Source organism: Lepidothrix coronata, unplaced genomic scaffold (assembly GCF_001604755.1).
Source record: "Lepidothrix coronata isolate B3197 unplaced genomic scaffold, Lepidothrix_coronata-1.0 Scaffold196, whole genome shotgun sequence".
Lineage (NCBI taxonomy): Eukaryota > Metazoa > Chordata > Aves > Passeriformes > Pipridae > Lepidothrix > Lepidothrix coronata.
The window spans coordinates 1,046,850-1,100,161 of record NW_016690376.1 but is presented as its reverse complement, the minus strand read 5'-3'; the positions used below and the strand labels follow the sequence as shown (position 1 = coordinate 1,100,161).

At 44.9% G+C, this 53,312-nt stretch overlaps 1 protein-coding gene across 2 annotated transcripts; it reads left to right on the top strand.

Annotated features, from left to right (window-relative positions):
* The first annotated feature begins 18,027 nt into the window (after positions 1–18,027).
* NAA30 (N(alpha)-acetyltransferase 30, NatC catalytic subunit) lies at positions 18,028–51,040 on the top strand. 2 transcript variants are annotated; one of them, XM_017831758.1, is made up of 5 exons: positions 18,028–18,039; positions 31,566–32,568; positions 39,911–40,034; positions 42,071–42,126; positions 49,010–51,040. In XM_017831758.1, exons 2-5 carry the CDS (start codon positions 31,591–31,593, stop codon positions 49,145–49,147), a joined length of 1,296 nt encoding a protein of 431 aa, XP_017687247.1. In that variant the 5' UTR covers positions 18,028–18,039; positions 31,566–31,590; the 3' UTR covers positions 49,148–51,040. The 2 variants fall into 2 exon arrangements, with proteins under 2 accessions (XP_017687247.1, XP_017687246.1); XM_017831757.1 differs by lacking the exon at positions 18,028–18,039 and adding an exon at positions 31,244–31,293 and having other exon boundaries at positions 31,588–32,568.
* Positions 51,041–53,312: the final 2,272 nt, after the last annotated feature.

Below are 53,312 nucleotides of genomic sequence, written 5' to 3'. Positions count from 1 at the left end.
AGAATATATATTCTATAAAGACATATAATATTGTACATATGATAAAATTACATATTTTTAATCTGATAATGCAGCCATTTAAATGAAGTCAGAAGAGGGTTGTATCCATTTCACTTTCAGTAGCTCCTAAATCTGATTTATTGGAATTTAAGATGTAATCCTTCAAAAAAAAAAAAAAAAAGTCCCTTTAAACTGGAGGGCTGTTTATTAACATCCCTTTTTTTATTTGAGCTTTGTCTTAGGAACACCGGCTCTCACCTTCTGCTGTACCTGGGGCTCTTTGGGATCATTTTGGGCACATTTGTACTGTTAAATATATATTTATACCTCCAGCAGACACAGTACAATATTTTTGTACCTATTCATGAAGGAAAACACATCACTAGAGATGACAGAAGTCATTCCCTAAAATAAAAAAAAAAATCAGGCAGCTCCTCCAGGGCTGCCCGACATCTGAAATAGTATATTTTTTTCCTTTGCTTGTGTTTTCTTTTTGCTGAATTATGACATCATTTTGTGGAAGCCTAAACTGCAAAAATGCTGCAGCAACCCAGACAGCACCACGGGAGCACGGTCCTGATCCAGGGCTTAGCTGGGTCAGCCCGTGAGAAGCTGATTACGGGATTGGGCATAAAGCTGTATTTTCTTATAGCAAAGGGAGAGGCGGAACAATATCATTTGTGGGATCCTTTTCCCGGTTAAAGTGGCTGCCAGGGTTTTCACTCCAAACCCAGTGATTTTAGGGGAGGTTGTTTGTATGTAAATATGGCTGAAGGAGGGGAGGAAAATTATTTTATTCCACTCTTAGGACTTTGCCATTTCCTGAGATATCAGGCTGTTACTTGAACAAAATTCCCTGTGCGTAGGATCTGTTAAAATCAACCTCCCGAAGCATGACTGTGTTTGTACATCCTTGCGGAACTGGGGCTGTATTTGGGGTTTTATACATTCCATGGACAAACTGTAAATCATCCAGATACCTTGTGATTGTTTTTCTTATGAAAATGTTAAATGATTTAGATTTTTAGGAAGATCCACGTGAAGGGGCTTGAGCCTGCACTGGGGTCCCCTCACTCCAGTTGAGTCCCCTCGTTGTTTATTCGCATTTTACAGAATCACAGGACAGTTTGGGTTGGAAGGGACCTTAAATCTCATCCAGTTCCAACCCTCCTCCCGCCACATTTAGGGAAATTTTAATTTCCAGTGAATATTTCCTCGCGGGATTCCTCGCCCGCAACAGCCGCGAAATCCCCCCGGAGGCTCGTGGAAGGCCCCCATCACACTTGATCAGGTCAATAATACACAAACTAAGAAGGATTTGCACTCGAGACAGTAACAGCTTCTCAAGAGCCATTACAGTGTAGTGGCTTTCAGGGAGAAATCCCTTTTAAGAAATGCCAGAATCTGGAGTAACGTGATAGTCTGCGAGGCTTTAGGGTCTTTCTCGTAAGCATAATGTCACACGTACTTAGGAGTTGGTAAAAATAAAAAGGGAGGGGTTTAAAATGCTTTTTATATTTGCTATATAAACTGTATTTGCTATATGAACTCCACGACAAGCCAGCAAGGGAGAGAAATTTATATTTGAAAATAAGCCCAAATTCTTGTCTGCCTGATCTTGCAGCATAATAAATAGAACACGGGGACTGTAAGCAGTTAGAGCAAAGACCCATAAAGCCCATGTTGGTCTCTGTACTGCCTCATCAGTGGTAATTGATGACTTGATTTTTCTAATGGCTACATTAAATTATTTAGAAGGACAGGGTTGTATTTACATGAGATAAAAGAATGCCTCATGTTTTAAGCGACATGAAAAATGTGGAGGGAGTGTTCTTGCTTTGCAGTGGTTGTGTGAGTCTGTGCTCCTGTATATACAACATATAAGGGTATAAATAAGATGGGGAATATCTTAAGGCAAAATATCTGTATGATATTTATCAGTTTTGTGGGCTGTTTTTCCCAAAGTGAGCAATAACAAATTTTCATCAAATGCATAACACAGGATGATAGTCTATTCTGATGACGTTAAAAACTGTTTACTGATTAATAATAGTAAACCGATGCCTAATTGCTTAATTTCTTAATAAATACAGATTTGTTCAAAACCAGAAGGCATCTCCAACATCCCTGAAGTGCAGATAATTTCTGTTTTTCGGCCCTCAGCAGTATTTCTAGAGAAGAAATACCTCAAACCACTGCAGAGAGCTCTGTTTTAAATGCAGTGGACAGTAGGTCAACCTCCCAATTTCAATAAAGGGCAGGGATATATTAGTAAAGGAAGAACTTTCCTTACTTCAGCACTGCTGCAGTTTTCCTGGGAAAGGTTGATGTTCTCCAAAGGCCGTTTCTGCCCCCCGGTGGTGGCACCAAACCAGCGCTCCAGCTCCAAAACCAGCCCGGCAGGAAAGGGATGGCTTCGGATGTGTCATTTATTTATGTAGTATCTGGGCTGTCTGCAGGTCGCTGGTTCACAGAGGGTTTTTTTGGGAGGGGGACTTTTCACAAAGGGCCTGGAGTGACAGGTCAAGAGGGAATGGCTTCAAAATGACAGAGGGAAGGGTTAGATTGGATATAAGGAAGAAATTCTTCCCTGTGAGGGTAGTGAGGCCCTGGCACAGGTTGCCCAGAGAAGCTGTGGCTGCCCCATCCCTGGAAGTGTTCCAGGTCAGGTTGGACAGGGCTTGGAGCAATCTGGGATAGTGGAAGGTGTTCCTGCCCATGGCAGAGGGTTTGGAACGAGATGGTCTTTAAGGTCCCTTCCAACCCAAACTATTCTCTGATTCTGTGGTTCACTGGTGTGACTGATTTGCTGCACCCTTCTGTGGTGTGAGCACTGCAACCACCTCTGCTCTGCTGCCTTGAATCCACTGTCATCCTGGTCCTCACCCTTTTTATTTTATTCTGTCATTTTTTGCTCATCCAGGTACACATTTCCTCAGGGTCTGGGTGGGAATAGCTTAATTTTGGGGATGGAAGAGGGCTGGGAATCACTTTGTTACCACAGCTTGGCCTTTGCAAATATTTAGGCTCATTCTCAGCTCCCCTCCAAGCCTGGAGCTGACCTGTCCTCATCCCAGGACACAGCAGCTCCCTGGGGTGTTCCAGGTGAGCAGAGGTACATCATGCTGAGAAAACCTCCAGTGACTGCAACAAGTGGTGGCAAAGCTTTGAAACGGACTCAGATTTATTTCCGCAAATTGCTGTGGAATCCCTTTGCCACTGGCAGGGCTTCTCCAAGGTTTCTCCCAGTTTTTAGAAGAATTTTCAAGACTCAGGAGTGCAATATTACGCACCTTTCACCTCTAAACCTCACTAAAAACGCAATAGCAAGCATGAACTATGATTTCTGTCTCCGTTTTTCTACTTATTGGCAGAAAAACTGTGTCCATGCTTAACCCTGAGCTCAACTGAAAGCCAGTACAATCCAGGCCAGGTACCATTGTATTTATTGACCTCAGAGGGTGAGCTGAGATTGCAGACTAAGCAATTAGAAAAATAACACTTCGCACGGCTAAAACAGACACAGAGGGAACAAGCAGCGTGAAATGACATCAACCCATTCCCACAAAATCACTTTTCAAATCCCTGCGCTCCCAGTCCCTGCCCCAATGCGTCGATTGTGCTCCTCGGTCTCGTTTGTCCAAGGAACTGGCCGGAGAAATAACCGGTGCCAGGTGAAGGGAGTGTTATTGTCTGACCAGTTTGAGAGGAGAATCGGGGGAATAAGTCGTCATCTCCAGACATTTCTTCACCTTCTCGACAGGTGCACGGATCCGTTTCTGCGGGCGAAGGGAGCCGCTTTCCTACATGAAACCGTAGATCCGCAGGCGGGCTCCCGGTGGCACTTCCAATTCAATTAACTTACTCACTGGAACTCCCGGAGAAACCGAATATGACGGGAACAAGGGGAGAAGCTGGGCCAAATTAATAGGACGAGATCCTTTTACAGCCTGGCCAGCAATCCTGAGCAGCAGCCCTGAAAAGCAAATTGGAACAAGCAAATTGCTGTTGAAAAATTCTTTCAGCACTCGGCTGTTGCTACTCAGCCGGTCACTGCCGGGAGTCAGAGGTTGAAAAATCCCGGGATGGTGCTGACAATGGGGGCATTATTATGACAAACATTTACATTTTATTTATCGGAGTGTCGGAGGCAGATTAGTCTCATCTCCAGCCTCTCAGGATGGGCTGCACCGTTTGGAGGGAAGAGTAGTGGGAACAAGTGTTTTATTGTGGGGGGAAAAAAAACCAATAAAATCATATTTCCCTCTCCCAGGCTAATGAACAGGAAACTCAGATTTTGAAGATTTCCCTCAGGAGAAAGCTTTTGTCCCCTAGGACTCCTTTTAAGGAAAAAGCACATTATGGGGGATTTTTTGTGATTCCAAATCAAGTTTTCTTGAAAAATAATGTCATTTTATGCATAATGCATCATGCATTATGATGGATCATGTGCTTTATGCAAAAGTCCTGCTGCTTTCCTTCATGGAGACCAGGGCACAATCCATTCAAGGTGTCCAATCAAAGCTTGATACAGATGCAAACTTGTGTGTGGGTATTGTTTAATTGTGTGTGGCTGTGTAATTGAATATATGTGATCATATATGCTCGTTAGCTTGTAAAAAGAATAATTGCATGTGCGTTGCTGCAATTTCCACTGAACCTTTTGACTTTCAATAAGCAGTGGAGAAGGAGAGGGAGGGGAAACTGTGCTGGGGCAGTGGAGATGAGCAAGGAAATCACATGCACATCATGAGCCTTCCCTCTTCTAACTTATGTCACAGCTTTTATTTAAATAAAGCAATGATGCACCTGTAGGATAAAATGTTGGGAGAAAGAAAAGGGGAGTATGCCCAGTTGGGACCCAAGTGAATGGTTTCAACTGGAAGAACAATCAGAGTGATTAAGCTGCAAGTGCCTCTCTCGTGGCAGTGCTGGCTCTGATGCAGCAGGTCCCACATCAGCACTTGTGTTTCTGAGGAGACCTCAGATGTCCAAGCAGGGTGCACCAACTCCAGGACTCTGCCCTAGAAATCTTGGGGTAGCTGCTGTGGAGGGACAATTCCCATTGCCACCCTCCTCCTGGGCTCCTGTGTGACGGGCACACGGCAGAGAGCAGGTCTGGTGTTGATGTTTTTCACAGTTAATGACCTCCAATCCTGCTTTGTCCTTGTCAATTATTTGGGAAAGCTAAGCCCCAAATCCCATTGCTCTCTCCTGCTGCTCGTGCCTGCTGGCCCATGGACAAGAGCCGAGGGAGTGCTTGTTCACAGAGAGTATTTTCCAATTTTTCTGTAGTTTCTTTCTCTTCTCCTTGACATCTGGGGGCAGAGTGGCAGGAAAGGCAAGGGAAAGGGAATCAGCCAGTCCTTAATCCTTGGGTCAGGAAAGTGCTGGTCTCAGTCCCACGCTCAGCACAGACCCCAGGGGTAGGATTTCTGTGCTGGGTCCCCTTGGCCACCTCTTTCTCTAGAAGGACAAGAGCATTTCGTTGGGTGATCTTTTGCCTGTAGATCCCAAACAGGAGCACTCCACAACACCTCTCCTGCCCCGCATTCCAGAAGCAGCAGGAAAGTCCCAAAGCAACCCAGCAAGGTGCATCCTGCAGCAAACACATGGGTGTTCACTCTGGCTCTTCGGGAAGCAAGCACTAAGAATGAGCCATGTCAACTCCAGCTCATGCTGAGAGGTTGATGTCACACTCAGCCAGCCTTTGGGTGATGGCCAAGGTCCATCTTGATCTCCAAAGCCGCACCAGATTGAGCTGCAAGGAGACCCCTCTGGCCAGCAAAGCTACTGCTGCAAGACTCACCTGCCTACAAGGAGGTGTTGCTTTGTTTTCCTTCTGGTGATTCAAAACTGGCATGAAACATCCTTTCTGTCACTTCCCTTCCATGTTCCCTCTTCCCCTCCTGTGTCTGGGAGACGATGCAGCCCCAAAGCCAGGACCAGTTTTGCTTCGTGTCTGGCGCAACGCCACCATCGAATTTCACAAAAACACAACCAAACAACTTGCTCAAGCAGAAATCTGCAGATGCTCCTGTCAGTGCCCAGATAAATTGGATTCTGCAGGAAACCTTGGGGCATCTCCATGCACTGAGGAAGGATGGATGGAGAGGAAAGGTGTCCCCTGGCTTTCTTTTGCAAAAGCATGGTCGTGTGTGGAACAACATGATCTCACTGGAGACGGACTCTTCATCAGGAACTGTAGTGATAGGACAAGGAGTAAAGGGTTCAAACTGAAAGAGGGGAAGTTTAGGTGGATATACAGAAGAAATTCTTCCCTGTGAGGGTGGTGAGGCCCTGGCACAGGTTGCCCAGGGAAGCTGTGGCTGCCCCGTCCCTGGAAGTGTTCCTGGACAGGTTGGACAGGCTTGGAGCAATCTGACCTAGTGGAAGGTGTCCCTGCCCACGGCAGGGGGTAGAACTGGGCAATCTTTAAACTTCCTTCCAACCCAAACCATTCTGTGATTCTGTGAGAATTCCACTGAGGTGGAATTAGCAATAAATCTCTCTTTATCCCCAGAGAAGGGCTGTAAGATCCCTTTACACACACTTGTAAACCTAAAGCGACCCAGCAGTCTGAATAGTTGGACTCCTGACACCTGGTCCAAAGAGTAAGCCCAGTGTATCAAATACTTTTGCACCTTTTTAATTCCAAGCATTCAATATTTTCTGTCATTTTATGTTTCAACTTATTTTTAGCCTCTTTTTTTTTTCACTATCAAATGTACTGAAGCTGACATAATTATCGCTCTGACTTCCCCAAAGGCATGTATTTACCTACTTGTTAAAAGGCTTTTTCCATGCTGCCATGCTGTTGCTGTGACAAGATGACTTTGAAGGCACAGTAGGTAAAATAATATTGTATATTGCACAGCAACCCCAACAACGGAATGTTAATTTAACCAATAAAGTAACCACGTCGTAATTATAATAATCACTGTTCCTTATCTCTTAACAGGACTAAAAGTGGAATTCAGATTTGCCATGTAGTGCCTGTCAGCTCTGAAATTACTACACAAATCACTCAGAGCAGTGAAGTTTTTAGCCCCGCTGCCTCTAACTCATGGAAAGTGGGGAAAGGACTCTCTGGAGGAGTCCGACATGGTCTCATCTTCCTCCTCCAGCTCCCTCCTGCTCCAGCTTCCCATCCTGCTATGATTTTCCTTGTCAATGAATGGAATATTTGGGTGGGTCTTTGAGATTTTTCCGCCTCAGTGCTTCTCCAACTGCTCACAATGAATCCCTCTGCTCCGTGGTACTGGGAGTCAAGCAACAGAGCTTTCTCTAAAGCACCCAAACTCCAGGTATTAGCCCTGAGGAGCAGGTGAGGGGCAACAGCATCACCCATAGAGCAAGAGGAGCTCTTGGTTTGGCCAAAACCAGCTGATTCCACAGGTTGGACCTGCACTCCCCCATGTTCTGTGCTGTGCCATGGTCATCCTTGCCACCCAGAGCGAGCCAAATTCAAGGAACACCTGGCTCTGACCTCTTTTACAGATTTTCATCTTCCTTCCATGAAAAATGAGGTTCAAGAGCAGCTGTGCTCAGGCAGGTCTCACTCTGGTGGCAAGTCATGCAGGGGCTGTGCTGGGGCATCCTCTCTGAGCAGGTAATTAGGATTTAGCTGTCATTCTTTTGTGCTTCTAAACCTCTCTGCTGGCTTTGAAGCTCCCATCCTGCTTCTCATTCCCAATGTCACATAAATAAATGGATGCCAAGTTCTCTTTTGCACTCAGAAATGAGTTACCAAAAATACAGTAAATCTGTAGCAGTGATGGACATCTCGGAAGGCAGAGAACTTACAGTGGGAAAGAAAGGGAAAGAGAGGGATAGAGAGTCTTTTTGTGTTTGTAGGCACAGCAAAAACTTATGACAATTCTGCAAAAACTGCTTTTGCCCTTCTGCTGAGCATCAAGCTACAAAAACTGTAGTTCAGTGTAGCTTAGGGGAGGATGATCTAAAGCTGTACAAGGGAATTAGCATGGCTTAATCCATGGCTACTCCCCAAAATGGCAAGGCAGCAGCCATCTCAGGGTGGTTATCTCAGCCCCAGTGAGGAAGGGGCTGGCACTGCAGATCCCACTGCTTGCACTGGCAGTGAAAGGGGAATTGGCCCCAGCCTGTGCCCAGGGTGCTAAACAGGGTATGGGGAGACCCACAGGCAGGCTCCAGGGATCCAGGGACTGGGCTGTGCTTGGGAACCGTGTCCAGCTCAAACACAAGGGGCTCATTTTTTTTCCTGTACAGCTCTTTCCATGGCAGACACAGGATGGTTCAGCTGACCCTCCCAGCAAGGGCCAGCTCAAAAAGCCTGTGCTGGGAAAGTGCCATAAACCTTCTTGGGATGTGGGGCAAGACCTTTAATGCATCTAATCCTGAGCAGACTAAACAGGAGGCAGCTACAAGACCTCATAGATCTGACAACACAGGGGACTAATTCCTGCTCCTGCTCCATAAGTGGTTTCCAGACTGAAGGTGCCCAGAGTCCTGCCAGCCAGGAACTGGTGGTAAAGGGGTGGTTGTTGTTCCCCTGAGGGGAAGGATCTGTAAGTGATCCCAAGGAGGTCTTGACATCCTCCTCAGAGAGGCTTTTTGAGGATATTTATGTTACAGCTTGAGTGGTGTCGAGATACTCGAACACCACAAGTCTGTGTGAGGTCCGAAAACAGGTTTTTCCCTTCTCACATTTTATGGGGTGTGGAAATAAAGCAAATCCCCATCCCAGGCCAAATCCCCCAGTCAGATGCCAATCTGGCTGCTGACTGTGATCCTCGAGCTAATATCCGCTTGTCACAGAGGCAACAGCAGAAATGAAAAATGTGAAGAGCGGGCCTGGGTCCACGCTGGGGAAGGGTTTGAATTTTATCCTGGGATTTTTGGTGTGAAAATTGATCTATGGCATGTCATTAAACAACAGAATACCTAGTGGGCGGGTTTTCAGGACACCACAGTTTTCCCCTTGCCTTAAAAAGTCTTGGAAACAGCAATATTTGGGGTAAAACTGCAAAATATTGGGCTGCACTGACCAAATCACCCCACAAGAAATGAAGCAGCTCTTGGCGCAGACTGTGGGTGCTGCCAGTCAGGGTTCAAGTTGTGCTTTTGCCAATATAAATCCAGCAGGATGTTTCCTATATTTCCCATTGCTGTTCCCAGAGTTGATCTTTTTCCTCCTCTGGGGATATCACAGGGGCTGGACACCAGAGAATTCCCCGCAGCGAATCCATCCTTTCCTCCAGCTAATGAGGAAATGTACCAGTAACTCTTTCCTCTGTGTTAAATAGAGGGGGTTTAACCCATCTCCACACGGCTTTTTGTCACCCCAGCGCTCCCAAGAGCATTTAACACCAAATCTGCGACACACAGGGCATTTCCCAGGTCTCAGTGGTGAGAAACCTTCATTGTCACCTGCAAATGCCACATTGTACATTCCGGGGACTAATGGTGAGAAAATGTGACCGTGCCTCTTTTTAATTTCCTCATCAGATTAGAGGCATGCACCTTGTAGGGGTTAATTGTCAGAAAGTTTAATTGTTACCCTATGACTCCTGCTTCCCTCGTGTGTTAGTGGCACACAGGCAGGGCTAATAGTGAGAAAATTTGACTGCAGCTCCGCCACACTCTCTTCATTAGGCTAATGGAACATTTTCCTCTCATTTTCTCCCCAGGGTACCTGTAGGAGTGCTACCTTATAATTGTTGCTCTTACTGTAATTGGCAGTAGTAGGAGGATGTATAATCTCATTGTCTTTCCTGTGCAGTGGTAGGTTTATTTATGACCTATTGACAATTCCCAGCCAGCAGCTGGAGCACAGTGAGTGTTGCATTAGCCTTTCCCCCCCCCAGCAAAGGGGAGACAACACAAAGGTTGTGATTAACTAGAAAGAACATGAACCCAAGATGTCCCACAGGACCAAATATTAACACCAGTAACGGCAAACAAAGGCGCTGCTGACCCTAAAGGCATGTTGGGATCTCATTCCCAGGGGTCAGAACCAACCTTTGTGGATTCTCGCGGTTTCTGGAATGTCTCATCTCGCCACAGAAAGGGTTAAACTCATCTTCTGAGCTGCTTCAGCACATTAACACCAAAAATGGACCAGGCAGATGTCACACTACCTTCCACCATAGCTGGGTGAGAAAATGAGGTCTTGATTAATCAAAACCTGTAAGTGAGGTGGGATATTCCAGCCCCACCCAGCAAAGCACTTAAAGCTGTGCTTAATTTTCAGGTCTCGTTTTGGGGTTTTGTTAAACCACTGAACTGGTTTGGCATGAATAAACCTGATCCTGTTGGGATCCAGAAGCAGCTTGTAGGCCACAGCTGCTGTTGCCAGGTGGCTCAAAGAAGCAGCTTTCCTGTGGATGACACCCTGCAAGCAGCTATTTCCACTGGAGGCTGTCAGAGACCTTATTTATGTCCCTGTGTCCTTCCTACCCAGAAGCTGCTGCTCCTCTTGTCCCCTGATCCAGAGGAAAGCTCTTTGCGTTTACTCACAGATCAGCAACAGCCTCAGACCTGTAAAAAAGCTGTGGTCAGTGCAAGCTGTGAAGCTCTCCAGGCCGGAGGAGCATCCTCCTACAACAGCCTGAGGACAGGAACTTATCCAGTGGTCCCAACAGAGCCAGGATCAGGCCCTGAGCCAGTGTTACAGGAGCATTGTGTTATCCCGCTGCTCCAAGGCCACCTCGGGTGAAGAAAATAAATAAAGGTAAGTTGGGGTGTAAGTCAGGCAGGATCAGAGCTGGAATGAAGCTCGTGCAGACCCCTACCATCATGTTTTTCAGTGGTGAAACAATGCTCTTTTTTCCACCTCTCGTCCTCAAGGCTGAGGTGGAAAATCCCCGTGTCTCCAAAACAGGGAGCACATGAAAAGCAAATCCCTCTCCTCCACACTGCTGCCTTTATTTATTTATTTTCTCATCTTTTTAAAAAAAAAAAGTTAAGGAGGAAACCTTAAAATTAACCGGGGAAAAAATAAGAGAGAAATAAAGAAAAAAATACTGACTTGGATTCACTGGCAAAGCTAAAACAAAAGAAAGAGGAAGGGAACCACGAGAAGTTTGCATCTTGATTCTGCATTCTTGCTTATGACAAAGGTCCTGCTCACCTCCGCACTGCTCAACCGGTCGTGGCTGTGCTCCCATCTCTTCCCAGCCCAGGAAAAGCTGGTGAAGGGCATTTCATAGCAGGCAGGATTTTGTCTCACAAAGGAATTTACCAGCTACGCCCCAGAACATGACCCAGGTAATGAGCTTTGTCATTTCCCACGTCGCGTGCGGGAGCTATTTTGGGAGCCAAACCAGCTTTTCTCCGCTGCTGAAATGCTTTGAACTCGGAGGAGTTGTCTCAGGGATGCCTCTGACAACGAGAGCCGTAACACCCACCCTGACATATCTAGCACAGTTCGTGGAGGAGGCTTTCCCAAAGAAAGGCTGGGATTTTCAGAGGGCACGTAGTATGTTTGGGTAGGATAGGACATCCAGGCTCCCCAGGGAAGTGGTCGTGGCCCCAAGCCTGAGAGGGTGCAAGAAGTGTTTGAACGCGGCTCATGGTTGGATTCTTGGGATTGTCCTGTGCAGGGCCAGGAGCTGGACTCGATGATCTTTGTGGGTCCCTTCTAACTAAGGATATTCTGTGATTCTGTGATCCTGCCCATCCAAAGGCAAAGATGCTGGAGTTGGGGGTTGCCCGTGCTCAGTTGGAGCCTGGTGGGAAACCCAAGCATGTAGATGCTGTGCAGGAACAAGAGTCTGGAATGCCCCATGGGATCAGAAACCCTGGGAGGCCCCATGGTGGCTCTGGGGAGTTGTATCCTGAAAATGAAGTTTTCAAAGAGAAACGGCTCCATGGCCCATCCAGGAGGAGGTGGACACAGATCCCGGGGTCTTTCCAAACTTCCTCTTGAGGCCTGTGTACCCCAACACAGGGAACACCCTGCTGTATTTCTTAAATCCCATCACTGATCCCACTCCTCGCTCTTAGTCCATGCCCAGGCCCCAAAGCTGACTGTTTGTCCTTCCCACCACTGCCCAGGGGTCCAGTCATAGAATCATGGGATGATTTGGGTTGGAGGGGATCTTAAAGACTATCTCATTCCACCCCCTGCTATGGGCAGGGACACCTTCCACTAGAGCAGGTTGCTCCAAGCCCCATCCAGCCTGGTCTTGAACACTTCCAGGGATCCAGGGACAGCCACAGCTTCTCTGGGCAACCTGTGCCAGTCCTCCCAGACTGAGTCTAATTGGATGCCTGTGGAAGTCTTGCTTGCTCAAGAGGGAAAACCAGCCCTTATCAACCCAGGATCAGCCCCTATCCGTGGCAACACACAGGTATTGATGGACAGGATGGATTTTCAGTGTTGGAAGAGTGGTTTTGCTTATCTTTCACTGCACACAGAGGAGCTTATTAAAGCAAAGTAGGTCAGGTACATGATGTAACAGTATGATCTGTGTAAAAAGCACTGGGAGGTGTTCATTGTGCTGAGACACTCCTGACAGATTTATTCCTCCTCATACAAAAAGACTCGACCAGAGTCAAACCTCCCCAGTAAAGACAGGAGCAAGCTGTCCACTAACTTCAGTGGGACCAGGATTCCAGCATCATTCACTGGGTTCTGCAGAGAATATTTAAGGGGTCCACAAAAAAGAATTACTGCCTCTGGAAAGTATGGAAAAAACAAAACTAGTAAAATAAATAGAATATGAAAACTAGAGTGCAGTGCTGATTCGAAAAGAAGGATGAGTTTTCTTCTCCAGGCTGTAACAGTTCATGTCATCACTGAACACAATCACAGAATCCTGGGGTGGTTTGGGTTGGAAGGGACCTTAAAGACCATCTCATTCCAATCCCCTTCCATGGGCAGGGACACTTTCCACTACACTGGGCTGCTCCAAGCCCTGTCCAACCTGGCCTGGGACACTTCCACAACACTTGTTGCTCTGCCAGGCCCAGCCCAGCAAACCTGAGATGATCCAGCTGATCATGTGTTTGAGACTCATATGAAGGGGAAAAAAAATCCCAACACTTCTACAGATTCCTGAATCCAGGAAAAATTATTTTGCAGTACATGTGACGTGTCTGCAGTGCAGCTGGGCCTCATCCTTCCTGGCACAGCTGCAGGGACGTGAGCAGCCACATCTGTGCCCTCAACCAGCTGAAAACAAAGCAGGTTTTCTCCTCCTTCATTCCCAGCTTCATCCTCTCCCTGACCTGGCTGGCCACAGCATGGATGCTGATACAAGCCTGCAGGCTGGATATGGCTCAGGACTTCATTTCACCTCCTAGACAGAAGATTATTGTCATTTAGGTATTAAAGAACACTGACTTCTCACTGGTGGGCAGCTGGAAGTGGTACCCCCTTCAACCTGTGTCAGATCCAGCAGAAGATTCCTGCCTTGGGCTGGTGGAGATAATCTCCCTCTCCCCAGTGACACACACCATCCAGAGTTATCAAATCCAGCTGGTTTGCGTGACTGGCTCGTGCTCAATCAGCAGCTTATTTAGAAAAGTCAGTTTGCTAATTGAGAAAAAGTTTAATGAATTTTTGGTGTCTGAAAAAAAAAAAAAAGAAAAGATTACTTTATATTACCAATGTGTTCATTTGAAAAATTCATTACATTTATGTATTGTGTTTTCATGTAAATACCTCAGCCAAAATGTATTAGCAAAGAATACAATATTATGGTTCATGGTTCATGTGGTATCTGAAAGGAATAATTGTATAACTAATCAGTGAAAACAAAGTAAATGTTCCTCTTGAGCTTGTAAAATAAAAAACTGAATTAAAACTATTCAGGCTCAAAAATGCAAATATGCCATGTTTCCCATCAGTAAGAAAATAAAAAAATTAATATTTAGAAACCCACCTGCAGTATGGGGTTCAGCCCTGAGACCCCCAGCTTAAGAAGGATGTGGATCTGCTGGATTGAGTCCAAAGATGCTCTGAGGGCTGGAGCACCTCTGCCATGGAGACAGGCTGGAAGAGCTGGGGCTGTTCACCTGGAGAAGAGAAGGCTTTGGGGAGACCTCAGAGTCCCTTCCAGTGCCTAAAGAGGCTCCAAGAGAGCTGGAGAGGGACTTGGACAAGGGCCTGGACTGACAGGACAAGGAGGAATAAATTCACAGTGACAGAGTGCAGGGTTAGATGGGATATTGGGAAGAAATTCTTGGATGGGAGGGTGGGGAGGCCCTGGCACAGGTTACCCAGAGGAGCTGTGGCTGCCCCAATCCTGGAAGTGTTTGAGGTCAGGCTGAATAGGGCTTGGAGCAACTTGGGCTAGTGGAAGGTGTCTCTGCCCATGGCAGGGGGTTGGAACTAAGTTGTCTTAGAGGTCCCTTCAAACCCAAACCATTCCAAGGATTCTGTGATGATCCAGGGTCTCTGGGATTTTCTGACAGGACCATGACAAGGCACCAGTCCAGTGGTTTGTTCAAACCACTTCCCTGTAACACCATCCTACACCCTCACCAAACAGTTCAGGGCTCGTTTGGATTTGGGTAGTTTATTTTTGGGGTGATATTTAAATGCAATTTTCTCTAATGATCTCTCCAGTGCCAGGGCAGAACGGGAACAAGGTGATCCAGGGAAACAACTCCAGGATCTCTCAGAGAACAATGTGCTGTTGAAGTACATAATATATCCAAAGCAGACAACTGATGCTGGTATTTGTAATTCAGCAACAATCCTAAGGGAGAAGAGCTGGGGAGGTGACTCCAGCCAGAGCTGCAATCACAATGATCAGGTCTGAAACGGAGCAGAGCTAAGGGGAACCCAAATTTTCCCTCTGATCTGGGTGCTACTCTGACAGCACCTCCCATAAGCAGTGGGACCTGGTGACTCTCTTGTTTCCATGTGATAATCATCTTAGAAATGATGATGGCACCAGAGCAGGACAATCTGTCCTGTTACCTGCGCAGCTCCAGACCCAGGAAGGAGTGGGGAAGCAAGGGAAAGGTTTGGGTAGGATGAGAATTCCTTCCCATTGGACACAGCCCATGTAGTTGGTACAGAAGGGCCACAGTGTTTTTCACACGGTGGGGAGATGTTGCAAGCAGGTCACAAGGAGGGAACAAACCAAGGGGAATCCTCCTGACCCTGGGCACTCCAAAAAACAGGGGGAAAGGAAGTTTTGCTCAGACTACAAGAACTCAGTGGGGTCACTGATGCTGTGCCTCTGGTGGATCCCAGGACCTCAGACAATGCACAGCAGGGGACCTCCTGGATGAGATCTGTATGTCCTGACAGCAAAGAAAAAAAAAAAAGGAAAACAAACCACAAAAATCCACTTTCAGCCTCACTTTGTGACTTTATGGTTTTTACAGCCGAGTGCCAACACCTTTTCCCTCACTCAGGTAGGAGCAGGGCTGATGGGCTTCACCCAGGCTGCCAGCTAGGAAGGTTTTGCTGCTCCTTCAGTAAAAACCCAGGCAGCAGAGGCCAAGAAGATCCAACACCAAGAGCCAACTGCCAAGGCTGCAGGGGATGAGATGGAGAGTATCCAAAGCTGCTCACCTGGGGAGTACAAGGAGGCAGTTCCCAGGATAAATGAAGTCATACAGGATGCCCTGTGATGTGGGGTGACATGAATCCTAATCCTCTTAATAGAGTGGGGATCCCAAGCCCCCATCCCTCAGACCAGTGGCTGGGGTGCCCCTTTTCCCAGAGCCAGGCTCATCCCTGTTGGAAGGGTTAATATCCGCAGTGCTAAATTATTAACTGCCTCAGGCACACAGCATGCTCTGAGCCAAGGCTGGATAAAAGCACTCAGGCAGGCTTTTAAAACATTTTGGGGGTTACCACAACAGCCTGGATCATTATGGATGCAGTGGCTGGGATGTGTCAGCTGGCGCCTTCTCTGTGGGGCAGGAAAAGCCACAAAGCCCCCTCGGCTCCTCTGAGCTGGTGGGTGCAGAAATGGCCTCGTGCAAACGTGCACTAGCTCTGTCCAACCACAAGAGTGTGCCTGGACCACAGTTTTGGGAAAATGTGAGCATTTTCCTGCGATGGTGTTAAAACCTCTCCTTCTTTGCGAGAGAAGGGTCCTGGCGCTGCCCTCCGAGCCACACAGGACCCCTCTCTCATTAAGGACCAAACATGATCCTTGGCTGGAGAGAAGAACTAGGATTTTGGAGCAGGCACTGTGTTTTGTTATATGTCTGGGGAGGGGTTTTCTTCTCCAAGGATATTTTTATTTCCAGGCATATAGCAGTGGGCATCAGGAATGTTCCTTAAAGCTGTACACTCTGGAGAAGAGCCCCTGCATCTGCGGGGTGCAGTTCTTCTCACCAGCACTGAAGTGTTTTCCTAACTTCCAACTTCATTTTTGACAATGCTGAGTTAATTGTTAGACTTGGTGATCTCAGAGGTTTTTTTCAACCTTAATGTTTCTATATTTCCATGATCTGAGCTGGTTGCTTGAGTTCTTTATTATGAATAGGCATTTCTAGGGCAAGATCCATCTGAACTGCTTCAGACAGTGACTGGAGGATGACTGTGGACTGCAAGATTAAAAAGTGTGTTTTGGTCCACACAAAGGGAGTCAAGGGTGTCTAGTCCAGCTCTAAGTGTCAGCACTTGTAGACTTTGTATTTGGTCTGCAAATCTCACCTCCGCTGTCTGGATATGATCCTTTGTGTTTGTATGACACTTTGGGGTAAGGTATCACCTTTGGGATTATTTTAAGGGAAGCCAAAACTTATTTGGAAATTCGTTGCTGCTGTTTGAAACCTGCTTTCACAGAATCACAGAATCACTTAGGTTGGAAAAGACCTCCAAGATCGAGTCACCCCTTTGACCAATTGCCCCCTTGTCAACTAGAGCAGAGCACTTAGTGCCACACCCAGTCAGTACTTGAACACTTCCAGGGATGGTAACTCCACCACGTCCCTGGGAAACTTGTTCCAGTGGTTGACCATACTTTCAGTGAAGAAATTCCTCCTGATATCCAACCTGAACCTTTGCTGGTGAAGCTTGAGACCATTTCCTCTTGTCCTTTCACTTGTTCTCTGGGAGAAGAGCCTGATATCCCCCTGGTTCCACTCTCCTGTCAGGGAATTGTAGAGGGTGAAAAGGTTCCCCCTGAGCCTTCTTTTCTCCAAGTTGAGCTTCCTCAGCTCCCTCAGCTGCTCCTTATGGGACTTGTGCTCCAGACCCTTCCCCAGCTCCATTGCCCTTCTCTGGACTCACTCCAGCACCTCAGTGTCTTTCTTGTTGTGAGGGACCCAAAACTGACCCCAGGATTGAGGGTGTGGCCTCACCAGTGCCCAGTACAGGGGGACAGTCACTGCCCTGGTCCTGCTGCCCCACTATTGCTGACACAAGGCAGAATTTCGTTGTCTTTCTTGCCCCCCTGGGCACACTCTGGCTCATGTTCAGCCACTGTCACCAGCACCTCCAGGTCCTTTTCTGCTGGGCCGCTTTCCAGCCACTCTGCCCCCAGCCTGTGGCACTGCAGGGGGTTGTTGTGACCCAAGGGCAGGACCCAGCACTTGGCCTTGTTGAACCTCATACTGTTGGTCTTGGCCCATCGATGCAGCCTGGCCAGACCCCCTTGCAGAGCCTTCCTGCAGACCAACTTACTGAGGATGCAGTGAGTCTGTGCAGTGAGTCCATGAGTCCATGTTCACATCTGTGTATCACTCACTTATCTGGCAGTGATTGCTCTGAGTGTGGCTTGATCTCACATAATTTGAGCATCTACTCCGATCTCTTACTGCAAGTGCTCTGTTTTGCCAGTGTCCTCTGAATCAGCTCATGCTGGTTACTGCCAAAAGTAGGAGGTGGTGGAGCAGTGAGTCAGTGCTTGTGGCTTCTCCTTCCGCACAGATGGGCACCTTCTGCAGCCAACACCAGCTGCAAGGCCCAACACACAGGCAAGAGGGGTTCGTCTGCAGGGGCTTCAGAGCAAAGCTCTGTGCCTTTAAATTCATGGTGCTCTACATACCAGACTGATAGAAGTGATTGCTGACCTCCACAGGGCTGAGAGCATTCACAGCACCCAGCCCCATATGGTGGGCTCACAGCGAGGATCTGAGGTCTGGTTTGGAGCCGAGCACTCCCACGTCCGTGGATATTCAGACAGAGCTGTTTGGGAGCCACTGCAGGAATCAAGCCAAACTGCCAAGTCTTGGGCTTGGTGCAAAGCTGATCTCCCTCCCAGCAAAGGTGATGGGGAAGATGGATTCGGGTTGGCAATGGCTCCCTGTCATTTTCCATTTGCAAATGAAGACCTAACTCTGCTGGCAGTTGCCATCTGTATCAGCCTACTTGGACACAGCCATTTCTCCGCATGGGATCCAGGCAAAATAAGACAGCCAAGATAAACACTTGGTTCCAAAAGTGCTCACAGCTGACATATTGCTCATCTGAAGGCCAGGGTACCTCCTGGTCCACTGTCTGACCACTCCAAAACGGGACTAGTGACCTGCCCTATCTCCCCATTGCTCTTGACATCACCTTTTCTTACACATATAGGTGGGAGGTTGGAACATGTGAATGTTCATGCTGTGAGAACGTGAGAGGAGAGAATATTTTGGAAGCTACCTGGCTATTTCAGCAGCAGCAGTTTCCTGGCTCTCCCTCCATCAGGCTTCTCAAATAAGCTGATTTTGAATAGCTTTTGTTGTATTAACTTATCAGAGTTGTTTCTGTGGGCCTTTCATGAAGGGGAGGTGGTTGATGTCCTCTGTGTGTGCTCTTCAATGTTTTCTTCCTCTACTTTGAGGTGCAGCAGACCTGGGGAACATATTCTGACCAGGCTTCCCAGCTCCAAATTGCCTCTTCCAGCAAAAGATGGATTTGGACAATTTTTTTTACCAACACCCCACTTATTGTAGCAAGTAAACCAAATGTGGTGAAAAATATTCTTCCATAGAAATAAGTATATATTACTTTTGAATTACACCTTATGGATGAGGTAGTGGTGTCAACAGCTCTGGACTAGAGCAACAGCTATATTCAACAATATCTGGAAAATAAAAGAGGCTGGCAAATAACTGAGTGTTAAAAGCCTATTAGTAATTCTGATGGTCTTTTTTTTTTTAATGGATTATGTTAGGTCACAGGTTCTGCCTCAGAATCTCTGGCTAGTGTATTATTTATCTCTTTTTGCTGGGAATTAAGTTCTTGTTTCCATAGAACTATCAACACTGTAGCTCAGATTTCTTTTCTGAGCAGGTAATAGCCATTAGAGCCTATCATTACATATATATATATATATATATATATATGTATATAAATTACTCTTTCCATGTTTATTATTTGGTACTTACCAACACAGAATTTCCCTGGAGTTTACCCTACAATCACCAGGACTTTGGATCCATTCTCTTCCCTTGACACAAATCTTCAGCTTTAACTATCCCATGTAATTCTGTGACCCCAGCAAGCTGTGGCACCTCAGAAATTCCTTTATTTTCTGGTCAGGTCTCAAAGACTTCCACTAGACCTTTAGGGGACCCTGCTTGATAACCTTTCCACGGTGAAAAATGACCATTGTTTCTATATTTTCTTTCCTTTTGTTTGACAATCACGAATACCTAACAAGGCTTCCATCTTACCCCGTGATAAAGTAGTTTCTTTAAAAAATTATTGCAATAAACCTGCTAAAAAGCTTTCTGCGGTGACTGATCTTCCCCAGCCTCCAATATTTCCAGGGATCCCAGTGTAGTACTGAATGATACCCTTTGCTCCAGAAAGACCTGCCAGTCTGTGGTTTCCAGGGCACCTCTTGCCTCACCCAGCACTGCAACCACACTGATCCAGACTGATCCAACCCACACTTACTTTTCATCTTGTCTCCATCGCTGGCCAAAGTGAATATCTAGGAAAACTACAGGAACAGGATGAGCACAAAGTGATGTTTCCTCTGAGACTCTCTCTGTCTCCAACAATTTGCCTCCTGGGAATTTCCTGAGCCAAAGATGTTTGCAGATAGTTGGAAACACTCAGTGGATGCTTCTCCCTGGTCTCTTGAACCCACATAAACTGTTGTCATTCACAATTCCACTTTATCTATAGCCTTTTGCCATCCTCCTACACATGTATATTTATAAATATACCCCTTCTGTATCCATAAAGGAACCAGAACTGAGATTCTCAAGAAAGATTTATGAGTCATGGATTTACATCATGACACAACAGTGTTAAAATCTGGTGCCACATGTACCACTTTCCATTCCTCTGGTAAGTCTCACCGTGTCCAGGAGATTTTTTTGGTTATATTTCGGATGCTTTTTTTCCCTCTTTAAAAGATTCAAATTCAAGCAGTTTGACATTTTCTACCCTGAATGTTTCAGAGGATGCTGGAAAGCATCCAGTACCCATTTTATCACTTCACTTTTTGGCCAGATTTCAGTGCAGCCTTTTTTTCTCTTTTGCACGGAATTAAAAGATCACACAACGGGTTAGTTTTTCATATGTTATATTGCTTAAAAAAATTATCTTAATTTAGGCTCCTTTTGTGTTTTCTTTTCACAGACTTTGCAAGCAATAAGTTTGCTACCAAGTGAAGACATCATGAATGTATGTGTGTATTAGAGAATAAACGCAGAAATTGCATTTTGAATTCACTGACACGAGCATTCACCCCCTACAACACGGTTTCCAGAGTTAATCATGAGACAAAAACTTGTGAGCCCAAACAAAACATCTTGACTTTCTCATTTCAATTGCTAAGTACTCACCCAGGCTGCATGTGAATGAATTACCCACCCGAAATTATGTGCATAAATTATCTGGCAAACAAGTCTGAGTAATGAACAAATGTGGGTGAATTGCTGTGTTGGGGGAGAGAAAGCGAGGCATGATTCATGCAATCACCCACTCGTTATGGCTGAGTCCCTGGGCTCAAATTAGGCAATAATGAAGGATCCTGGAGTTCAGCTTGGCTGGGAGCCTGCAGACACAGGGTTTGGGAGCTTCTGTGTGGCTGGGGCTGGTGCCTCCAGCATCCAATACTCTTTTGTAGCACTGAAGAACCTGGCCAGTTCTGCTGCAGACACTTGGACACCCCCCTTTGCATCAGGAAATTGCAATTCCTGATCTCACTTTGAAATCACACGTGTCTCTGTGCTGAGTAATAGTCAATACGTGGCCTAAGCCAGACTGACTGTTATCTTGTAGTGTCAGCAGGGCTTCAAACTGAGAGAGAGTAGGTTTAGATTAGATCTTAGGAAGAAATTTTTGGCTGTGAGGGTGGTGAGATACTGGCACAAGTTGCCCAGAGAAGCTGTGGCTGGCCCATCCCTGGAAGTGTTCAAGGCCAGGTTGGATGGGGCTTGGAGCAACCCGGTCTATTGGAAGGTGTCCCTGGCCATGGCAGGAGGTGGAACTGGATGGTCTTTGAAGTCCCTTCCAATCCAAACCATCCTGTGGTTCCATGATCACGTAGGCACAGGTAAAATTCACGTTGTGCCATCTCTGATTTTCAGTACTTACACTGGATATAGAACATGAAGGCACACAAGGAGAGCTCCTGCAAAGTCTGCTTTTGGCACATCCCACAGGATAAACCCCAATGAGGACTTGTTTGCAGGAAAGCCTGTCTTCCAGCCTCAGATGGAAAGGGCTGCTCTAAACATCCATGCATAATCCTTGTCCTTGTTGAGTGATGGGGCAGAGGGAGAAAGGGCTCTTGCTGACAGGATGTCAGACTGGACCCTCCTGAAGGCTCCTCCAGTCAACCCAGTGGCGAGTCTTGAACCACATGGGTTCAAGCTGTCCCCTCACTCTGACACCACGCTGTTGCCTGCAAAACTCTCCCAGTGGATCTAATGAGGCTTTGACAACAGGCTTCCCAGCAAATGGGTTATGTTTCAGGATAAATTATCCCTTGTTCCATTGCATGATGACTTCCTGCTTTGCCAAGGAGCAAGAGGGACTGTCATCATTACACACATCCACAGAACAGCCACTGCCTGAAAATGTGAAAATGATGCACAGATTGGATCCAAACCTGTATTCCCAGTTGGAATCACAGAAGAGGTTTGAGATCTCTACCTCTTGAACAAGGCTGTCTTCTAACCACTTCTTCAAAGACACGTTCTTTCTTCATGCAGAATTATTGGTCACTTGGATTTCAAGGTTTGCACGGGACATCTGGAAACCCTGCTCTTGGTGAAGGATCTGACAGACTTGTACCCAGCTTACACATTGAGTGTGACCTCTATCCAACAGCTGCTGTCCCTCCAACCACGCCCTCAGCCCCACCTCCTGCCTGCTGAGCCAGCATGACACACAAAGTTCAGCTTCACAGCTTCCCAGCTGCCCTTCGGCCTCACCAGGCTCATGTTTCAGACCTCCAAAGTTTTTGGGAGAAGTGTGGTGCATGCACAAAACAGAGCTGGTGTCCTGAGATCATCCAGGAATGAAGGATCAACAAAAATCAACAAAAATCAACAAAAATCATCTGTCCTGGATCTTTGTGGTTAAACACATCTCCAGCCAGACTTTTGAAAGAAAGAGTTAGAGTAAAAGCACTCAGAGCAAAAGCTGTCCTGTGATTTTCCTTTCGGTGTAAACATACAGCAGAACAAGATGGAACAATCATCTGAATCTGAATTTTGGTTCTGCTGAGCATCAAAACAAGAGCAAAGGTGAGATTCCCAGGGAACTTTTACTCCAGCCATCCTCCTCCAGCCGCTCCTGATTTCCAGAGTATCAGTAGCAGGTGGTGCAGGAGGTACTGCCAAGGCTCATTTGGAGGATATTTTTGAAAGCATTAAAAAAATTCCCTTGAACTATTCTGAGCACTGCAGGCAGCACTTTTCTGCCTCAAAGGGAATGTGGAAACTTGTATTTCCTCACCAAAAGCAAAATTCCTCTGCCTATCCCTGGCCCTGCACGAGCCAACTGAGCCTCGGCGTAGAATAGGCAGCATGAGCTGAATTCTTGCCCCGGGGAAATCAGAGCTGAGTTATTGTTCAGTGGCATCAGGAATTGATTCAGTGTGAATGGGAGAAAAAAAATCAAGGCAAAACTATGAGATCCCAGCCAACAATAAACTTAAACCCATATTTAAGTTTAAGGCCGTGAATAGTCCCAAATATAATACTAGTCAGTATTGGATGTACTAGTCTTAAAAGAATAAAAATGGGTTTATGTATATGCACAGTAATAAATTTTAGGAAGGATGGTGTTCTAAGTTGCCTAATTCCCTGCAGCACTTTGGAGTTTCTATTTCTAGTTATCTTAAATATCTACACCACGAGGAAGAGAGAGTGACAGGATCAGCATTGCCACAGTGTGGTGTGGAGCAAGCAGGAGTTTCACCTCCCAGGCCAGCTATTCTCCCTCTCTGCTCCCCGAGGGAATCCTGTTGAAGGAGAAACATGCCCCTGTAGTGTCATACAAGAGAAGAAAGCAATGATTTCGTATGTGACTTTACACTGAAACGTCGTTCAAAACTTACGTAATGTAACTTTTTCTATAATTAGATCAGCACATCACAAAATGCTTTGCTAATTCTGTTCTCAGTGCCCTGCCAGTGACATCAATATAATGAGTGATATGGCCTGAGCTTCCTGTTTGACACTCGAGTCTGCGATGTAAAATCCACTTTTGACAATCAGAGATCATTATATTGCTGGAATTTTAATAAAAGCAGAGCACGAAAAGACCTCAAGAACCTTCTCTAACCTGTTGCTGTGTCACAAGGCAGGATCAGTTGCTCGAGCTTTCCACGATAACCCTCCCCAGGGCTTTGCTGTCCACACAGCAAACATATTTCAGGATTGTCTTGGTCAGTACTTCTTGTCCTGCCCACCATGCACATGAAGAGCAGATGATGGTGTCCTGTGTTAGCTGACTCTTTAATAAGTTAAAGAACCCACACACACACTCATTTTTCCGTCCCAAATCCTGTTTCTGAGCCTTCTGCTCGTTGCTCCAGCTACTCTGGACACTTCTGAATGAGCTCCTGTTGCTGGAGCAAAGCCCAGAGGTGGGCTCCAGCTGCTGCTTCCTGACAGCTCATGGGAGAGAGAGGGCTCCTCTTCGTGCTCTTTCCTGAAGAGTTCCAGTTGTTCTCCAGCTCTCCAGCCTGTGTTTGTGTGGCTGTTTGTCCTTTCCTAAGCCTGGCACCTTGTGCTTGTCTTTATCAAACTGCATCTCTGCATTTCTCAAGGTCCTTTGCAGCTCTGGCCCTGTCTTTGCAGTCCATCCTTGCATGGCTCTGGCTCAAAATATAAAATATATCCTTTCTAGCCCACTGAAAGTATGGAATAGCACACCAGATCTCATACAACATTTCTTAGACATTCCTGGTGAAACTCTGAAACACTTTGTACTCAGCCCTTTGTAACTCCATATATATATTTCCTTGTCTTGCTTATGCTTATGTCTTTCCCATCAAAAGTCTAACTAATGTCAGAGTTCAGATGGCTTCTCCTCTGTTCCAAAACCTGCTACTCTTCTGACACAAAGAAATGAGGTTAATTTGACGTGTTTTACTTTTCACAAATCCATGCTGGCTGTCCCTAATCTCCTTGTTTTCTCTCACATGCTTACAAGTTCTCTGATTATTCATTCCAGGATTTTTCAGGAAATTGCAGGTAAGCTGATGTGTCTATAATTTCCCACCTCCTATTTTCAACCCTCTCCTTTTTTCCTAAGTTTCCGTCCTCACCTTCCACATCCTCCACAGTTTGTAAAGGTTTTTACTCCAGCAAATATTTCATAGCATAGGGAGTCTATCAGCAAAACATAGCCAGCAGAGGACCTTCTGAAAAGATTATCATGCTTTAATGACCTAACGTGCTACATGATATTTTAAAAAATTTTGGGCAGATTATTACTGGATTTTATTTTTGTTTTTCAAAATACTACAGTTTTGGTCTGTCTCTATTGTCCAGCTTTCAGCAAGCTCACTTGCAGCATCACATGATTTTTCAATGTGCTGTAACTGTGGTCTCCTTTTGCTTGACAGCTACAAACCAAAGCCAGCTGAAGTGGTCAAACTGAGCCTGAAACTGTTGATGGGTGTTATTGCAAGAAAGTAGGCCTGAATTTCTTGCCAGTGTGCTCCTTTCACACAATAAAGTGGGATGGGTCAGAGTGTGTGGGTGAGCAGTTCGTGCAAGAAGATCAACATATCGACTTGCTCAAGTGAAATCCCTCCTTGTGCAATACTGAGAGCAGGGAAAAATGATGGGACGAGCAACCAGCTGTATGAGAAAGCCAAACATCCCTAATTCTCACAGCACTGTCCCTGCTGTGCCAGGGACTGCTTCCAGTGGAGTTGGGTCTGGACACACCAGCTGAGATCTCCTCAGCTTTGCAGCCATACACTGAGCTTTCAGGGACATCACATTTGCAGCTGCCCCCTGAACTCCTCCTTCTCTGCCCCTTTTCAGTAAAGGGTTGGGAAGAGAAGAGCTGTCTCCAGCTATTCACAGTGCAGTGCATCATTTTAAATTAATCATTCCCATTAGCTTCAAAGGCCAAGTGCCAGGCACAGTGGAATCAATCCTCTCCCATGAAATCATCACTAAATAAGCATCTCTGCTCTTAAGTGCATTTTCACTGGGTTTCTAAGCACACATCAAACCTGGGTTCAACAGAAAGAGATTCCCTTTGCCCTTTCCATTGTTTCTTCCAGTACTAGTGAGGGGTACCATGTCCTCAGGAGACAGGGAGAAGTCTTGGCAGGGTAGCAAAGACGGGAGGAAGCTTTTCCTGAAAAGCTTAAGAGCACCTAATTAGAAGGGGAATTCTGGAATGGACACACCCTTTCCTCCTTCTGCTGAGTCATGATTTCTTCCCGCCATCAACAGTAGGCACGGGGAAGAGAGGTCAGCTCCCAGTTAGTGATCAAAGACTCACATCATTTCACCTATAGCAGGAAAAAAAAAAGGTAAGGCCAAGAAGTGCAATAAATATTGTCACGATTGACTCATCCTTTACAGATCCCTGTTTTGTTTTCTTTTTTTTTTTTTTTAACCTGTCAAACCTCTCCCACTGTCATTTCACACTGGGTTTCAAAGTAGCTACAAAGCTGGAGACGGCAATTCTCCTGCTGTATTGATCTTGACACGACAAGCCCTTGTCTCTTCACGGAGAGAAATGTTACTGCTGTCAGAGGAGAAGCAGGCAGTGACTTTTGTGTCTTCCTCTGGTAAAATAAACTCGGTTTATGGCACGGGGTCACTGCTGTGGGAATTGCAGAGACGCCGGAGTGCTGTACAACACTCCCCTCTTGTGATTTCTCTCGTTACAACACTTTGTAAACCGCAGCGTTCCCAGATTAACCATTTTACATGAATGATTCCCTCTCTGAGCACGAATCCTACCCTTGAACAGCCGGTTTCCTCAGCGGGAACTGAACAACACTAGTTGATACACGCACATACACTTTGGTTTTACCGAATTCCTCTTTCTCTACGCCTAAAATCTTGTATAACTTTTATATGATTCTCTATGTGGTGCTTCAGGAAGTTGGACAGACCTGGTATTCCCACCTCTGCCAGCACATGTTGCATTTCCTCTGTAAACACAGAGTCCAGTGCAGAAATTTCGGACTGGCATGTACGTCTTTGCTCTTATCTTGTACTTATTGGAGCTGCTGGCCACTATCTCAGAGCTGTCCCTGAGCTCAAATGGGCAAATCCCCAGGAAGGGGGACACCTCCAGGGCCATAACACTGGCAAGGCCCACGAAAAGCTTCGACTTGCCTACCTGAAAAAGCAGACTCCAAAATATCTCATTTCTTTTTTGACCTGAAAAAGAGACTTAATTTTATTACTCAGAGCTCAAAAAACAAGGTCGCTGTTACATGATTAGTATCTTTTTTTAAAGAATCATTTCTGACAAGTGAAGAACAGAGAACGTTTTACTTCCGTGTCAAACACTCATGTCACATTACTTCCCCTTCTTTGAGGAAAAAAAAAAGCTTCTTTGTCAAGCTTCTCTTACATTTTATTGCCCAGATTAAGTACAGCTGAATATTTTGTTCTCAACATCCATATTTCTGGTGCAGCTGGGATGTCAGTTTATTACAACAGGGAACATGGCATGTTTAATGTGTCCGTTTTCCACCATAATACCTTGAGATCAGATCTAATATAGAGCAACTGTGAAATTAAATCAATTAGCAGGCACTTGCCTTAAACCCTGAAGAGAAGAAGAGGAAGGCCATGAGCAGCTCCCTTTCTTTTCACAAGTAACAGAACTAAGTTTCCAAAGTTGCTGTTTCCTTTACAAATAAATTAGCCATAGAAACCTCCAAAGTCACAGAGTTACTGAACAAAGAGTGACAAGCAACAAGGCCTGTGTTTGAACCCCATCCCTACTTCAGAAGGTGTGGTTTGCTATGGCATGAGGGTGCTCAGGGCTGCTGGATGTTCAAAGAGCAGGAAAACTAAGGAATAAAATGCCTAAAGTTATTAAAAAGAATCATAATAATAAAAAGTGTGACTTCTGGTTGACAGCATGCATTTTAAAAGCACCTGTTGTCATAATAAAGGCAAGAAATAAGACAGCCTTAGGCACAGTAGGCACTCAGACTGAGAACATCGCAGCAGTGGCCACAGAATCATAGAATCATGGAATGGTTTGGGTTGGAAGGGACCTTAAATATCAACTTGTTCCAACCCCCTGCCATGGGCAGGGACACCTTCCACTAGACCAGGTTGCCCCACCTCTCTTCGGAGCGTGACAGTGGGGATATCGGTCTGGGTTGAACTAATTATGTCAAAATCCCTTTATATAATGGGCTGATGCCACCTCCAAAGCACAATTCCCCTGACCTGTTTTAGAAGTCTACCTCAGGATGAGCTGAATCCCACCATAGGAATGCCTTTTCCTCTCCACGGATGTGAAGGGGAATCAAAGGCACCACTCAGAAGTGCCTGTCCTACCCACATCTGCCTTTGGTCAAGCAGATCCCAGCTGTGGACATGAACTGTTAAGATCGACATCACAACCAGGACTTCTGAGTTTGGAGGTGGTTTAACAGGTGTTGGAAGTGGGACAAAGAATGTTACCAGTGTGCTACAGAGTGCACAAGAGGGGCTTTTTCCCATGGGACCTGTAACCTCATTGTAGGAAATACAGTGCTTTCATGATAATTTAGATCATCTTCACCCTCTCTAACAATGCTTCGTGGCCTGGATCATCTTCTTCACACAGACATCACTCTCACATGTGGCTCTGACACTCTCAATCTCACTGGCAAAGGAGAACAGAATTTGGGCCAGCCCTGCACTGACAACACATTTGTTTGCTCTTTCTGTTTAAACTACTCGAGGACAGTGAACTTGTGCCAGAGCAATTCTGTCGGGCCCACAAGTGTCCTTTAGCGTTTGAAAACACACACCAAAGAAACATTAAACCCTTGAACACAATTGTGTATGGGAACACCTCTGTGGAGCAGATACAAGCATCTAAAAACAGATCTGCAGAGCAATTGCAGGACACAAAGCCAACAGGGATAGAGACAATGTGCAATAATCTTTCTGAATCATAGGATAATCTTAGGATGGTTTGGCCTGGAAGGGATCTTAAAGATCATCCAGTTCCAAACCCCCTGCCATGGGCAGGAACACCTTCCACTAGACCACTTCCACCTGCTCCAAGCCTTGAACTTGAACACTTCCAGGGATGGGGAATTAGAGCCTTGGAAAAGGATAAATAAATCTTAAAGGATAGAGAGACCCATTTCTTTCTCAAAATTCATGTATTTCCATCATTAATTAATTTGAAAAAAAAAGCCTTATAATTCCCTTACTTTCCGATAGGTCTTTTAATCTTTTCCCATTTTCCTTCAGCCTACATCCTGGGGACCTCACTGCCACTGTCCGAGTTTCACTCGGCCCCGGCAGATGAACCTCAGGATTAAAGGGTGGGCTCAGTTCAGCGCACGCTGGGTCTCACCTAAAAAATCCACTGCGCAGGCTCGAAGGGTCAATGACCTTTCCCAAATCTTCGCTCGCGAAGACTGGCCATTATTATATACATTATTTTCCTTCAGCCCTCAGCAGTTCATAAACAGGAGCCTGTAACTCCACACTATTTATTCTTCCTAATTAAAGAATCCTGTTAGGACACGTAGAGCAGTTGCTGGATTTTCCTTTTAAGCCCAGACCTGTCACTTCCATGAAAAATAACTGTAGCAAATGAAAGCAAGTCTTAAAAGGGCACCGCAAATCTTCATGTGAGAAAAGGAAAAAAAAGGAAAAAAACTCTGCATTTTGAGGATCCTTGTGTGCACATTAATAGAATCTTCACATCTAAAGGACTTGTTTGTTGCTGTGATATCTAGTAACATTCTTAAAAGAGATTATTCAAGGCAGAGATGGTTTGAGATCTCCTTCAGCCTTGTTGAATTTCCACTGTTATCAGTCACACAAGTGCAGCCCAAGGCCTGCCTTGGCCTATCCAGACAGGAATGATGTCCCTCACGCTGCTTTTGGAAGGAAAAGCAAGAACTCCTGCAGTCTGATCTGCAACAGAGTGTCACCAAAACACCTCTGGCACCTGTCCCCAGACTAAACAACGCTGGCAGCGTCCTTGTGGGCAGCGCCCATGCCCGGTCAGGCTCTGGGTGATCAAACAAAACAGCACAGATGGTAACACGTAGTGCCCCTGTGCACCAGTGAGGTGGCATCTCGAATCCTGGGGTCAGTTCTGGGCCCCTCAATGCAGGAAAGACATTGTGGGACTGGAGTGAGTGCAGAGAAGGGGAAGAGTCTGGAGCACAAGTCCCATGAGGAGCAGCTGAGGGAGCCGGGCGGGGGGGGCTCAGCCTGGAGAAAAGGAGGCTCAGGGGGGACCTTCTGGCTCTGCAACTCCCTGGCAGGAGGGTGGAGCCAGGCAGGGGTTGGGCTCTGCTCCCAGGGAACAAGGGACAGGATGAGAGGACATAGTCTTAAGGTGTGCCACAGGAGGTTTAGGTTGGACTTTAGGAAGAATTTCTCCACGGAAAGGGTGATTAGACATTGGAATGGGCTGCCCAGGGAGGTGGTGGAGTCACCATCCCTGGAGGTGTTTGAGAAAAAAGACATTAAGCTATTAGAGAGTGTCCAAAGGAGGGCCACAAGGATGGTGAAGGGGAGATCTCATCCCAATCTGCACCTTCCTCATGAGGGGAAGAGGAGAGGCAGGCACTGATCTCTTCTCTGTGGGGACTAGGGACAGGACCCAAGGGAAGGGCTGCAGCTCTGTCAGGGGAGGTTTAGGTTGGATCTCAGGAAAAGGTTCTTCCCCCAGAGGGTGGTTGGGCACTGAACAGGCGCCTCAGGGCAGTGGGCACAGCACCAAGGCTGCCAGAGCTCAAGGACCATTTGGATGATACTCTCAGGGACAGGGTGGGATTGTTGGGGTGTCCTGTGCAGGGCCAGGAGTTGGACTGGATGATCCTTGTGGGTCCCTTCCAGCTCAGGATATTCTGTGATTCTGCGAAAGACTGGACGTGGCACTGAGTGCTGTGGTCTGGTTGACATGGTGGCGTTTGGTCATAGGTTGGACTCGGTGACCTCAGAGGTCTTTTCCAACTCAATTGATTGCGATTTTGTGACTCTGTGTCTCTGAATCTCTGTGATTCAGTGATTGGCTCTGTTTGTCTCTGTGAGCCTGTGTTCCTATAACCCCATGTCCCTCTGTCCCTGTATCCCTGTGTCCTTGCTCCCCTGTATCCCTCTGTCCCTGTTTCGCTGTGTCCCTCCACCCTTGTGTCCCTCTGTCCCTGTTTCGCTGTGTCCCTCCACCCTTGTGTCCCTCTGTCCCTGTATCCCTGTACCCGTGTCCCTATATTCCTGTATCCCTGTGTCCCTATATCCCTGTACCCGTGTCCCTATATCCCTATAACCCTGTATCTCTGTGTCAGTGTATACTCGTGTCCCTGTATCCCCGTGTCCCTGTATGCCTGTGTCCCTCCGTGACTGTCCCTCTATCCCTGTATCCCTCTAACCCTATATGCCTGTGTTCCTGTATCCCCGTGTTCCTCTATCCCTGTATCCCTCTATCGCTGTGTCTCCGCATACCTGTATCCCCGTGTCCCTGCCTCCCTCTGTCCCTGTATCCCTGCCTCCCTCTGTCCCTGCACCCCTGTATCCCCTATCCCGGATCCCTGTATCCCCCTCTCCCCTCCCCGCGCCCTCTGAGGGCTCTCTGCACACGGCCCCGCCCGACCGCGGCGGCTCCGCCCCTCCCCTCCCCTCCCCGCCCCGCCCCTCCGTCACCAGGCGCCGCCGCCAAGCGCGGAAGCGTCGCGCGCGCGGGGCCGGCCGGCGCTGTCGGCGGGTGTTTTACGGCCGCGCTTGGCGGCGGCGGAGCGGGAGCGGCCCGGGCGGGCGGTGAGTGGGGCGGCGGGGGGACCCCGGCCCGGAGCCGGGACGGGCCCCGCCCGAGCCCCTGGGGGCACCGGGGCGGCCCGCACAGGCGCTGGCGGGGCGGCGAGGCGCGGCCCGGGCACCGCGCGTGCCTTTGTTCGCGCCCCCCCACCCCGCTCCGCGCTCCCCGCCGAGCGCGGCCCGTGAGGCCGCCGCGCCCCCCCTTTCCCCCATTCCCCGTCTCCCCTGCTCGGCCTGGCGCCCGCCGCCGCCGCCCCCTCCTCCTCCCCGGTGAGTTTGTGTCGGTCTCTCCCGTAGGACATGGCCGAGGTTCCGCCGGGGCCTAGCAGCGTCCTGTCCCCGCAGGGGGACACGCTCTCCCCCTTCCCCGCGGGAGGAGGAGGAGGGGGGGCCGCTTCCTCCTCCTCCTCCGCTGCCGCCGCCGCCTCCTATGCCGCCGCCGCCGCCGCCTGCACCGGCGCCCAGGACGAGGAGGCCGAAGAGGAGGAGGAGGAGGAGGAGGAAGAGGAGGGACCCGCGGGCGGCCGGGAGCGGGAGCAGCAGCGAGGAGGAGGAGGAGGAGGAGGAGGAAGCGGCGACAAGGGGGCCCCGCAGCACCGGCACCACCACCGCCACCACCACCCCCCGCACCACAACCACCAGCTCAACGGCCTCATCAGCCCCGAGCTGCGGCACCTGCGGGACTCCCTCAAGGGCAAGATCCTGGGCGCGGAGGCCGCGGCGGCCCCCGAGGGGCTGGAGAACAAGCGAGCCAGCAAAACAATGGGCTCGGGACAGCAGCAGCAGCCGCCCCCCGCCGCCGCCCCCGCCGCGGCGCCCTGCTCGGCCCCCCACGCCAACCACCTCCCTCCCCAGGGAAGGACTGCACCCTCTCCTCCTCCTGCTGCTTCCCCCCCTGGAAAAGGGGACAGGAGCCAGCCTGCTGCCACCACCGCGACTGCTGCTGCTGCTGCTAAGACTGCAGCCCGCAATGGGCTGGCGGGAGAGACTGGCTTGGAGGAGGAAGAGCAGGAGGAGGGGGATGAAGGAGGGGAGGAGGAGGAGGAGGAGGAGGAGTCCCTGCAGCTTCTCTCCGGGTCCTTAGCGGCTGCCTGCAGTTTGAAGGGCTCGGGAACGGACTGTCAGCCCGAGGAGGACCTAACGATACGATACGTCCAGTACGAGTCAGAGCTGCAGATGCCCGATATCATGAGACTGATCACCAAAGATCTGTCTGAACCCTACTCCATTTACACTTATAGGTATTTTATCCACAACTGGCCACAACTTTGCTTTTTGGTAAGTGCCCGAGGGGAGGCGGGGGGTGGCAGGGAGGGCAGGAGTTGGGAGTGGTTTGGGGCTGGGGAGGAGAGGATGGAAGGGTTTGTGGAAATACTTAAAATAATCTCTTTGTGGATAAAACCAAGCTGTTGTGGAAGTACCTGTCCCCCGGTGACCTGTGCATGTGTAAGTAAAGCAATGCCCCAAGTTCCTGCATTTGTTAACACGTGTTTTAAGTGGTGGGGAAAGGGTTTGAGCACAGGGCTGGGATCCAGAAATCCAAGGCTTCTAATCGGGCTTTTGACATTGACTTTTGTGACCTTTGGTAGCTCATTTTATTATTCTCTCTCAGTTCCTGGGTTTGGATTTGAAAAAGAAAGTACTTAGTCCACTAATGCCTTACAACAACTGCTTAGTGATTCTTGCACAATGGCTTTAAAACTGACTAAAGCAGGGCTGGCACATAAATGGTAAGTGGTAGGTGGAGAGGAACTGTGAAAGGCTTAGCAGACTTTTTGATCTGTGAGCTTACTTTGACAAAGACAAGTCCAGCTGTGTTGCTTTTACAGGTGTGATAGTGCTCACAGAAATCCTCGTGTTGCTCAGATTGTCTCCCTGTACTAACAATCTATTTAGTTTTTCATTCTTCCTGCTGCACTACTGAAAGATTGGTTTGGCTGCCCCTCCCTCTGCCTTCCTAAATGTTTAGCACTTCTTGTGTCTCAGCTGCTTTTAGGATGATAATTCATCCACAAGGGTAAGAAAGTGAGTATAAGTTGGCCTGAGGGGTGTCTGGGCATAGCAAGAGCTTAGCTGTGTTTGATTTACTCATAGGAACACTTACATCTGCACAACAGAACGTTTTGGGGAGTGTGTGGCACTTCCTTGCTAAGGTAAATGATGAATTCTTAGCCCTTGATGTTTTAATCAAGGCTGGACACCTCTCTGAAAGGTCTGGTTTACCCAGAGCCAGGACAGCTTCCAGTTCAGGGGTATCTCTGTGAAATTTTGATAGAGCGAGTAGAGGAGGTGAGGTTAATGGAGCCCATCTGGCCCTAAACTTCCTGAATGTTCTTGGTTTAGGATCTGGTATAATTTATAGGAGGATTTGTATGATTTATAGGAGGATTTTCAGAGTTGTGCTTCTTAAAACCCTGCAGAGGGAACACAGCAGGCTTATAGGAAGTTGAGCAAAGCATTACCTTCTGGAACACAACAGAATATGAAAATATTGGAGAGCATTGTTGGATGCAAAGTCATGTTTGCCATTACAAGGATGCTGAGCAGAGCACAGTGGTGCTTTTCAAGCACTGAGCTCTGTGTGTGACTGATTTACCTCATACTGAGAGAAAAATGCTCCTGAGCTGCAAAAGTCCACACTTCGAGCATCAAGTGTGTCACTGGCAATGTTGGATACTCTGAGATCACAGTGCACTTGTTTAGATTTTAAATCATTATGGGGTTTTTTTAAATCATTATGGGGTTTTTTTGTCAGGGAGTAACTGAAGAATTTTGTTATGAAAAGAGCAATGACAAGTTGTTTGACAGAGCACTAAAACAGATGATTTCTAATAAGTGCATTCAAAGAATGAGATATCACTCAAGGAAGAGAAAGTGTCTTCAACTTGTTTTGTAGTGACAGTTTCATCTTTTTGACAGCCTCGAAGAGTCAACAAAACTTGTCCTGAACTCAGTGTATTTGCCATTCTTTTTAGAAAGATGGGCATGATGTAAAGTACATAAAACTGTAGAGAAGAATGTATGGCTGTGAGTGTCTAAAGCTTGCAAATTGTCATCTGCTTAATAATTGGAAAGTCTTGCAGTTTGCTGAGTCAAGTTTCACGGAGGTTTTTTGTGACTGGTTTTAAGGTTTGTTTTTTAGAGGTTTTCTTGAAGACTTTATCTTCTATAATATTTAACTTGTCCCTGCAGTTAATGGATTCCTGAACTACTGCTAAGTCCCTTTAAAATATTTATCTTCAGTCAGGGACTGCATATTCCAATTACCAGGAGGAGTGTCAGGATGGTGAAGGAGAAGCTTAGTGCCTGATCTCACAGAATCATTTGTCTTTAATGCCTTGTGGCCTCACTCTCTTCTGGCTTCAGGTTTTGGTTGGGTTTTGATTGTCTTGGGAAAAGGGCTTGGCCTGTGATTTGATTGTATTTGAAGAAAGATCTGTAAGGGTTCAGTCAATTCCTTCGCTGAATTTCAACCATCACCATTTTTAAAATCTTCCAGTACATCCTCACATGTCTTCATTGTGTTCCATGGGCACCTTTCCTTTTCCCTCCCTGTGAGGGGAAAGTACAAATCCACTGAGATTGAAGATGGGATGTGTGTTTTCCAGAAATAATCAGCGTTTGGCCCTTGCTGATGTTTTATGCAGTGGACCATCATTTTCCTATCGTGACAATGCAAACCTATTTTCTGGGGGCATTATTAACTTTATTCCTGGTGATTTTTATCTCCTGGGTTGGAAACTTCTAAAGGCCAAGCCAAAACTTAGCAAGTTGCAATATTGTTTTAGTGGCTGGTGCAACCCAAAGTGCCACATTTTCCTTTCTGTTCAACTCCCTCTTCCTGGCTTGTGCTAGCCCTTGTGTTTCTCTGATTTGGGAAGCCAAGATAGCCCTCCCACCACAATATTTTTATAAGTGTGTATGTTTATATATGTTTTAGGGTCATGTTCTCTGGGTTTAGAGCTCCAAATATATTCACGTAGGATGTCCCAGGCCCTGGTGCAAGAGGAGGTGAGGATGCACAGCTGGGGGGGGAAGGCACAGGACCAATGTTAATTGGTCACCAGTGTGCTGGATCAAACCACTTCCTAACGGTACACTCAAAGAAGTTCATATTCCACTTTAAAAGGACATGGAGATACTGGGAATCTTAAACCCCTGTTAATTTTAATGTCAGATTTGCCTGTGTAACTTTTCTTGACTTCAGGGCTAGCACTGCAGCAGCTGAGCTGTTGCAAGTTAATAACTTCCTCTTCTATAAATTTCTAGTGGAAGGTGTCCCTGTCCATGGCAGGGGTTTGGAACTAGATGGTCTTTAAGGCCTCTCCCATCCCAAACCATTCTGTGATTCCGAGAACCTCCAACCGTCTGTTTAAACTCAGGTTCCACCTGTCTTTGGGAGAGCAGGTTTGCACTGTGTGTTAGGTGTGGATGCTCTGTAAATACTTGGTTTTTACTTATTCCCAGGAGCTCTGTCAGCCCAGTTTATTTTCAAATTACCCATGATAACCAAAAACTGTCAGGGGAAAGGGGGGTCTTGTCTTTCACTTGGAGTATTTTTAAGCGTCACCACATCTTTGTCCCCACGATGATTGTAAACGCACTTTCAAAGTTGTAGCTTCCTTTTAAAGTAGGTTTATTTTGCAGCTTCTAGTCTTAGCAGTGTGAAGGTTCTCAAACCTGTATTTAAAACTGGTATATTAAATATTTCAGAAAATTGTTCTCCAAATCCTTCAGCGTGGGAGAGGTGAGCTTAGGAAACCTTGCTCTGTGCCAGAGTTTGGATAAGGCAGGATGTAATAAAAGCTGAGCTCTGGCTGAGTGCTGTAACCTCTCCTGTAATTCACTGCACCATTCAGCTGCCTTTTAAGAAAAATCTGGAAAATCTGTGCTTTTATTGGATTCTTAGCTTTACCACCAGCTATAGCAGCATTTATAATTTAAACTTTCACAAGTTTAAAAATAACCTATTAATTCCATGTAAGTGGTTTTAGATGTGTTGCAAATCCTAAATGGCTGCAGTTAAGGTCTTGTTTTATGTTAATGCTTTGCATTTTTTTTTTTTTTCCTTAAATTGGATTTCATTTGAGAGTCCCAGTGTACTTAGTGTTGAAATTAAGACTGGTGAGACGCCATCCCTGTTTTTTTCCGTCGTGGAAAACCTGGGGCATGAAAGGAAAACCGGAAAAGTTGGGAGGACATCTGAGAAGTCAGATGTGGCAGATGTAGGAAGAAGTTTTATAGGACTCATTCCCACTTTGCAAACTCTGTATTCCAGTTTGTTTTTAGGAGTGATCATGGTTTAAGATACAGGCTGTTGGTGGCTTTGTGAAATCTCCAGTCACTGCAGCACCTGAGCAGGGAACAGGAGCCAGTGTGGTTATTCCAGCAGTGGGAGAAGGAGTCCCTTGTGTGGGAGGAGGGAATTACTGGTGTCCAGTTTGGTAGAGTGGGAGCAGAGGGATGGAGTGATTTGCCCAGTTTCGGGAAGAGCTCTGCCTGAAGTGCCAGACATGAGGTTAAATCCATTAGCCTGAATGTATCCTCTAATGGCATTCAGTAACATGATCCCTAAATGTAAGCCAGTCCTTACAGAGCTATGGCTGGGATACTTTGGGATGGATTTTGGTGCAGGTGTGAAAGGAAAATGTGGTGCAGTAGTGCAGGTTCTACTGTGTTTGAGTTGTAAAGTATTTAAAATACTTCCCATTTGGGGCCTGTTGCTTGTTTTTTAATCTTTAAATAGGAACAGAAGTCCCAGGATCTGGGTATTAAATGCATACTCTGAGTTTGAAAGACTTAATGCCATCTTTGCTAATGAAATTAGTACAAATTGATTGATTTTGTGACAAGTTATGTTCTTGCTGATTTACAGACGTTTCTGTACTAACTCTTCCAGTATATTAAAATCTAGTTTGTTTTAAACATTTAAACTTATTCAAGGGCATAAAGTTGATGCAAATACTGGATTTGGATTCATGTATGTTAATCCTGCTACTAAAAATTTAGGATTGAAGTAGATCTTATAGTACTCTGTGGGTTTTATGATATATAATAGTGACTTGGGCTCGATGCTGTTTGTAGGAACTTTTACATTTAGAACTCCTCTCATACATGAAAAGAAAATTTGGCCCATGGTTATCTCTTCATAAATGGTGTTGTGTGGGAGCTACTTTTTTTCTCTCCTTCTCACTCTCCCTATTTCAGTCTGGTTTTTTTTTTTATTTACACAGTTTAACTTTCCTCAGGAAATTAATTATGAAGCTTCACATCACAGTTGAGGTTCATTTCCAGCTCTGCAGAAGGTTGGAGAGAAGGAGAAAGGAGAGAGAAGGCAGCAAAAAAACCCCCTCAAATTGAGGTGGAAATGCAGCACTCCCTCTGTGGGTGGAAAAGCCATAGATTTACTGCCAGATTTACCTGCCTGAAGACAGAGAAATAGATTGAAGTGTTTGGGGAACTGGTAACAAAGTCATTCTTTATTCAGCTCTCTGGCAGCAGTGGTAAAACCAGTGGGTATTTGCTTCTTTGATTACTAAACCAAAGTTCTTTGCTGTTCATTTAGCATTTTAAATATATGATTCATGAACAGAACGTTCCTGAAAAGTGCCCTAAACAAGCAAGAACACAGACATGCAGAGTGTCCAGATTGTCACTACTCTTGAATTGTGTAAAAAGAAAAAAATCGTAAAAATTCTCCACGTTAAACTGTCAGGATCAACAGTTTGCACGTGTTCACTTGAGGGCAAAGCATAACTATAACATGCTGGTTTGTGGTGTGCCTTTTTTTTTTTTTTTGGTGAGGTATAAGATTACATCTAGGTAGTCTGCATAATTATAGCAATGTTCTGAGCAGTCTGGCTGAAGATACTGTTTATTTAACTCCCTGGTTTTCTCAGGTCTGAGCCGAGATACAGAACTTGCCTTGAGCTGAAACTTTGCATACACAGGTCTAGTATAAGTACAGCTTCTCTTTTCTGTGGAATAAACTGTGTTTTGGAACAAATGAAGGGCTGCTTAGGGTATTTCAGTCCAGTTAGATCATGCTACAGCTTTTGTTTGTTGTTTTAAAAAATCGCTTGTTAGATTGCTCAGGGTTGTTCTTGGATACTGCTAAAAACGTGTTTTCCTGCCAAATAAAAACTTAGCAATAATTATATTTGCTTCAACTCTATTAGAAAGGGAGTTAAGATCATGCTGTATCATAGGGCTTTGGAACTGCAGCTTGTACATTTTGGGCTGCTTCATTTCACCTTTGATACAGTTCCTAGTTGATAACTTGGTTAATAACCCACCATCCAGGTGGAGATGCTCCAAGACATTATTCTTTTTGGGGTGAAGAACCTGTGTGTGTGAGCCTGCAGGACAACCTGCATGAAGGAACCTTCTCTTTGTGGGAGTTTCAGCCCACAAAGCTGTGTACAAAAAAAGGTTCAGGTGTTTGGAGACTATACAGTTTATACTCAGACTTAGGAGCTCTGGGTTCACAGGTGGGCTGCTCTGAGCACTGGCAACACTGGCTCTAGCAAGTGTTTTTTATTTGGCATGTGTTACACTTGTAAACTTGGATTATCCAGACTCTGTGCCAGCACATGCTTGTGCCAATCATGTGCTGTAGTCCCGGTTTAGCTGCTGCACTTGAGCCCAAGGCTGGTTCCCCCTGCAGACACAGGTCTGTCTGTGCATCCCTTTAGACACCCCTGTGTACAGTTAGGAGTTTCTTTTTATGTCTGCCCATCTTTCCTGAGTGCCCAGGAATTCCTCCTCCCCTTGGATACTGTCCTGCTCTGAGCATTGCTTGGTGTTACTGCTGCAGGTTATAATGTCATTAATCCCTCATGCTCATGACTCAGTTTTTCTTTTTCTCTTTCATGGTAAAATTCTGCTGAACACAGGGCAAGTGCTTGGATAAGTGTTTGGGTTCTTTTCTTTTGGGGGTTTTTCTTGATATTTCAGAGTGACTACATCTCCTTGACCACAGATCCTGTGACAATGCCATTGGGATTAACTGCCAGTGCACAGCTCTTAACAAATGAAACCTCTGAATAGTTAAAAGTGTGTGAAATTAACTGTGCTTTTCTGTTTGTTCTCTGGTGTCAGAGGACTGAAAACTACCCTTTCCAAAGATTAAATGCAGCAACACTTTTCCCCGATCCTTTGTGGCCTTGACATTAAAACCAGACAAAAATTAAGCATGTTATCTACCACAGCCCTCATACAGGAAAATTCAGATCAGTATAAAATAGGAATGGACTTTTTTTCCCCTCTGCAGAAGCCCATATGAAAGGGTGATTTATGCCTTAAACTGGTATTTTATTTTATTTATTTTCCCTTTCAATCATACATGTTCTTGCCTGTAGACTTTGTGAAATGTGGTTCTCTCCAGGACAGTTCACTGTTTGTTAATTTTAAGTTTACTGGAATGTAATAAAGAAATAAGAGTCTTTTACTGATATTAATATTTTTTGAGATATTTCCAAAATTTATTTCGCTATCTTTTTGTAGCCTTTTTATAGAAATGAGGTTTTTTGTGGCTGTTTCACTTAAAAAAAATGAACTTGGTTTACTGCTTTTGGTGGCACTGGAGATCCCAAACTGAGAATGTATGTTTGTCTTTAAGGCCATGGTAGGGGAGGAGTGTGTAGGTGCCATCGTCTGCAAGCTGGATATGCACAAAAAGATGTTCCGCAGAGGTTATATAGCCATGTTAGCAGTGGATTCCAAATACAGAAGAAAAGGAATTGGTAAGAAAAGCCTTTTTTTGTTCTTATTCAAATCCTGTCTTTGGGATAACTGTAGCTGTCACGAAGATTTGAGCTGAGCTGAACTGGTGGTTTGTCTGTCTGTCATCCCCGACTTACTCAACCGCACGAGCTCCCCCGTGGCCTCTCTGATTTTGTTAAAATAACCTGAGATGCCCTTTGAGGTTCACACCTGGGATATGATAAAGCTAAAGAGAAAGGCAGGCAGCAGCCCCTGACCTCTGCCTATTACCCCTGTCAAGTAACACCAGTGGGAATTGCTTTGTGTTTTTATATGTGCCCTCATCACTGTATTTCCATGTTGTGTTCAGGCTCTTCTTTTCAGTGAACTTATTCCCTGGCTTCTCCCTATAAATTATGCATATATTGCCCGTTGGGGAGAATTGTATGGAGCTCATTATTGTATTAATAAGTGAAGAAAAATAGCTGTGTATTGTTACTTGCATGATTGAAATGGAGATCTGTTCTGTTGGGAAGTTCCATGGTAAAGAAATCACTCTTGGCAGGGAGTTTGCCCTCCCTCATTAGACAGTTTTGCCCCGATGAAGGGATTTTCATTCTGACACCAGTTATCCAGGTTGGCTTAATTAAAGATTTGTTCTTATGGAGCTTAATTTTTTTGTGCTGGTTATTGTGAAATTACATTTTGGAACATGTTTTTAACTTAAAACATGGACGTCAGCTTTAAAGCTTAAAAATGTGCTTCACCACTCATGTACACTGAACAGCTCATACTTCTGTGATTAAGGACAGAAAATTACTTCCAATTGAAAAATACAGTGATACATTGCAGAATGTACCACTGTGTTTGCTCTCTTCAAAAAATAACCTTCAAGAAACTTGCAGTATATGTATTATCATGACTGTTCAAGCGTGTACAGGTTTTTTTTTCTCTCCAGTGCAAATTCAAAAGCCATTGTTGGTTTCTGTAGTGGAGCAGAGGGAGAAGGATACTGAGGAATCACTGTCTCTCCTTTGCTTTTAGCTGAGTCATGAAGGAGTCTGCCATAATTTAATTGCAGGTGCTTGGATTCATAAGTAAATAAGAGCTAATGCTGTTATTATGAAGATCTCTGCAAGATTTTTCCCTCCCTTTAGTCAGTTGGTTATGTTAGAATTGTATAAATAGAATTTATCTTTAAAGCCTTGCTTACTTTAGCATTATATATGTTGACTTTTTCCTACATTTGCCACCTTGCTGTTTCTCAAAGTGTGCTGCTAATCTGAAGATCTGCTTTAAATGTAGTACAGCTTTATCATATGTTCAATGAAAACTCTTAATTGATTAAAGTTTTGAGAATACTTTCCAACATTCCCTAGATTCCTTGGGGTTTTTTTTTCCTTTTCCTTAGCCTTCTTATGGAAGTGAGATTTATGCAATTTCATTGAACAGCAGTTTTTTCCACTAATAACTTTGAAATCAACTTTCAATTTCACCCCAATTCTACAGACAGGTAGGGATGTTACATCTGTAGAACTGTTGTGAAATAGATGAAAAATAATGATAAAAAAAATTAAATTAATGCTTGACTGAGGGGAAGGGATGGGCTTCAACAGTATTATTAGATCCTAGCAAATCCAGAGGGGAGTGAGCCACAAGAAAAGTGGTTTCATAAGTTCTGTTACTAATAGAAGTATTTGTTTTAGTAAGAGGAAATTCCCTTGGAAGATGAATGTCCTTCAACTACACGCCAGCAGATTTTGCCTTTAAATGCAACAAAAAGGAATGAATCACATCTTGGAAGGCTATATATAACACTGTGTTAAGCATAGCAGCCTGTTTCTAATATCCTCGTGTTAGAAGAATCTTGCACTTAAGCTGAGTCTCTGGATAACTTCAAGGATTATTTTATTGTTCAGACTCGAGGCTGCAGCTTGACTGCAACTTCTTGTGTTCTTTTTTTCCTCCCTGCCTTCCCCAGGTGTCATGTCATGTAGGTAGCACACATTAGTCATGTATAAACCAGCATTTTTTTTTTGCACTGCAACTCTGACACTTACTGAAATCTGTGTTTCAGGTACAAACTTGGTTAAGAAAGCTATTTATGCTATGGTTGAAGGAGATTGTGACGAGGTAAGATTTTCTAAATCAAAAACTTTCATAATGTAAATGGTTTGCATTCTCCTATGCGTGGATTGGTTTCACAGGTTTTTCTTCCACAGGACTTTTTTTAGGTGAGAAATGGTAAGAAGTTCTTTATAATAAAAGGTGGCAAACTTGGTAAGAACTTCCTCAGAATAAAAGAAAAAAGAAATGGCACAAATAGGAGATGGATTTTCTAAATTTATTATAAGTGCTGGAATTCAGCGTTTCAGGTTTTGTTTTACTTTGTGAAGCTGCCTCAGCCTTCCCTCCCAGGCACGTTTTCCTCCACGGGCTCCAGTTTAAGGAGCTGCTGAGCAGTGTAAGGTGGTGCTGTGTGTAGTCCTGCCCCTGGAACAGTGTGTGCTGTGGTGCTGCGGTGTGGTTTGATCCCAGTCATCAGCCTGTTCTGACACTGCACAGCTTATTAGGTAGCACAAACAGAGCTGGAGTGATTTAGCATGTCAACAAAAACTTGGAAGGAAAGCGACTGTCAAACTTTCCCTGGCCTAAATGTTGTTAGTCTTTTACCACAATACAGTCCCTACTCTTTTTCTCTCTCTCTCTCTATATATATATAAAGAAACTGTCTCTATGTACCATGTTTAACTCGTGAGGAGCTCTCCCTACATCCATCCTCCTTAATCAGGTTATCTGTCCCTTTGACTCCCATCTCCTCGGCACAATGCAATTGTTGCCTTGTTCCTGAGCACTGGGTCGTTTCAGTGTGTCACAGTTAAGGAGCCTTTGATCTCTCTGTTATCTCCTTTCAACTGCTCCCTCAATTGTCCCCCTGCCCTGTGGTGAAGTTTCTTATGCAAAGCTACAATTTGTGTCACAGGACTTCTGGGCACATACTCCTGTTTGTTTTTCCACTTGTTGCCTCTTGTAGCATCCCTGGATATGTTCTGACTTCATTCATCGTGGTTATTTTTCTTCCCCTCAGATTCCTTCATGACTCTACTTACTGGTGTCTTTTTTTCCCCCCCTGTCTAATTGATGTCGTGCTGGGGCAATACAGTTCAGCCTGTAATTCTTTAAAGTTCTTTGTTTTGGCTTGTTGCTTCTCTCATGCTATGTAACACTTGCTCTAACCTCTTTTACTACTTACTACAGAGAACTAATCAAAAAAAAGGTTGGTTTGCTTGTTTTCCCCGTTGCTTTCCACTGTGGTTTTGAGTTGATTTGCTGCTGCTAGAGCATTCAAGACTTAAAAAAATTGCTAAATAACTGAGGACTAGTGTCCACATCACAGCTGGAATATTGAGATGCAGAGAAGTGAATTGCCCACTGTTGTTAGAGAGTCAGGAGTAGAACTGACTGTTTCTGCTCAAGCTCTGAGTTGCAGTAATTACTGTCTGATTTCTGAATTTGTGTGCGCTACTTCTCATGTACCTTCATTTCTAAGCTGCTTTTATCTTCATAAAAATACAGTAAATGTGCTAAGGGTTGCAGGCTGGTCTGCAGTGAGGCCTCATTAAGTCTTAGTCACAGATTTTCATCTCTGGTGCTGTATAAATGCTCTGGATTAGGGGCAGAGGGCATTTCTCAGATACTGTTCACGTTCCCTTTAATTGAAGGCCCTACAATTCAAACTCCTTGAAGTGTGTGCTGTGGGTGCAGTCATGGTTCACTTCCAGTTTGGAATCTGTAACCCTGTTTGTGGGAAGACGATTCCAAACTCGTGTCCTGCTTTCTGGGGGCTTCTGCATCAGCTGAGTCTTGTGCTGGTGCAGAATTTGGAACTCAATTTTGGAGCATGGAGTGCAGGCAGAGGATTTTATTTGATGTTCTACAGCACCAACAGAGGCACATCCACACTGATTTATTATATCTGAGTTGTTCTTTTCCACATACAGGTTATCCACAGCCAAACAGCCAATGTTTTCATGGTTTTTTTTTTAAATTTGCCACCAAGTATGGGCCTCCTCCAGGTACACATAGTGCAAAATAATGATGGTGGTTGCTTGTACCACTTGAGTTTTCAGTCATGACCACAATCTGAAAAATCCAACAAGCCACCCATTAAAAATCTCTGTCCAACTCTTGCCCTCACCATTTTTTACAACAGTTTTCAGGAGTTCAGTTTTTAGCTAATTGATGCTTAAAGCTGATCAAACATGAAGTTGTGCATCACAGTAATTTGTTTCTGTGAGGTGTGTAAATAGTTTAATCATCCCTGCTGCTCTTAAGGTATTTTCTTACATCTTTTAATGAAATCAGAAGCATGGTGAAAATAAAAAGATGCTGCTACTTGAGATAAGATGAACTGGAGTTCAAAATAAAAAAGCTATTTTCTAAAACCTGCTTGGAATAGGATTAAAAACATAAATATGCAGCTGTGGGTGTCATGAAAGATTTCCAAAGGCTGCTTGGAAACTCTTCCCTTCAATCTAATTATGGAATAGATGCAGTAAATAGACTTAATTTTAATAACTTATGGTGTAGAATCTGATAAATGTTCAGTGTGTTACTCTTCAGAGTATCATAAATTGGACTTTTGAGGTATCAACATTAAGTCCTGAAAAAGTAAAGGATTTATTCAACACTATGGATGAAAATCTTGCCACACATCAGTAGTGATTTGTCATTTCAAATATTTTAGTGATATTCCAATATTTTAGCAATTAAGGACATTTGTTTTGTTTTGTTTTGTTTTGTTTTTCCTGTAAGCAATTTTACTGGGAATAAACTAAGCCAGGCCTGTGGAACAAGTGATTTACAGTGTGAGCTGCTGTGGTCAGGCAGTGCCTGAGAGGCAGTTTGTGCTGGGCTCCATCCCTCCAAGCTGAGGCAATATCCTTCCTTCCACAGGGGTGGTTTCTCTGAGTGGGGTGAGTAAGTGAGGAGGTGAATTGGCTGGAATGGAATCCGTGTGGAGGGGAGGAGCTGCCCATGGAGCTGCCCCTGGCCTACATTAGAATAGAAACCAGGGAAGTGATCTGAGGTTGGGGGTGGGTGGGTGAACTAGAAATAACCTTCAAGCCTGAAGAAAGTGCAGCCTGCTTTGAGCTGGAGTGTCTGGATATAACATTACAAACAAAACTTAGGGATCTTTGGGGTTTATGTATTTTTTTTTTTTTTTACCTTTGTGATTTTTCTTGGGCATTTGATGTTAATGATTTCTAATATTTGGGGTAGTGAACTCTCAACACCCTGAGTTTCCAACAGGCCACAGTGATTTAGGATAACCACAGGCTGGTTGCATAGGAAAGGTGAACTATGGAAGTCAGTCAGGTGAAGGGGAATGGTTTTGCCCCCAGCCCCAAAGCTGTGAAAAGATTTTTCTCCCAGTTTAAAAAAGGGAAAGCGTGTGTTGACTGCAGCAAGGTGCTATCTGCCTGCTTTTTGAACATTTGCTTAGTTTTTTACTGACAGGCAATTTTCCAAAATTGTGCTGCTGAAGACCTTCCTGTGGAATTGTTACATCCCTTAATTACAATTAGAAAGGAGGAGTTGTTCATTCATATGTAGGTTTTCCATCTGTAACAAATGACAGACTAATCTGCATACAATTCACTCACCTCATATTACTGAAATAATGTACCATGCAACTGCTAACTAATAAAATGTAAGACCCTTGTAAGTGGGACTCCCAAAAGCTTTTTTTTTTTTTTTTTTAGCAAAATGTAGAGCATGAAGATGAATTCTGAATTCCTGTGGAAACTTTAGGTTGATTTGAAGTGACTTTTTTTGACCACACCAGTGATATGTTGACACTGGTGTCTTTCTAATTCAGTACCACACTAGTAAAAATTAAATGTGTATTTTTATAGAATCCTATTTGAAATCATTACATTATTAATATTTTAGTTTTTCCTTAATCTATAAATTGTCCAAAGCATGAAGTGTTATATTTTGGGTACTGCCTTTCTTTAAAAGTTAAGGCAGTTTTAAATTGATTAAGGACACTGGACAAGCCCCCATAACTTGAGTCTGATCATATGTCAGACTTGAAAGTAAGAATAGGGAGTGCTGGGAGCACTTTCTTCATTTGCTTATTTGGTTTGGCTGTGTCCTTTCCATGCCTTGGTTTTTAAACTTGAATTCATTCAGAGTTTGAACTGAAGAAGCAAGAAGGCTTCACCACTCCACTTATCTTCAGCTTAGGAATAAATTCAAGCTATGAAAGTGTAGTAGCAAGAAACGTTGCACTCCACTCTCGGTATAGAACATTTCTTGCTTCTAAACCCAGTTAAAATTAGACAGTTGAGCTAAAAGGTTTATGAAATTTAAGATAAAAGAGAAAGTAACAACCTTCAGAAAGTTGCAGCTTGAGCAGAAAATGCTGTTAAATGCAATCCTTTGCTGCTCTCCAGGGGGGGATGTGATTGTGCTATCAGAGATTTAACAGGCATATGAGTACAACAGAATCGACCCCAGAAGAGCAGAAATAAATGTAGTGATTGAGGGTTTGGAGCTTGATTGAAAATCTCACACAGGAAGAGGTGCATTCTTCACCAAACAAAGCTAATGAAATTTGAATAAAATATGCCTGTGTTTCCCATTTAGGTAATAGAAACCTGTCTTTAGCTGCAGCATGTTGAGATCAGGGAATTGCTTTTCATTGTGCTGAGATTTCCTTGGAAATAGCAGAGCAAATCTCCTGCATTTGCTTTCAAGATGAGCATTCACTCAGGTAGTGGGATTCCAACAAACCTGTATTTCAACATTTAACCACTCCCTTCAGTTCAATCACCTGCAGTGTTGGAAGGGTTTTAGCATTGCAAGGTGTTGGAGCTTGCACTTGAATAGAGATTTGTTATATCACTGTGCCAGGTTACTAAACTTTGGAGAGTGAATGCCATTTGTAGCTAAGAATTCCAATAGTCCTCTGCATGGTGGATTTACATGGGTCAGATTTCCTCTCTGGCATTAATATTCTGTTTTTAATTTGAATTAAGGAGCTGTACAATGTGTAGAAAATAGCACTCTCCAGGAAAATTATTGTGCTTCCGTTATTAGTTATAAATGAATAGTTATTATCCACTGTAATGGATAAGGATGTTGAGTACTCCATCAAGTCACAAGACTTGATAGTAGTGCTCTGTGAAGTGCCAACTAGAGAAATTCAATCTCTAATTCTTGCCACAAGACTAAGAATTGAATTAGGTTGTCTTAAGTGTACAACTCTGCCCTGCTGTAATTTAAGAACTCTGATGATTAATATTTTAATGTGTGACCCTTTAGTTCCTTTTTGTAAAACGAGCTACTGCCAAGTCTTACATTGTTCAGGGGGTTGTTTATTGTTCTTTCAACATCTCACACTGAGCAGCACAGGTGGAATAATCCATTGGAATGTGGTTAGAGCGGCTTGAAACCCGAGTCAAATATATCCATCAAATGGATTTTCAAATCTCAGTGGAGGTGACCAGTGCAGGCACTGCCTGCCTCCCTCTTTCACACCGGTGTAGCCACTCCTCAGGCTGAAGGAAACCAACCCCATGGAGAGAAAAAGGAAAGGTTTTGTGCCAGGTGGCTTTGGAAGGAGCTCAGCAACCAGCCTGGAGAGCTGGCAGGAGACGTGAGGGGGAATGGGAGTGTGTGCCTGGGGGCAGTGGGGGACACAGAGGCCAGAAAGTAGATTGACTTAACCCAGGCTGAAATTGTGGTCCTGTATTTCCATTCTGTGCTCCTTCCACAGTGACCATCAGCTCCTGTTTAATGTGTGGATGTTCACTGCCACGGGGATGTATGGAATTGAGTCACATTATTAGTTCAGCCTGTGTTCTTGTGCAACCAGGACCTGTCCTTAGGAGCAGAATCCTTAAAGAGATGAGCGGGACAGCAGTAAAGAGGCAGAGCAAGTTTTTATTATGTGGAGTGGGTTTGGGATCACCAGTTGTGGCAGAGCTCTGTCCAGTGCACGTGGAGGAAAGAGGGAGAAAATTCGGAGGGAGATACTTGAGTTTATTAAATAACTTCTTGTTAATGCCAGTGTAGTTTTTACCTGCATTTGAGACTTCTGGGGCAATTTCAGGTCTTTGCTTAATTTGGGCTACACTTCTACTTGGTTTTGGTCTGAGTTATTACTGACAGGTGTTCTTGCAACTGGGATCTCACAACACAGGGTGGAAAAAGATGGGAAAAGATGCTCTTTCTTCCTGGTGTGCACTCTGATTTGTTTGGGGTATTTGTTGGTACCCAGGTTGGATGGGACCCTGAGCAACCTGGTCTAGTGAAGGTGTCCCTGCCCATGGAAGGGGGTTGGAATGGGATGATCTTTAAGGTCCCTTCCAACACAGACCATTCTGAGATACTTGTATTCAGAGCAAGTACTCCTTGCAAACATTGGATCTGACAGCTGGTATCAATCTGAAGCTTTTATCTAAATCTAACGATTTAGAGGTCAAAGATGTTAAATAAATAAACAAATCCTCCTATGCCAAGCTTTTGTAACATGCAGAGGTTCGGTTGCTCATTCAGAGTATGTTTTGGACCTTCACCTGTGTTTGCTTGGATTTTGGGTGGGGTTTTTTTGAGAGGGGGAATGTTGGGAGATGGAGGTTGTTTGGGATTTATTTGTTGATGTGTTCTTTACCCCAGTTATTAGGTGGTGAGCTGAAACTCTGTTTGCAGCCAAGAACTAAAATCTCGACATGTTGTTTACAATTACAGTTGTTTAACTGCTGGTTTTTTAAAATGTGGGAAGCTCCAGTGTGAGGATGGGAAGCTTAATGTGGAAATATTGCTTCATTAAGTTAGAGTATAAGAAGGAATTAATTCCACTCATTGCTCATAAAGGTACCTTTAAATAAAACCTTTGAAATGGGTTCAGTAGTCATGTATTTGCATTTGCTTACTGAACTAGCACGACCTACTCAGCTAACGCTGCTTCTTTTCTTCCTTTGTTTTTCTTTCTTTCCCCTTCAAGGTCGTATTGGAAACAGAAATCACAAATAAGTCCGCTTTGAAACTTTATGAAAACCTTGGTTTTGTGCGAGACAAGAGGCTGTTCAGATACTATTTAAACGGAGTTGATGCACTGCGTCTGAAACTATGGCTGCGTTAGGAGAGCCCATCCCACGGGAGCGACCGCCGGCCCCGGCAGCGCAGAGTCGGCCTTTGCATGCCAAGCAATTTGTTCCCAGAATTGCTTTGCAGGTGGACTTAGTGATTCCCATGCAGCTCTTAAAAAAAAAAAACAAAACCTGTCAGTGTCCCATTGAGTGTCGCACATTTTCGTTGCACTTTGGCATGGCGCGTTTGTTCCGAATTAAAGCCGGTTCTTTCCGACTCCCGAGTCCTTTTGGTACCAGCCAGAGATGTGCCAGCTGATAGCCAAGATAACGTTCATTCATTTGCAATTACTGACTGTCTTGACGTACACAGAACCTGTATGGGAAAGCCACTTTTGGTTCCAGAAAATTCAGAAAAAAAAAAAAAAAAAAACAAAAAAACCACAAACCACCCCCCCCGAAAAAAAAAAAGCCAACGTAGATTGTAAAATTCTATAAGTATACTAACATTTCATACTGAAATTGCCATAGTTTTCTGGGGAAGAAGAAGAAGAAGAAAAAAAATAAAAGAAAGGCTTCGATTTTAGGTTTTATTTTTCAATATTGAATTTTTTCCATTCTTAAATATTGGTACCTCAGTGATTAGTGAATGAAAAAATGTATTGTAGGGTGGGGTGTGTGTTACAACGAGTAACAGTAACCATTAAATTGCGTCTGCCAGTGCCTGTATAGATAAGTATATTTGTCTTCACCTCTAAGTTTGGAGTGCATGCTTTTATTCTTTTGCTTTCTTCAATTGTCTTTGCAAGGAAAAAAAAAAAAACAAAAACAAATTCTGCTTTTATTTAAATTCTGGATTTGATAATAAATTATTTCAGATTTTTATAATTTGGATACTTCTCCCAAACGAGGGTTTGGAAGGCCCTTCTTCTAGCAGGAAGTGTGAGCTATTTTGAAAACCTTGGGTAGCTGCTAAAAGAGAACCTGGTGGCACCAGTGAGTCTCTGCTGGGTTTGGATGCACTTTTTTCATTAAAAGAGTGAGGGACTTTTAAAAGAAGATATAGAAAATTAATGTAAATTGGTATGATTTTTATTTAATCGAAATTATTGCTAGAAGCTCTGAAAAACAGCTGTTTTAAGATAGTCAGAACAAATTTTTTTTTCTTTTCAGATTGCTTTGCTTCAGTGTTCTAAAATGCTTCAATCTTTGGTTCTTGGTCTTGGAAATAAATTTCAAGGTGTATCGTATGCATTTTTAGCTGCTCTCATTTTCTCTAAACTTACATGAGCTAAATTATTGGGGGATTTTTTTTCCCCTCCAAAATCAAAGCAGCGGGGAAGGAATTCTGTCTCCCTTTCTCTCTTTCTCCCATTTGCTCTTGCTCTGTTTTTTCTCTATATTTTTTTCCCCCCCTCTCTTTAATTGGGCTCACAGAAGTTTTATAACACCCATCAGTTTTTTTTCAGTAATTAGGTGTCGAGGCTTTCTTGTTCCATGTGATTCCACAGCCCAGCTCTATGGTTTTTTTTTTTTTCCAAGGTGTTAGTTGACTTACAGAAACACCTCTGTAATCCCAGATATCACAGGATATTCTGAGTTGGAAAGGATGAACTCTCAGTGAATCCTCTGGAGTCAAGTGAACTCTTCAGCTTTGCCTTACTACACTTTTTTGTTTTTACCTCTAGGGTTTGGTTTGAGTCACGGGGGTTGTTTTCTTTTTTTCTTTTTTTTTTTTTTCCTTTTTGCTAATTGCTGTATGCTTAAAAAAACAAAACCAACGAAACCCCTACCTCCAGTAACATTTGGAAAAAGAGCCCTGTGCAGGAAAAACTGGATTTAAAGCAAAGCCGCCTTTTGCACAGACCAATCGCACATGGTGACGGACGTTTCTTACCATGTACAAATCATGAGTTGTATTTGAAAATAAAGATTTTTAATGGAAATTGGCCCTTCTGAGTTTTCTGCTTGTAGACACCATCTGTGCTTTCGAGGAGGCTTGTTCCCCTCAGTAAAGAAAACTCATATTTGAAAGGGTGCCCAGAACCAAGAGTTGTAGAGTGGAGTCTGTCACTCCCAGGACATGTCAGCATAAAGCCTGTGTGTTGCCACTGCTGCCTTGTGACATGATAAAAACCTTTTGTTACCCCCATCCCTCAGGTTTGCCAGTTTTTCTGGATGGCTTTTCAGGAGTTTTCATCATTGTTAAGACTTAAATGTTGGTAAGGAATCAGTTGAGTCAGGTTCCTCTCAGCCGTGGTCCAGGATGTAGCGACAGCTCTGGGTGGCTTGAGCTGAGGAGACAGATGAGGGAGGTTTCATCCTTTGCAAGAATCTGTTGGACTTGTATCACAAATTCCAAACTGGGCTGTCTTGTGCATCTGCTGATGCTTAAATCTGAAAAGCCAGACAGGCAAGTTTTTCTATTGGTTAATATTTAAGCCGTGGGTGTCTTCACATTCAAAAGCCGGCTTAGAAGTGAACTGAAATCGCTTCTCGCTGCCAAAACCATCCTCCCTGAGCAAACTTCAAATACAATTCTGGTTGCTTATTGTAAGAAGTAGCTGTTGCCATGCATGTTTTGAAAATACTGCACAAAATAGGTGCAGGTCTCCCCTTCTTTTTCCAAAGGGCACATGGCCTGAAAGGTTCTGCCATCGCTGCTGTGTCACACACAGTTCACCGCCGAAGACACTGGAGCTGCATGTGTTGGGTCGTACTGAACAGATCTGTTCTCTGTGTTGCTTGGGATTGGGATATCAGGTGGGAAGTCCTGAATTTGCAAACAGCTTTTCAAAAGGAATCTAGCAAGGAAAAGTTGGTTATTTCTCCTGTCTGTTGCTAAAACACGGTCCTCTCCCCCCTCGCCTTTTGCATTGACAAATCTTAACGAAGGAGTTGATTGCTTTTATATTTAAATTTGCCCAAATGTTGCTACTGGCTGACATGTCAGTCTGGATGTTTGCATTATGTTGTTTTTCTTTAAGAAATCAGGTTCATCACCTTCAAGGCATCACGGAATTGGCGTCACATCGTACGTCACAAACTATTTTTCAGGGCACTGCAAGACGTTGCTGCAACTCAGTGCTGTGTTGGAAAAAATTCAGGTCTTGTATAAACATTACAAGCTATATTGGAGTTCAGGTATTGGGTGGGCATCTATGAGAAGAGCAAGTGTATCTCAAAATACTGGACTGCTGTTTTGAGTGGATTATATTCTTCTGTCCCTTTATCCTTTTTGATGAGAACAAAAACAGTGGGGTTATGAAATGTACAAGTTGTCTAAATACAATGCAGTCAAATAAATGGTTAAGTTGTTTATCTATTTCCTTTTGAATGGGAATGTTCTAATGATTGTTTTGCTTTGTCTGCAAAATACAAATACATGTTTGCTCAAGGTCAGGCTGCAGCAACCTGGTCTAGTGGGAGGTGTCCCTGCTCATGGCAGGGGGTTGGAACGAGATGGTCTTTAAGGTCCCTTCCACCCCAAACCATTCCAGGATTCTATGATTAGGAAAGGTGAAAAAAATTTTTACGAGAGAAAATTGTTTATTGCTGCTTGATTGAATCATTTCTGTGCCCGTGTTGGGAGCACCTTGAACATCATTTATCTGAACATCAGCGTCAGAGCTGAACCAAAATGGGTCCTTTTATCATGACCATTAAGTCATGACTAACTCGGTCCCTCTGGACTCTCCTGGAAGGTAAGGAGTGGGGGGTCATTGTTTCAGTTGCAATAAGCAAGAGTTGAGAACTCTCTCTTAAAAGCATACAGGGGAACCTGTGGGTTTTGAAAATCCTTCGTGCTTTATTCCCTCTACCATTATGTCCAGGCTCCTAAAACCCGAGAATTTGCCAGCAAGGTTCATGCCTGGCTGGCTGTGTGAGAGGTGTGCAGGTCACTGAAAGCTGTACCCAACTTCTGCTGGAGAGAGCTGGTCATCTGCCAGGAGCTCCAGGTCTTTTCTTCCAGTTTGTTTTCTGATTCCTTACAGCTCCCAGTGCCTAAAGGGGCTCCAAGAGAGCTGGAGAGGAACCTGGGATGAGGGCCTGGAGTGACAGGACAAGGGGAGAATGGTTTCAAAGTGACAGAGGGCAGGGTTAGATGGGATATTGGGAAGAAATTCTTGGCTGTGAGGGTGGTGAGGCCCTGGCACAGGTTGCCCAGAGAAGCTGTGGCTGCCCCTGGATCCCTAGAAGTGTCCAAGGCCAGGTTGG

Bases quoted from the DNA above. Each gene is read 5' to 3' on its own strand.
- NAA30 (XM_017831758.1), top strand. From the start codon at position 31,591: ATGGCCGAGGTTCCGCCGGGGCCTAGCAGCGTCCTGTCCCCGCAGGGG. The intron at 32,569-39,910 runs GTAAGTGCCCGA...TTTGTCTTTAAG, and splicing joins GGCCACAACTTTGCTTTTTG to GCCATGGTAGGGGAGGAGTG. The intron at 40,035-42,070 runs GTAAGAAAAGCC...TCTGTGTTTCAG, and splicing joins ATACAGAAGAAAAGGAATTG to GTACAAACTTGGTTAAGAAA.